Source organism: Phragmites australis, chromosome 8 (assembly GCF_958298935.1).
Source record: "Phragmites australis chromosome 8, lpPhrAust1.1, whole genome shotgun sequence".
NCBI lineage: Eukaryota > Viridiplantae > Streptophyta > Magnoliopsida > Poales > Poaceae > Phragmites > Phragmites australis.
The window spans coordinates 33218934-33291022 of NC_084928.1; the positions used below are offsets into that span (position 1 = coordinate 33218934).

The window sequence follows — 72089 nt, forward strand, 5'->3', positions numbered from 1 at the left end:
TCAGTGCACTAATACGAAACAATTTTTGTTAGTTCCGTATTACTAACGTAACTATTACTCAGCAATATTATATATATATATATATATATATATATATATATATATATATGAGTCTAAATGAATCCAATATTCTCCTTCCAATAACATATACTAATGGTAGAAAAATCGATGCGCTCCATGTACTATTAAAGCTACTATAAATCATGCAACATTCAAGTATAACATTTATTCAAAACAGGCGCAGCAAAGCGCGCTAATCTACCTAGTTTGCTACTCTCAGCATAGTGTAGACCAGGCAGAAAAACGATGAATGGACGATGTCTTGGGATCCGAAAGGCGCAAGAGGGGGCTTTCGTTGCTGAGGTAAAATCACGCGACGGTGAAACCTTAGCGGGTAGACATAAGCTAAGAGGAGCATTGTAAAGGCTTTGTAGTGATCTCCTGGCCACACACCTTGGATGTGTGCAAGTATCTAGCTAACACGGGCAAAATGGAGACTTAGTCACCTACTTATGAGTGATGAAATCATGACTTATTGGTATGTACAACCTATGCATAGTTAAAACTGAATATTCAGCCGTGCTCACGGTCACGAGCGGCACGAAAAACCTACCATGATTATAACTTGATGGTTTGGTCAGTGTGGTCAACTGTGGTGGTGGGTACCATAGTTGAGGTGTGGGTCGGTCACGATGGTGGGAATCGTGGTTGAGGTGGTTAGTAGTTCAACTTTGGCGGTGGGAAACATGGTTAAGGTGTTGGGTGTTCAACCTTGGTGGTTAGAACGTTGGTTGAGGTGGTTAGTTGGTTAAGTCAAGATGGGTGGAATCTTGAGGTGGTTGGTTGTTTACAGTCATATACTTAATTACTACTGCTTTTCAAATATTTTTACTTAATTGTTGTTTTATGCAAAAGAACCAAACTAGCCTTACCTTGTAAAAGCCTTCATATGCATAATATTTCCTTCACAACTTGCTGAGTATGACATATGCTCACATTTGCTATAACTAAACACTCAGTTGGGAAAGAATTCGAAGACCTCGTGAAAGATGCATTCTAGTGAGATGTCCTCCGTCGATTGCCTATGTAGTTATCGGTGAAGATATTGAAGACTATTAGGATAAGGTTGTGACGTTCTATACGCGTGTCTCCCGGTCGGTTGCCTGTGGTATTGTTGGGCACCAGTGCTTCTATTTTGCTGCAGATATCTACATAGAAGATAATATATATCAATTGTTATAAGAGTTCGACGTTTATTTCTTTAAAGTACTGCTTTTGTTACTTCACCTGTAACGTCCTTATGTGTGTTAAATATCCTTCGCACACATAAGCCGTATCTGATTATGTTCGATAAAATCGGTTGTGATACAAAATTTCAATTTGATAATTTATTTTAAGCAAAGAATTTATTTTTCCTACTTACACCTATGTAGAGTATGCATGCACTAGGCCATCACCTTGCGCCACCACTTGCACCAAATGCCACCATGAGGGGAGGCACCCATGGCTATATGGGGTCCACCACCATATATCTTTACTGCTCCTGTATACTATCTTTCACAATTCCACTAAATCTAAGTGATTAAACTAATTAAATTAATCAAATTAATTGAGTAAAACTAATTAATCCAATTAATCATATAACTCTAATAACTCTGATTAATTCATGTAAATACTCTAATTTATATAATCAAATTAAGTAAACCATCTAAGTACTCTAATTTATCAAATTAATATAATTTAACAGATTAAACAATCTACTTAATCTAATTATTATTATTAATCTAAATATTAATTAAATATATAATCTAAGTACTTATTGTAACTCGTGTTGCTATTCCTTAGGTTACTCCTCTCCCACTACTGCTTCTCGCCTCGCATTATTTCTCATCCTTGTCTCGTGCTGCTTCTACTCTTCTCGCGCTGATGTTTCTCTCCTCTCTTCTCGCGCTGTTGCTTCTCTCCTCTCTTCTCACGCTGCTGCTTCTCTCAACTAAAGTCCACTACCATTATATAGCAAAACACAACGCTTAGAGACAGCAGCACATGGGCTACGTGACGGGTGACAAGACGCAGACAGCAGTGATGGGTGACAAGTCCGCTGCCGACACAAGCACAAGCTTGTATTCAACACCCCAGCTGTCGAATACAGACCGTTTTCGACATCTTAGGTATCAAATACAGTGCACAATACTATATTCGATACCTGGATTTCGATGAACAAAATATCAAATATAAATACTAAATTCATAAATATATCGATATGTTATCTACTTTAATAAATATAATATTATACGTTATCTATTTTGAAATTTTGTTAGTAGTAGTAGTATTCAAATTATATATCACTAGCGCACATAAGGCGCTCAAAAAGAGAGTACATGGGATTGCTAGTCCTCCCCTATGCATCGATACAAGTACAAGGCGCGCGCGGCGGCGTGCCGTGCCGGGTCGTGCGCGCTGCCGGCCGTGCGCGTGTGGACCGAGGCCGATCAGAAGCTCGGCACGACGCTGTACCCGAAGTCGAACACGTACGACGACGAAGACGACGACGGCACGGCGGCTTCGGCCTCGGCATCGACGTCGTCGGCGTCGGCGTCGGCGTCATGGTCCGGCCGCTTGGCGAAGCGGCCCTTGATCCGTGGCCGTGTCTCGGCGTAGGCCTTCCGGGACGCGTACCGGATGGTCTTCTCGAACCGCCGGTTCTTCCGCTTCTCCCGGTACCGCATCAGCCGTGCCTCCCTGCCCTCTCCCATCACCGAAGCCGCCCTCGCCACTGCCGCGTCCCCGCGGTCCGGCACCACCTCCTCGTCCACCGACGACACCTGCATGCCAAGCCGAATTCACATCTACGTCAGTACATGCACATGGACTGCCTACACGTGTTTGTCCGAAAGGTGGGAGCTTTGGTTGGGCTCTTACGCTGTGGCTCGGCGGAGTCGCGGTGTACGGCATGTAGGCATGAGGCTTGGCCCGGGTGAAATCAAGCTCGAAGCCCCAGCCGGCGCCGCAGATAGCCTCCGGCACCACGCCAACCTCCGACGACGAGCCCTGCAAAGGATTAAACAGCCGACAAGATTCATCAGAAAGACGCGTCCATTAGTTTCCAAGGAGTTCATGTCAGGGGGCAAGGGAAAACTTACGCTGTGCGCGAGGGAGGTGGCCGTGTAGGAGCTGTAAGAGGACGGCTTGACGCCGATGCCGCACGTGAAGTCCAGCTCGACGGCGGCGCCGGCGCTGGCTCCGTTGGGGACGACGCTGTCGGCGTGCTGGAAGCGCGGGAGCTCGACGCTGAGGTAGGGATCCAGGTCGGAGAACAGGTAGTCCAGCTTCATGTCCTTGGAATCCACGTTCAGGTTCAGCGCGTAGTGCTGCTGCTCGGTTGCCTTTTGCTCCTCGGCCTCGGCGACCGCCTCGCCGGTCTCGAACAGCATGGACTCCACGGCCGCCGCCGCGGCGGCCGACCCGATGGGCGCGACGGGGACGCGCGCATGGCGTTGCGCCAGCGGGTTGGCGCCGTGGATGTCGGCGTCGCAGGCGGCGCAGAGCACGGCGGCGTCGGCCTTGCACGTGACGACCGCGGGGTCCAGCTCGCAGACCTGGCACACCCACACGCGCTCGTGCCCCGCCCCGGCGTGCGCGGGCCGCGCGTCGCACGCCGTGCAGAGGAAGACGCCCCCGCAGGTGCGGCAGTGCACCGCCGCCGGGGACGCCTCGCACGCGCCGCACCGCCGGCCCCCCACGCCCCAGTACTTGTGCACCTCCATATCTAGCGAGCGGCGCTAAAGAGTGAGCACCACCCTGGCGCGGCTAAGGCTTAGCTCGGCGCCGCAATGGAAGTGGTGAACTGGTGGCGCGGTGCTTGTGGTGGTGGTGTCCTGATGGTGGGAGCGCGGCGTAGTGGAGATGGGGCGCTACATGTAGTAGTAAGTGGGGGACGGTGACGTGGAGGGTTAGAACACGTGGGGGGCTGGGAACCAAGGGAAATCGGATTAAAATAATAATATATTGGGATTTCGGCGGGTCGGGTCGTGGGACCCGCAAGTCGATTTTGTGCATTGATGGAGGTGGGCCCCGCGCACGAGGGGAGGGAGGCTGATGTCCGCGTCGGGGATGGACTGGCCCGTGCTGGCCTTTCGCGTGGATGAATCGCTGTGGGACTAATCCCAGATGGTGATGCTGGATTAGACGTCGGTGATTAAACGGAGATCTCCCGGCCTCACATCTCGTGTTAACAAGCGGCGGCCACTCTACTGAAGCTGCACTGTTTCTATCTTTCGCACTCTAATTAGACGTCGGCATATGCCTAACTTTTGTTTCGGAGAGCACAATATATGAAGATGGGGATCCCACAGAGTCCCACGCAAAACACTCACAACCTCGCTCTACCATGCTACTATAAACTCTGGGGCGGAAGAGGCTTGATAAATCTATAACCTAAAGAAGTGACGCGTCATCCGTTCGAAGACTGTGTTCTAAATAATAGACCATTATCGTTCACGTGTCATTAGTGTGATAGATAGGTTTTATAATTATTATGAGATAAATAATACATGTGTCGATATTTTAGACAGTTTATCTTATTTTATAGGAAAATTATTCCCATGTTAGAAATGAAACATTCAGATATTAAAAAATAACACAATCTAGAAAATTACCTCACAGATTATAAATACTTTACATCTCCCTGACTCGACAATATAAGGAGAGAAAAGAGGTACTTCCTAGGGGAGCAACAAGAAAGAGAGGATAAGGAGAAGCAAACCTAGTCAAATAGAAACAAAAATATTTTATTAAGACCCACAACATATTCAAGTCAGGATTACATTCATCCAATAAAGGTTTCAGGACTTAGAACACGAGAGAACTCGCCGAGATCTTTAGGATTATATCTAGACACACCCTATTATAATTGTCTTTTTTAAGATTAATTAAGATATATAGAACATGACTTAAGGCTACTATATTAAGTGAGATCTGAACCCATATAAAATCTCGTATACTCATTCTCGGTACACATAGTTAATGACCATACATCTATACTTTAAATAAATATTTGCAAAATCGACTTATTTACCAATCTTCGACAATAGTGATCAAACCCAAATGAAAAAGGGGCATCCTCGCTTTTGCTAGTGGATCAGCCTTAGTTAGATAGATCATGTGTTTATTGGTCATAAGTACATGTTATTTGGAGTATGTCCTCTATTTGGTGCTTGCATAGTAGCATGGCAAGTTCATGGCCTTCATGTCCTCTATTTTGTGATTGCATAGAAGAAGGCCAATTTCGATGCTTTGTTAAAGAAATATATACTAAAAATTAGTAAATATCACACACTAAAAATTAGTAAATATCTCATAGCTACATATTTTTATATCAACCATCATAAAACTATACAGAAACATTACAGGTATTAGGTACCCCACCTTAAACCACAGCTGCTATGAAGCAGGCCCATCTCTCAACGGCAATCGTCCACGCCACTTGGTACATGGCCTTATGTCACAGGTCATGCACGACACAGGTTAGTCTTGTCATAAGTCATGGTTATGGCACAAATAGGCTTACTCAAAAACTGCAATTCTGCAAAAACAAACTGCCCCAGAATCTACAGTTATTTGAAATTGTTGCTATAGCATGTAATTTTCTGATGTTTGACCAGCACACTTGCCGGTTTGTGCTATTCACTACGCTGTAATGTAGTTAGCTTTGCACTAATGTTGGAATGTGAAACCAAGACTCATGCTATACCGCCAATTATTTGAATTACCACTATAGACTCTTAAGTCAAGATATATCATACATTAGAATGGACATAGGATCTTCAGAGCTTTAGTAAATATATTTTGAAAGCAACCGCCAGTAGTTCCACAAAGTTGAAATAGACAAAGATTAGCTTTACAGATCTGACACCGTCAACTGCACCGTTAGAAAATTAGCTGCCGAGTACCAATAATTAGCCGGTGATTCGCTGCATGTCAAAATCAGCCCACTTTTCTGTGCCACCTAAACAGATTTTGGGGCCGAGCCAAATGTCCAAACTACCATCCGATGGTCCTAACTAATCATAGAACACGGTGCTGCTGAGTGTTTTTATATCTACCGTATGGTAAAATCCGTGCGATTCACTTGCACAGTCCACGCAAATTTGGTTTATCGTATGGTAACAATCCATGATGTCTCTTTTGTTCATTTTTTTTGGAAAAATTGAAAATATCTCTCCACAAGTTTGCAAAAGTCCATTTACAAGTAAAATAGTTGGGTTTATAGCCCATACAAGTCTGATCTCATAGCAAAATCCTCCATTGTGTTCTACTTAATGCCCTGTTAACAAATTTGCTATGATATGACTTCAAGTGCTCTACCTTATCTACCAGCATTGAAAGGTGGGGATGAGAAGAGTTTAATAGCGTACTAAAGTCCAATGAATCAAATGTGTCACTACAACTTTCTCCACAATTTAAACCAAAGGAGAAGTGTAGTGTGCCACAATTTAAACGCTCCATGATCACTTACTATCTATGATATCATCCTGCGTGGAGCACTAGAGATCATATCATAGCAAATATGTTAATATGGCATTAGGTGAGAACCCTAAAAAGGGATTTTATGATAGGCTTAGACTTATAGGATGATAAATGCAACTATATTACTTGCACTCTTGGTGAGGTATTTGTAACTCAATGCGACTTGTAGGGGTATTTGCAATTTTCCCCTTTTTGCCTTTTAACGTCAACAATAGCACTTCTAATAGCCTCCACTTCTTCAATGATTTACGTAATGAAAAGTTTTATGCATAGTTGCATGAGAAGATCAAATTTTTCAGTCGATGACTTTATCTATTGGATGTGGATCCAACGCCTAATATGTTTCTTCTCCATGGAGCATGTTTTCTTCTCTCTACATCTCCTGGCGAGTGATGAGATTGGTGAATCGCTCCTACTGCAGTCCTCGACTCTGGCATCACTACTCGGCACCGCTCGCCACCATGCTTCCCAGTTAGGGTAAGGGTTTGGGGATTAAGCTCGGGGGTTAGAGTTGTGGGGTTGTTTGGCCACCGGGATTATATTGAAGGGATTGGGAAGCTGATTGGACTGACGGTGATAGCGGCCAGTGGGTAGGGCGGCGGGGCATTGCCGACTGTGGTGATGGAGGACTGGCGGTGACCAAGTGACGATAGTGGGGAAGACAAAGAAAACTCCTGGCAACATTAGGTTTAGTGTGGCGGCGAGCTACGATGATGACTCCGGCGGCAAGAGTCGGCACCAGAGACGAAGTAGAATGGTGGGGGATTGTGATGAGGCTATTGCATGGAGAAGAAGAGAGAAGTTGAAGTGTCCAAAGGTTGAAGAAAGGAGAATTTCTGTTTGATCTCCATCAGATGGTGTTATTACATCGACTGAGAATTCCCTAGTTCTCGGTCGCCTGAGGAGGAGTCGGTCACTTTAGGGCAAGGGTTCATTTCATATGCATCCAAGAGATTTTGTTCGGTGATAGTGTTTGTCGCAACTGCAAAAATAGATGATAATAAAATCCCGAGACTTCAATGACACACCTATCTTGAGAGTTGCCTATTTATATTAAAAAGGAGTAAAGCCCAGATAGGCAAAATACAAGGGACAACAAGGTTCTTACAAAAAAGACTATTCTCTCAGGTAAATTGTTGTTGCACCTTGCTTGCCGATTGATAAGGAGTAGAGTGCTTCCTGTGTCTAAGAGTCAACCGGTGCATGAAACTATTTAGACAAGAGCTCCTAAGGTAAATTATTGTTGCACCTTGCTTGCCGATTGATAAGAACACTCAAAATGCCTTAGGTCAGCTAGGTCACCATTGGAGCAACCACGTCCTCCAAGTCTGCGGCACTATCTTAAGTATATCTTAGGAGATACAATCATACAAAAGCCCATATGAGAAGCAAGGAGTTGATAGGATTGAAACGGAAGCCTTTTAAAGTTCCATACATGTTTCTTTTCTTCAAAATTTCAAGCCAAATGTATCTCGTCTTCTAAGTTAGGTTTAATGGAGAAAAAATGTACTAAACTCGTCTTCTAAGCCAAATGTACTGAAAGTCAATGGTACCGCAAACAGGTTCCTAGGAGAAAAAAAAATATTGTTTTGGAAATGGACAAAGATTTCATTTTAGGTTTGGAAATTGTAATTTTGGAATTGCTGTGACAGGATCATATGGGTACTTCGGTAATTTAGCTAAGAAAAACGGGCGACTCGGTAGCGTTGAGTCACAGTCCGGCCCGAGAATCTTGAGCCATAAGCCTGACGTGGACGTGGTGCCAGGTGACGAACCGGATGTCGTCATCTCGTAAAGCTAGTGATCCCGTGCGGTGGCTCCCCATGTGTCCATGTTGCCACATTAAGGGGTCAACGACTTTCACAATGGTATAGTGCTTGGATGTGCGCGTCTTTTGAGACTTAATTAGGTAGTGACATACATCTACATCATTTCTGTTGCATTTTGCAATTGGTTGGAGCTATGTCCCAAAAGAGTCCGAGGCAAATTTTATTTGAAACTCCTTAAATCAGGAAGCTGGACAATGCAATTTTTGGCCCATCTAGTATTGTCTAACCATTTTGTATGATGACGCAGCATAAGATTACATCATGCGGTGATGATTCATTTAGGCACGCTGGTGGCTACGTTTGTAAGTGAGGAAAGTATTTTAAACTAGACGGATTAGCATGCATACATTGTGCTAGTTTTTTTTAACGCAGCATAAGATTACATCATGCTGTTCAGTTAGGCGTGCTGATGGCTACGTTTGTAAGTGAGGAAAGTATTTTAAACTAGACGGATTAATACGTCTATGCCGCACCCGTTTTTTTTTTTTTTTTGGCACAGAGCATGATAAAGGAAGACTAAAAAAATTATATTCATAATTTTTTGATATCTCAATATTTATTTATGAATTTATCAATATTTAACACATTAATTTAATTATTGAGAAAACAGTGGTACTTTCATACATTCACATAATTTTAATATGTAGATGACAATAATACGAACCTAACTAAATTTGCTTCATATTTTTTGATTTTTAAATATTTTTCTAAGCATTTTAGATTATTTAGCATATTTATCAATATAACTATTATTCCTTTAGCTATTTTTCTAGAATTTCGCAAAAAAAATTATGTGTACATATATATATACAGATACATATACATATGTATATACACATACATACACATATACACACACATACATATATATATATGTATGTATCCGTATATATACATGTACATATACGTGGGACCCATATGACCAGTATCTATAGTAATTTGATCCCTAGAATTGCTCCAATTTTTGGCCCTTTAATATATGTAATAGATTTGTTACCTTTCTTATCGATTTATATGACGAGAAATGTGTAATTAATAAATTATATATTTACTATAAATACGATATATCCTTGTAATGAGTATCTACTGTATATGTGTCCTTAATCTGATATGATAGGTTTCACAACCACCGTGAGGCAAATAAGATATTGGGTGATATTTCAGATAGTTTATTATATTCTATTTAGAAATCATGAGACCACCACCGTGAGACAAATTCGTCTAACAAGGACTTTAGAACTTAGAATACTAGAGAACTTGTCGAGAGCCGTAGGATTATATATATAGACAAACCTAAATTGTATTTGTATTTTTCTAAGATTAATCAATGTTTTAGATAGGGCTATTATCTTAAAAAAGTCTGAACCGGTATAAAAACTCATGTCTATATCTTCGATACATATGTTGAGATCAACATGTATCCTTATTTTATACCAGTATTTGAATAATCGACTTTACTAAACGTTGACATACATCTACATCATTTCTGTTGCATTTTGCTATTGGTTGGAGCTATGTCCCCAAAAGAGTCCGAAACAAATTTTATTTGAAACTCCTTAAATCAGGAAGCTGGAAAATGCAATTTTGGCTCATCTAGTATTGTCTAACCATTTTGTATAATGACGCAGCATAAAATTACATCATGCGGTCACGATTCATTTAGCCACGCTGGTAAGTGAGGAAACTATTTTAAATTTGTTACCTTTCTTATGGCTTTATATGACTTGCATCACCAAGATTAAGGTTTAAAGATAGATGTTTAAGCGTCCCACAATCTGGTAAACAAATGTCGCTTAGATTGGTTTTAGAAACAATTTCGTATAGTATTTTATTTCTAAGAAAGGACCCGTATGACCTTCTTCAGTTAAAGATGCACATCCAAATTATACATAAACCGCTCCTAAAACAGTTGATTGTGAGTGCCTCCAGGCAGTGTGCTTTTCTCGCGCGCACCGGATTTGGAGGTGGGGTCGGGCCGAAACGAACTCGACGGAAAGAGGCGATTGTTTTTGCCGCCAATATCTCGAGAGGCCCCACCTTCCCGTGCTGTTAAGCTTTCTTCACGTGATCGCAGCATTTAGGACTTGGAAAAAATCTCATAATTTGCGACAGTTCACGATCGGAATTTTCCAGATTATTTCGTTTGCGACTTGGGCAATCGACGAGCCATCATGGATATTTACAGGTGCCGATAGTGGCTCTGCTCGATAGAGTTTCAGTTCTGAATTTTTTAAAAAAGTGTATTTCTAACTTTAGAAATTTATAAAGTTAGAGTTGATGAGATGTTTAAAAATTCATCTTATTTATATTTTAAACTAAAAATAGATATTTAAATTATTTTATATTAACTTATAAACACTAAATTTGAGATGAAGATGTGAGTTATAATCCTGTCAAATAAGGATCTTAATCGGACAAATTCAAACCAACAGTGCCGGTGTTGAAGCAGGGAGCTGCACTCAGAAGTGCAGATCAGATATTTTTCTGCGATTTTATGCGCAAGTATACTGCTTCCGGTTTCCAAAAACCGGAAAAAAAAAATTTACTCCAGTTCTATAGTATTTGGTTCGAACTTGAAAACCTCCTCGAGCAATGCCCTCGTCCAAACACCCTTTAAATTCCTGTCAAATCCAGTTTCGACTCGTCACAAACTCCGCTTAAAAAAACGAAAGATCTAGAGCTAAGATGCTCAGCCAAGCACCTCCAGCTCTCCGGGGCCGCCCCCAGCCAAGAACCCCTCGCAAGGCTGGACGTCGCCGTCGGTCGTGTGGCACGAAGAGTGGACGCGCGTGCCGTGCGCGATAACCTTTTGGCTTGTGCATCACGCCACTGCCTCCTCGCGTGCGAACGATCCCTCGTTCCCGCTCACGCCAAGCACTATTGCGCCGTGATCTGAATTCTGAGACTGCCTTGACCTGCAACAGCAGCAGCAACAGCAAGAGCTATTTTCCTTTCAGAAAAAAAACAGTAGCGCCGTGATCCGAATTCAGAAAAACTTGCAACATGCCCATTTCAGACCGAGTGCACAACAGTTTGAATGCTTCAGAGTTCGGACAAATCATGATAAGGATAAACAGTAGTAGCATACTAGTATAGCAGTGCATGTAACGTTCAGCATCAACAGGGGAGTACAATGCGAATGAGCATAAAGCTCGGTGGTTGGACTCTAAGGTGAGAGTCCGACCGACGAGAATTCGATCTCCCGTCTCGCACCTGCTTCATTAAAAGATCTTTAATGAAGATCTCGGATAATAGATTCCAATTGTATTGAAAAAAACAGGGGAGCATAAGTTACGTGCACTCCTGGGCCTCCGAGGATCGCTGAGGTTTTCCCTCCACTTGGCCTCCCCCAACCACGATCGCGTTGCCATCAGAGCAGCCTTTATCCAGTGTGCAGCGCACTCACCTTGCTCCAATCATCAGCGTACCCGGCAAGGGTGTAAAAGCTGGTGAATGGATGATGAACTGACGCCTGACGATGCCCCAGTTCGGTGAAGTCCTGATCGGATCGGTGGCCAGCACAGCAACAACTAAAAGAGAGGCATGGCCGCATGGGATGATGGATCGTCTTAGACATAATTTCCTGTGTGATACTGAGTGTTAACAAAATTATCAATTTACCATTGAAAAAATTATAATCCCTTTCATACCATCAATTTAATTTTTTCATCCGATAAATGTCATCGCTGTCATAGCGTAATTAATGATAGTGACAATTACAAATAAATCACTACTTCTGGTGTTATTGTAAGCTTGTCACTAGAAAATTAAAAAATACTATTAAAACTGTCATTCGAGTGATATCTTTGCAAAAAATAAAAAACCCGAGAGATATTTGTAAATGCCCCTTAATGATAATGGCATTCAGGGATGAAAAATTAAATTCATTTCTTGTGTGTTACTGCCGTCACCTCCATTACGACGGTGATAACATATAGAAAAAGGAAAAAAAAATTAAGTGGTGATATGAAAGGGATCATGATCTTTCCGTGACAAATCGATAATTTTGTTAACATTTAATGACACACAAAGAATTATCTCGTCGTCTTATGTCCGGATGAATTTGAAAAGGACCCGATGGAGAATTGCTTATGGCTTTTGTAAAAGAGGTTGGAGATATGGAATGGGTCGGCAGAGCTGTTCGGATGTGAGAACATGCAATGCGTTCTTGTCAGATCGGGCACGGGGTTTATCGGTGTCGTTCACCTAACAGGGTTCGATCCTGACAATGCAGTTAGGTCACATGGCTCAACCTAATTGGAGCAAGACAAAGCTATTGAAAGTCTTAAATGGTGGAATCGAAATGCACCGGTTGTTCATCCATGCCAGAAAGGAAAGGGAAAAGGTGTCAAGTTCCATGAAATTTCACGTGTTTCAAATGCTAATGCTGGATATCCTGCAAAAGACTATATAATTCAATCAAGAAAAAAAAGGCTGCACTATTGAAATTATCATATCAAGTTACTTTTTCCCCCTACAATATTCATAAACATGTACTGTAACATTTGATCTGGATGCACAGTCAAATACTCTACAGCTCTAGTTTTAGACAAAAAGAAGTTTTTATTGAACTCAGATAATTACATCAAAGTGATATAATCGAATTGAGAACACTCCCAGCCTCAGCATAAACAAGATACACATAGCACAAAAGGAAAAAATGAAACATAAAAGATGATTACAAAGGTGAAAACAGGGGATGCTAATGTGCTTCGATCCTCCGACTAGGCCGCCACCCATAAAACTGGGTAAAACACTCCCTGACCACCCTCTTCAAATGCTAACACGTCACTGTAACCGTATTCCGTGAATTCGGCTTCTGTAATATAGCCTAGGTACGAAGCCAGTGAGTACAAAGGTAGATAACCTGCAAAGAAGATGAAATATTTCTTTTATCAAACACCATATCGTTCTTGCATCGCCTAAGCGACCAGCAAGTAGCAGCCGCTCCCAACAGAACTTTCTGTTTCAATTCTCTCCTAATACCCCGTAACCAAGTCCCGAACATATGTGATACATTACGAGGCCGGTAGAGGCCCGAGGCCGCTTGTATGATAGACCACACGACGCGGGCTAAACGACATTCAAAGACAAGATGTTTAATTGTCTCTTCATGGTGACAAAAATAATATTTCGTACACTCTCACTAATTGCGCTTAGCCAGGTTATCCTTTGTCAACACTGCACCTTGGCGAAGGTACCAAAGGAAGATTCTGACTTTGAGATGCACCTTCAGTTTCCAAATGTGTTTATTACGATTGGGAACATCACTATATATTAAGGCAAGATAGTAAGATTTCACCAAGAACTGCCCATTTGGAGTTAAGTTCCAGTGAAATTCATCTTGCTCCTGATTAAGTACAATATTAACGATTCGAGGAAGCAAGGTATTCCACGTAATTAATTTTGGCCCTATAAGATCCCTTCTAAAAGAAAAATTTGGAGGAAAAGTTTGGAGGACTTCTGCTACCGTATCCTGTTTGTTCCTTACTATACTGTAAAGGCATGAATACTGTTATCGCAGAGGTGTATTTCCCAACCACTGATCTTCCCAAAAACGGATCTGGATACCATCTTTGATAGTGAAGGTTCCAAAGCGTAGAAAATCTCGCTTCACATTCATAAGGCTGGCCCAAAAGTGCGAATCTCCAGCTTTCCACTAGACCTGTGATAATGGTTTAGAGCCTAGTTACTTATTGCGAATCAGCTGTTGCCACATTCCATCAGACGTGAGCAACTTAAAAGACCATTTACTGAGTAAGGCAATATTCTTTATATCAAAATCCTGAATTCCTAGACCCCCTTGATCTCTTGGTCAGCACAAAATGTTCCATTTTACAAGTGGGTATTTTTTTTTATCGTCGCTTTGCCAGTAGAACCTGGAGCAAAAATAGTCAAAATTTTTAAACACCCCCTTGGAATAGCAAAAAAGACATCATGTACATAGACAGACTGCTAAGCACTGAATTAATCAATATCAAACGCCCACCCATTGAAAGATGCTTTCCTTTCCAACTTCTGAGTCTCTTCTCTAATTGTTTCTTGGCCCCTTTCCAATCAGCGTTCCTTAATTTTCTAAAATGAATGTCTAAGTATTGTAAAGGAAATTCACCCGTACCGCAGCCGAAAAGCTCAGCTCTAGTAATGTAAAAGTAGTTTAGAGAGCTGAAACGGTTTTGGGAAGACTAGAAAAGAAATGGATTATAAAGTACTCTTCTATGCACCTGTTTGTGACAGCAGCCAAGAAGTCTCAGAACAAAGGTCGCCAGTTCAGTATCCAGAAAAACCTGAAACTAGAGATAGAGATTCTAACGACAGCATCACCAAAATATTTCAGACCAACCACGCATATGAGATAACCCAACACAATGACAACAGAGTTCAACAGATTAGCAGAACAGAAGGCCCCAGAGAAAACATTGGGTTTTTTTTTCTTGATATATATCTACGAGATGTCGATTAGCAGAACAGCAGGCCCCAGAGAAAACATTGGGTTTTTTTTCTTGATATATATCTACGAGTGCCGTGTCCCAAAGGACACAGAAAAAAAATGTCATTCTATCCCAAACTAGCAACTAAAAGCTTGGAAAAACCAATCTCATACTAATATAACAGAGAACTCATGTTATTATGGGTATCTACCTACTACCTCTAAAGCTTAAGAAAGACAAACTCCACAACAGACGGTATGTCACCGATCATCTTGAGAGCTTCCTTCTCAGGCTCCTCATCAACTCCAATTGCCATTATCGCCTGCTTTCCTGGAGCAGTCCTTCCAACGCTCATAAAGCTCACATTTACATTCATCTTTCCCAAAACTGATCCCACTTTCCCAATTATGCCCGGCTGGTCAACTTGGCGGCATAATATTAGGTTCCCCTCAAGACTAACATCGACATTGAAGGACCCAACAAGTGTAAGATGTGGCACGCCATCCTTAACTTTGCCCTCCACTCTGATGTCACCTGCATCAGATAAGGCACCAGCAAACTTGGATTCTACATTGGCAAGGTGGACCTGGATAGAGTCTAGAGGTATTTCTGGTGAACCATCAAGGAAAATTCTCTCCTCAACGATGCGGAGGCCTCTTTGCTTGGCGACATAGTCCGCATTGACAATGTTAACGAATGCACTTGAAATAGGTTCAATAATGCCTTTGGTGACCATGGCACGAAGAATTCTTGTGTCCAAGTCATCTGGGTCTCTAGCTGATGAGTAGACAACCTTGACTCCCTTAACCCCACTCCCACCAGCTACGAGTTGCACAACAAGTCGGCCCAATTTCTCAGCAAGGACAACATAGTGAGATAACTCTGACAAAACCTGTGGGAAGAGATGGAATTTTTAAACACAAGCAGATTGCACAATTATACTGAAAAGACACTATGAAGAATCTCTTCCTTGGTAACAAAAGTACCTCAGCAGGGACCATTGGGGCGTTTACAGCAGTAGCAGCCAGATCTCCTCTCAGTGCACCGATAACAGCCTCTGCAATTTCAAGGGCTACACCTTCCTGTAGAGTACAGCACATAAAGTTAAGAGGATAAGCTACTAATATATGACGTACTACAAACAAGTTTGTTAGGAAAAAAACAGGTAACCTGCGCTTCTGTTGTGCTAGCTCCAAGGTGCGGTGTGACAGTGACATTTTCATGGTGCACTAACTTGCTGTCTTTCGGCGGTGGCTCCTCAGTAAATACATCAAGTGCAGCCTGGCTCACACCACAACGCAATCAGGAAAAAGGCTAAAAGATCTCTCTTTTTCTCACAAACATTGCACAGCGAATAATGATATAAGATGCTGATGACAATTGTATAACAGCAATATGCATTGTCAACATTTGGATGGATGGCCATGACGAAAGGAATTACCTGTGCAACTGTTCCGTTGTCGAGTGCTCTCAGCAATGCTTCTTCATCAACTACTCCACCCCTTGCAACATTGACAATCTTAACACCCTTTCTCATTTTTGCAAAAGTTTCATCATTGAAAAGCTTTGAAGTTGATGGAGTAAGAGGCATATGCAGTGATATGAAGTCTGCTGTAGAGATGGCCTCATCAAATGATACAAGATCTACACCAATTGCCCGGGCTCTATCAACAGGAGCATATGGGTCATGAGCAATGATATCCATCCCAAGTCCTTTTGCACGTCGAGCTACTTCCGAGCCAACCTTTCCAAAGCCCATAACAGCTAGTGTCTTCCCCACCAAGGAAACACCAACAAATTTGTTGCGTTGCCATTTGCCTGAGTTATGCAAAGCGCAACACTCAGTACAAATCTATTACACACAGCACAATGATGTACCAATGCTGCTACATAAGCATTTTTGTATCAGTTAAAATGGATTTGTGAGTAACGACGTTCTGAACCCAACAGTGATTGGTTCTTGCTCACTTCAAATTTATACAGTCTAGTCTTGAATATCAATTTGTTAATGTAACAAGATATGCCTGAAATATATCACCAACAAACAAAGAATTGGCAATAAGAATGATATTATTCGGTGCCTCAAGACTACAGGACAGGACCTCAAATAGGTAAAGTTAAAAGCAGCCAACAACTTGATAAAAACTTTGTTGATTACTAATTAGTACTGTAGCGTTCCTTAAGCAAACAAACCCCATGTATGACGATAATACAGTCAAAACAAAATTTCCAATTAATCACGCCATTGGTGCCACCAGTTTTGACACTACGTGCACAAGTTTTCTCTGCACTTCACACCAGCATCATTTACAACCTAACCATCGAAAGTACACCACTATAGAAATACAGGCAAGCTGCCATCCTGTGCCTCATAACAACAAACTTGTTGGTCCGCATAACATTACTACATTTTATAGCGAGCAATGTGCATCTATCAGAAAATAATAGTTGAAAAATCGCAATTGCATTTCACAGCCTCTTCTTCAACAGGTGCACACTGTTTACGCAACCACCTTATCGGGATTCACATAATATGTGGTAGGAACAGCATGGTCGTGTTATCGTGCACAAATTTGTTTGGAGAAACGAGGGCGTACCGGCCTTGAGCGAGGCGTCGGCCTGCGCGACATTGCGTGCCATGGCGGCGAGGAGCGCGATGGCGTGCTCGGCCGCGGCAACCGTGTTGGCCGTGGGCGCGTTGACGACGAGGCACCCGGCCTCGGTGGCGGCCTGGAGGTCGACGTTGTCAATCCCAACCCCGGCCCGGCCGACGACGCGCAGCCGTCCCCGCGCCGCCTCGAACACCTCCCGCGTGACGCGCGTCGCGCTGCGCACCACCAGCGCGTCCACGAGCGACACCTTAGCGCGGAGGTCCTCCGCCGTGAGCTCGTACGCGCAGTCCACGTTCGCGAACGCACGCAGCAGGTCCAGCCCCGCGGGGCCCAACTTCTCCGTGACCAGCACTGTCGGCCTCCCTCCCGCCGCCGCCGCCGCCGCCACGGCCCTGGCCGCAGGGGACGGGGACGGCGCCGCGGAGAGATTCAGGCGGAGGCTGCCCCGGCGGAGCGGGAGGGCGCGGTGGGTCGTCAGGGAAGCCCCGACGGGGTCGGGAGGCCTGGCCGGCGCGGCTGCCGCCGGGAGCAGGTGGCGAAGCAGCGTCACCAAGGCCATGGGTTTGTGTAGTGTGTGTGTGGTGGGTGGGGGGGGGGGGGGGGGAGTGCGAAGTGGAATCGGCGCGGATCGCAGGTGCTGTGAACTTGTGGTTGGTGTCGCTGCTTCCGTGGGAGACGACGGGGGCGTGTGTTGGCGACGTTGTCGCGGCTTCACTTATTTATTCGTTGACCATGCCCGCGATCCATTTCTGCGGCTATTTTTAGCTGCTAATATCTGAGCATAAGTTTTATGTTTTATTTGACTCAGACTAACTTTAGAAATATTAGTAAGAGTTCTAACAAACAGTATTTTACAGTATCAATTGTCATACTGATTTTGTAGAAGTGATTTTCTAAAATATTTTTTTTTCTATAAAACACGACACGAGAGTTGCCAATTTTATATTAAAAGGAGAAAAAATATATAAGAAAAACAAAATATTTGCCAACTAATTTCCTGAGAAAAACACACCACTCCAACTAGCGCGAAACTACTTAGGGTAAAGAAAAGCGAGACATCACTGGACGAAATCCTCCTTAATCTTAAGTGCGATTGGATGGGTAACAACTCTTATTTTGAAAGGTTTTTCGGTTCCATTCCTTCCAAATATTCTATAAAAAATATATGACTAGCCCATTAAACTCTTTTTGCGCTTGGCGGTCAATGTTCTTTTGTGCCACCTTCCACCATCTATTTGTCGTGACCACCTCAGCAAAATCTGGCAGTGAAGTGAAGTTTGACCTACTTGTGAGCATGCTCCACACTTCTTTTGTGAAAGTGCAGCTTTTGTATAGGTGTGTACGGGTTTCTGTAGGAACGAGACTGATGGCTAGATGAGGGTGAATATACGTCTCAATAAATTTCTTACGAAATTGATAGTCTTCTTCTATTTGGCTAACGTACATCAAAACTTAAGCTGAAGCAAAAATAGAGAGATATTTTAACAATAGAAAATCGAGGCAACGCGACTCTACGGATGGTATATGAACTATAAATTTTATTTAAGATCAATCCGTATGTCTTAGCACTCGAAAGATCACAATTTATAAAGAAACAAGAAAAGATGAACACCGAGCAATAAAACTCTCCAAGTTGATTGTCTAGAGTCAAAGAAATTCAAGACCCTATCACATAAGCGTGTATATGCAAATTTGATATCTCTAGCAATAAGAAGAATGACCTCACAAGGTGCTGAAATTTCAGCCCAAAAACCAAAACAAAAATCAAATCCGGAAATTGAAAAACTTGCAAGGGAACAAATAGAGGGAAACTAGAAGAAGGTGAGCACAATAACAAAAAGAAAAATAAACTTTATTGTAGCAGAAGTTAGCCCTATTTTAGACAGATTATAAAGATCCTTCCTCACAAAACTCTCACATAATACATAGGCTAAACACTCATCTTACTCTTCTTCTTACTCTTCTCTAAAATTCCAGCACAAGGCTCTCATATAGATATAAAAAAGGGCTCAAAATGGCTAGTTTATCCTCTTTCATAGCCCTACTCCTCTATTTATAGACTTAGGAAACTTAATCCCTAAATTTCCTAACTTTTTCTCAAAACACTCATCTCTTGTAGTACACTCCTACTTACCACCGAGGACATTTTAGTCTATTTTCTTCTCCATTCATCGGACGGTCTCAGCGCCTTCATGACTTAGCTTTATCTCGACGCAAGTTTTACGATGGCCACGTACTCATCTAGTCCTCCCACAGTTTTGAGGCCAAACCACAAAACTCTTAGCACACTTCTCAAAGTGTGACTAGCCGCCATTTGCTTCCACCTGAAGCAAGCGTTCTGATGATAACGCGTCCCGTGTCTTGCAATCTTGACCATGGCAAGTCTCTCCCGCTCCCGATCCCTCAGACCGCCTTATCACTTATACCGACATTCCCTTCGCTTGACTTTATCAACACGCCGTCTTCATCCTTTGTTTCATGCTTTGCTCGACCTCCATGTGTACAGCTAGGATCACCCTTGACTCCGCTTGGCCCTCCTTGATCGTCCGGCACCAAGCACCCGCTTAGCCCTAATCACCCGCCGTCGACCGCCAAGTTGCATCCGTTACCTGCACACCATAAAACAACCAAACACATTTCTCCACACTCCAAAACATCTCTAGGTTAGCACAAAATCAAATACTTCAACTCAGAGCATATCCTGCAGAAAACGTGAACACTGGATGTTTCGGTGTGTTCTCCTCCTGAACACCGGACCATCCGGTGAGTATAGCACTATATGTTTTAAGAAAATTTTGCTCTCTTCAAGAAAAGGTCATGTGGAAGCTTCCGATGATCTCATATCCATCACTGAATAATCTAGCGTGTGCTAATCTACCGAACCATCCTTCTACAACAAAAGGTCTGGCGCATTCTCCGATGTTCACAAACTCAGCACAGGACCATCTAACATACATATTCAAACTTGGCGTCAAAAATCTCCTCTCTGCAGAAAATACTCCAGTGCTCTCTAAGTCCATCGCCGAACCATCCGGTGTTTGCTTCCATTTCTGCTTCAGCACTAAAAATACTCCAGTGCACACTTCACCATAACACTAAACTATCCGATGTGGTTAAAAATCCATACAAGGAATGCTCTGGTGAGGCATAATTTTCTGGATTCTGAAACAGTCTGCTCCAATTCAAACTTTGGTTAGCCGTAAACAAGATCACACACAAACAAGCTTATACCAACCAAAATCATCTCAAATCCAACATTGTCAATGACTCATCACATGCAAACTAAAACACATTTCAATTTGGTTTCTCAATCCCCCCTTGATGAGTGCATTGACAATCCCCAAAACATAAAGATTTGAGTTTGAAGAAATGAAGCTCGTCCAAGTGACCAAAACTCGAGAAAGAGTAAGAACCATATCACTTGGCATAAGAAAGATTACAAAAGACCGAAGATAAACAAAGACAAGTCACAAACCTCAAAAGAGCAAGAAAGACCCAAAAACACATGCTCCTCTTTGATGATTGCATATTTTCCATTTTTTTCTATCATTTCTAAATAAATGCAATCTTCTCCCCTTTGTTGAATTTTGTGCATAATATCTTTGGGCATACTTTCTCCCCCTTTGGCAATGCAAACATCAAGGATACAAGACAATGCTAAAGATATATAAATGAAATGCAAGCCTACAAAGTTTTACATATAGATCACAAAGCATGTATAGGGATTAGAGATGCCAAAGCACTATGAGGAGTAAATAATATAACTCAAAGACGCCCAAAGTCTCGAAGTGAGTTCATGTCACAAGCACCGGAAGTGAAGCAAGTTTTGATCATACTGTTCAATTATCCAAAAGTTATCACCATAAAAGCATCCACAGTTTTCATGATCAGTGCAAAGATTAGAGAAACTAGTGCTATGTCAAGTTCAAACTAGGCAACCAAGTTCAACCCGACATGCTATGCAAACACCCACATATCAATCTAAGCCTTAGTTTAACAACATGAAAAAGAACATTCTTAGCACATTAAAAAGTAGAAGTTAACTTTCTCATTTGATCATATAACTATTCTTAAGTGAGCTTTAAGCAACCATGGTTTCACTTCTTTAGCAAATCACATGAAGCCTTAAGCCATCGTATTGGATTCAATTTTAGCTCAAAACTTGATCATCCATTTTATTGACTCAACATAGAATTCAAAATATGTAATTTTTTCACAAAGCCAAAACAAGTAGTGCATTTGCAACACAAAAGAGCACATGCTCTCCCAAGGGTTAATCATGGGCTAAACATCTACATAGACAAAGGTCAAGGACCCCTAATCCGCTGAACTAAACAAAGCAGCCTAGCACAAGCTTTTCACAGAACTAGCCCTAATTTAAGCACTAATCAAGCTAAAGTAAATACTCAAGGGTAACAAGAGATGTTCACATTTCAAGTTCATTCTTAGAAAAGACAAGCTTGCTTAACAGATTTTATATCATGTTTCAATAAAAGTCTAAGCTTGCACAAATTTTTATACATCCATTACACTTAACACAAATTCACAACTAGTATAATAAAGTGCAAATAACATATAAGTGAAATTTGCTAACATGATTATCTTACAAAATGCTATGCAATGCAAATACAATAAAAGTAAGATAGAGTATGTACAAAGGTAACTCTCCCTTACACAATGCCATAAGGATGACATACCCTAAGCTCTCCCCTCAAATAGGTAAATCTAGTTGTATCAAGAGGCTTGGTGAAAATATTGGCTAACTAGTGTTGGGTATCTATGTAACTCAACTTAATGTCTCCCTTCTCATTGTGATCTTTTAAGTAGTGGAATCTCACATCTATGTATTTGATTCTGGAGTGTTGAACTAGGTTATTGGCAAGGCTTATGGCACTGGTGTTATCACACAAAAGTGACACACTCTTGAAATCTAACCCATAGTCCCTCAAGGTAGCAACCATCCATAAAATCTGTGAGCAACAGCTAGCGGCAACTATATATTCAGCTTCAGTAGTAGACTGCGCAACGCTAGACTGCTTGCGAGAATACCAATACATAAGAGAAGTACCCAAGAAATGATAAGTACAAGAGGTACTCTTCTTGTCAATTCTATAATCAGCAAAATCTGCATAAGAGAAACCTCGAAAAGAAAGTGAAGAGTAAGTAGAAAACCAAAGTCCATACTCAAGGGTGTGCTTGAGATGTCCTCGGTGAAGCTTGGAAGTGAGCGCAGAGGCATACAACAAAATGGATGTCTGATCTTGTTGCTGGTACAGGAGGGAGTTAATCATGCTCTTGAACTCCCGCTGGTCCACCACCTCGCCATCTTCATCTGGATCAAGCACGGTTGATGTAGCCATCGGTGTCGCCAATGGTTTCGCGTCGCTCATGTCAAACTTCTTTAGCAGCTTGTTGGTGTACTTCGTCTGGTGGATGAATGTACCCTACTTGCATTGCTTGATTTGAAGTCCATTGAAGAAGTTGAGCTCGCCCATCATCGACATCTCGAACTCCCTACTCATAGTTTTTTCAAACTTGGCCACAAGTGCATGAGAAAAGCCAAAAAAATGATATCATTCACGTAAATCTGAATAAGTAGGAAATCATTGTCATGCCTGAGAGTGAACAAAGTTTTATCGACCGACCCATCACATACATATGCTCTAGCAAGGAGGACCTAAACCTATCATACCAAGCTCTAGGTGTCTGCTCCATAAAAAGCTTTCTGAAGCTTGTAAACTCTATGACGGTATTTGGGGTGCTCAAAGCCTAGGGGTTGCTTGACATAGATCTCTTCCTCTATGAAACCATTTAGGAAAGCACTCTTAACATCCATTTGATACAGCTTGAAACCCTAGGATACTATAAATGTTAGGAGGATCCTAATTGATTCTAGCCTAGCTACCGGTGCAAAGGTCTTCCCAAAGTTTATCCTCTCTACCTGAGTGAAACCCTGAGCCACTAGTCTAGGCTTGTTTCTCACTACAGATCCATCCTCGCCCTATTTGTTTTTAAAAACCCATTTGTGCATATAGTGTGAACATTATGGGTGGCTCTACAAGGAACTAAACTTGATTTTTCTCAAAATTTTCTAACTCTTCATGCATGGTATTGACCCAACTCGAATAAGAAAGTGCATGTCTAACATCATATGGCTCAAAAGAAGCAACGAATGCTGAATCAGTAAAATAAGCATGAGAAGCAGATTTAGACATCGTTACCCTCTCATTAATGTCACCGATCATCGTCTGTGGAGGGTGCCACTGCTGAATGTATTGAGGGGCCTCACGTTGTGAGTGTACCTCCCCCTCAAACACTGCTGGTGCAAGCTCGAAAGCAGCTGAAGTGGAAGTAAAGGCTGCAAGACCTTCTGCTGGAGTAGAAGAAGCAGGAGGGAGCTCTAAAGCTGGTGTGATCGAGGGAAGTAGTGAATCATCCTCGTCATCACCAAGAGCTAGAAGGTCTCCATCTACAAAGATGCTCTCACTTATCTCCTGATCAACTGCAAAATTAAAGACAGAACTAGCACAGGGGGTTGACTCATCAAAAGTCATATCACAGGATTCCATGATGGTGTTAGTATCAAGATTGTAAACCCTATAAGCATGACTATGAAGAGAATACCCCAAGAAAATACTATAAGAAGAGTGCGAATTGAATTTGTCAAGGTTGTCACACTTTAGGATGAAGCATCGGCAACCAAAAATTTTCAAATGTGAAACCTTTGGCTTCCTCCCAAAGCGCAATTCATAAGAAGTCAAATTCAAGATCAAGTGCAAGAAAAACCGATTTGAGATGTAGCACGCTGTGCTAAGGCCTTAACCCAAAACTTTTTAAGAGTCCTATGCTCATCAAGCATTGTCCTAACCATCTCAACCAATGTTCTATTCTTTCTCTCAATCACGTCATTCTGCTGAGGAACGTGTGGGGCAAAAAATTGATGCTCAATGCCATACTCAAGACAGAAAGCATTAAAGAGATAGTCCTTAAACTCGGTGTCATTATCACTCGAATTACTTTCAATGCACCAGGGAATTCCTTGAACAATCTCAAAGCTAAGCTCTGAAAGTGTGAGAATACTTCATCCTTGCTCACAAGAAAGAAGGTCTAAGAGTAGCGAGAATAATCATCAATAATGACATGTACATACCACTTTTCACCTGCCGAACGAACTCGGGAAGGACCAATAGTGTCCATATGGAGAAGTTCTCCCGATCGTTCAGTCATCACTATATTAATTGGTGGGTGAGGAGCAGCAACCATCTTGCCATACCGATAAGGAGCACAAATAAGGTTCTTCTCAAACTTGAGCTTGAGCAATCATCGGATCAAGCCTAAGGCACTCAACCGAGTAAGAAAATCAAAGTTCATGTGCCTCTAGTCTCCTAAGCCACATCCAAAGCTCAGAAGAATATTGAGCACCAAGAAGAATCAAAAAATCGACTCCAAAACTCTCACAACTCGAGAAATCTTGCAAATCAAAGCGCTAGAAGAATTGGGAACTCGAGAAATATCGCGTTTGAAACACACTTCCAAGTTCTCATCCAACAACTGAGATACAGAGAGAATGTTGTATCCCAGATGCTCCACCAAAGTCGTATCCTTGAGAGTGAAACTCTCATTCACCCTTACCATACCGTTGACTTTCACCATTCCTTTCCAATCATCCCCGAATGTGATGTACTCATGATGCTTCATCAGGGCGAGGCTACAGAATCATGATGAATATCTGGTCATGTGGCACGAATAACTAGAGTCAATGAGCCAATTGTTCTCCAGGCCTCCGCCTACCACCTACGTATGAGAAGAATAGAAGGTGGATGGCTCAGTACAGGGGTTATTCAAAAACCTCCTAGGAATCCAGTACTAGGTCATCTGCCTTGAAGCAGAAACAGTAGGTGCATGCAACTTAACGCCAATATGCTGGGGGAGAGTACCACGATGAGGAAAACATGGTCCGTCAAAGCACTGGGACTCAAAGCCTCTTACACGTGGACCAAAATTATATGAGTCATGATAAAATTCACGTCGGGCAATACCTCTAGGAAAAAAATGAAACGCGCTAGATACTCATAGGTAGGAGTGAGGAAAAGGCTCATGTACACTAACAGAGGGGTGATACATATCCTGGGTACTCCATTCCCACTCACGCCTCTCATCTCTCCTACGGCAAAAGCAAAATCCAACAAGATAACATTCTCTCTAGCAGTAGGTGCAGTGGTAGCGTCTCTCATAAACTCTACTGCCAATTACTCTATGCTCTCTCATAGGTGCCCTCATCTTAGGCGGTGGAGCTCTCTTGGGTGTAGGTTTCTTCTTTGTAGGTTGAAGTATAGGCATGTTCTTTTCTGACTTGGATTGTGAGACATTGATCTTGGCTTTCTTCGACTCTAGGGTAGTGGGTGGGGTAAATAAAGTCTTGCTAGAACCGGTGTAAGCAACTCTCTCAAAGCCCAAACCCAAAGCTAACCCAGCCTTATCAGCACACATCTTGGTCTTGACCAAGATCAAATCCATTTTGTCCTTGCCTTCTGAGCACTTCTCCACAAGAGAAAGGAGGTACTCATTCTCAACCACGAGCTTTTCAACTTGCCCTCTAACCTAGCTGAGCTTATCCTTAAGGATCATGCAGGTGGGACACTTAGGCTACACATTCGTAGAACTCTCAGAACTCTCCAATCTAGACTCTAGCTCTTTTATGCGCTTGTCTTTTACTTCAGCATCCTTTGAGAGCAAAGGGTAATTCTTACAAGCACCTAAGAGAGTAATTCTAGACTCCTCCTCAAGGAGCTTCTTCTCGGCAGTCTCAAGCCGAGTGACGACTTGAGCATCCATAGTTTGAAGCTCGGCAAGCTCACTCATGACAACCAAGCAAATCTCACAATCCTCATCATCAATCGTGGCCCTAGACCTAAGCAACTCAAGCTCAGAAAAAATAGACTCATACTTAGGCCTAATCTTCTTCAACTCACGCACAACTTTCTTAAATAACCTATCCTGGCTAACGAGGGTATCATTCAAGGTATCAACTTAGATGAAAAGTTGGTCGTAGAATTGTAATACCTCAGAGGGATCAAACTTGGGGTCATTGTCATTGTTGTCGTCCGCCATGAAGTAGAGGCCAGAGAAGTCCTTGGCCCTTTTCTGTTCTTCACTTACAGTTCCTCCTCCTCCGAGCTCTCCTCCGAGCTTGATGAGGTATCGATGTCGCTGAGAGGCACCACGAACGCCCTATAAGCCACGTTGGCCGCCTTCTTGGCCATCTTGTCGCGATTTTTCTTGAAAAAAGGCTTCTTGTTCTTCTTCTTCTTGTGCTTGTTGTAGTCGTGATTGTTGTCCTCCCTCTTCTTGAGTTTGGGGCAGTCCGCCTTGAAGTGAGTGGTATCACCACACTCAAAACTAGCACGGGAGCCCCCTCTCCTCCGGTCTCTCCTGTTGTTGTAGAAGCGAATGAACTTCTTCATGATGAGAGCAAGGTCCTCATCATCGAGTGCGTCCACTTGCTCCTCTGTGATAGACACTAAGGAAGACAAATCAAAACCACTTGGTGAAGTGTTAGAACAAGAAAAGCTAGCTTCAGCCTGATTTCCACCATTTGGTTTGGAAACCAACGCCATGTTCTGAGACAGGGGGTTTCCGAGGCCAATCCGAGCCGCCTTGGCTATCTTGGTAGACTTGAGCTTGTTGAAGAGTTCATCACAAGTTAACATATTGTAACTTGGTGACTCTTCAATGCTTGATATCTTCATGTCCCATATGCTACGGTTAAGAGCATAGAGAAGCTTGATCGCTCTCTTGTGGTCAGAATACTGCAAAACTCTAGTATCTAAGATTGCTAACAATCCTATCAAAGCGAGCAAACATGGCATTCAAAGACTCTTCGGGGCCTTGCACAAATATTTAATATTCTTGGTTGTATGTGCTTTAACATCTGGCCTTAATATAATCAATGCCTTCATGAAAAACACTTAGAGTAGTCCAAATCTCCTGGGCAGTACGGAGGTGCTGGACCCTGTCAAACTCATTCCGACTCAGGCTTGTGAACAAAATATTTCTGGTCTAGTTGTTGGCCTCATACTATTCGATTTAAACCTGAGTTATACGAGCAGCAGGGATCTCATAGTTGGAATCAACTACCTCCCAAATTCAACTTCCTTTGCTTAAGAGATAAGCCTCTATGCTCAACTTCCAGTATGAAAAATCATGCCCATCAAATAACAGAATCTTCCCACTTCTATTCATATCGCATACGGATTACAAATCCGGTTAAGGTCAACAAATGATCAAACTTAGCTTTGATATCAATTGTACGAACGAGACTGGTGACTAGACGGGGTTGAATAGGCGCCTCAACAAATTTCATGCGAAATTGATGGTCTTCTCCTATTTGGATCACCCAACGCACCTCAAAACTCAAGCGGAAGTAAAAATAGAGAGATATTTAACAAGAAAAAAAATCGAGACAACATGACTCCATAGATGGTATATGAACTGTAGGTTCCATTTAAAATCAGTCCATGTGTCTTACACTCGAAAAATCACAACTTACAAAGAAATAAGAAAACAAGAAAAAATCAGTCCAAAGAAAGCTACATCGAATTCGATCGATTTGTTTAGAGAGCCACTTCTGTAGAGGAAAGGCTGTCAGGTGATACGTCGGTTGTGATGAAAGAACAGTCTTGACAAACGTTTCCCTTCCAGCTCGTGTCATCATCTTCCCTTCCTAACCTAGCAGTCTACCCCCGAGCTTGTCAATCAATCGTTGAACGTCCACCTTTCTTAGCTTCCGCGTATGTAGTGGTAGCCCCAAGTACTTTCCGGGGAAATTGATTATCTTACCTGGGAATTCGATCAGGAACTGATCAAGGGGAATGCCATCGCACCGAATGGGAAAATTTTTGGTTTTATTTAGGTTGGTGATCAAACTCGAGCACCTTCCAAAAAGAGACAAAATCTCATTCAAAGCCTTCATTTCTAACCGACTTGGGTTAGCAAAAATGCCTGCATCATCCGCGTACAAAAAGCATCTCAACTTTGCTATTCACGGTAGGATCGGGTTGAGGATATCCTCTTGGTTGCGAGGTCAATGATTCTTTGCAACGGGTCTATCGCCAAAATTAAAAGCATTAGCGATAAAGTGTCTCCTTGTCTAAGCCCACGAGTGTGCCAGATCTCCTTTCCTGGTGTACCAATGAGTAGTACCTTGGAGGTTGTTGTCGCCAGGAAAGCCGAGATCCAATCTCTCCATTTGTATCTGAAACCTAGTGCTTGCATGACCTCGAGAAGGTAAGCCCAGTTCGCGGAATCAAACGCCTTTGAAATATCTAACTTGACGAATAGAGCCATCACTTTCCTACTATGTAGTTCCCGAACCACATTTTGGACGTAGAGAAAGTTATCGTGGATACACCTCCTTTTTATAAAAGCACTTTTGCTTTGAGAATCCAAATCCTTCAATTGTGGAGCAAGCTTGTTTGCTATTATCTTTGTAATGAGTTTTGATAGACTTTATTAAACTAACAGGCCCATAATGTCCTACTCAAAGTGCCTCTGCCTTTTTTGGTAGCAATAGAATGTGTGCATTGTTGACCAAGTCTAATCTTGCCATTTTCAAATTGAAAAATTCTTTATTGCTGTCATGAGGTCTTCCTTAAATATGTGCTAGCATTTCTTATAAAACAACCCGATATAACCATCCGGCCCAGGGGCTTTCTCTATCAGCATGTATTTTATCATATCATGGATCTCTTGTTCATCAAAAGGCTCTTCCAGTTCTGATAGGTCTATATGTTGGTAACCAAGATTTTCCCAATTCAATCCTAGCTCTCTCTGTTTGAATGTTCCTAGATGCACAGTGAAGTGTTTGTGTAATTCTTCCTCCTTCTGATCATGCGAGAAAACTTGTCTGTTCCCCATGAGTAGCAATTGAATGAACTGTTTCCTTCTCCTTGAGTTTGCCCGGATTTGGAAAAACTTGGTGTTTGCATCTCCTTTGCGAGTCCATGTTAATCTCGAATGTTGTCTTTCTCTTGTCTTCTCTTTTTCTGCCAGCCCCAACACTTTATCTTTCAAAAAATTTCCTAAAGGCAATCTCATCCTCCGTTAATTGGTGAGATTATTGCGCTACATCAAGTCTGAAAATGACCTTCTGAGCAATTGCTAGGCGAAGTTTAACATTGTCTATCATCATTCTTCTCCAGACTTTTATGGCCTTTTGTTTCCTATTGATTTTTACATGCATGCACAAAATGGCATCCTGAAGGTGTACTGGATGATTCCAGACCTCTTGTATTGTTTCCACTAAGCCTAGCATTGATGCCCAGTACGATTCGAACCTGAATCCATTGTAAGTCTTGTACAACAGCTCTCCCTAGAGAAAGAGAGGGCAGTGATCCGATCGCATTGTTTCCTTGGCCTGTAGGTCATCTTTGGGGAAAAGGAGAGCCCAATCCGTGGTGCACAGGAACCTATCGACCCTGGTACATGTGGGATTGTCCTGTTCATTCGACCATGTGAAGCGTCTCCCTCTCAACTTGATCTCTTTTAATTGCAGCTCATCTATCACCTTCTTGAATTTTCCCATCATCCTCCTGTTTAGTCTGTTGTTGCTCTTGTCATCAGCTTTATAAATCATGTTAAAGTCCCCGGCAATCAGCCATTCGTTTCTCATTTGAGGTTTCAACGTTGTAAGCTCCAGAAGGAACATTGTTTTATCTTCATCTGTTTTAGGTCCGTACACCCCAGTTAGATACCAAGTAACATTCTCATGGAGCATTGTAATATTAGCTGATATTGTGTATTGTGGAACTTGGATTAGGCTTAATGAGAAATAGTTTTCTGAACCTGTAAGCAGGATACCTCCACTGGCTCCAGTCAATGGGAGAAACATAATTCTGAGCAAAAGAATTTCCTAGGGTTTTAGTGATCAGATGTTGGTTCTAGTGCTGAATTTTTGTTTCCTGCAGACACACTATTGTGGCGCCTGTAGTTTCCACCATATTTCTGACACTTGCACGCTTTGTCGGGGCATTCAGGCCCCGAACATTCCAACACAACAGGTTACAGTTTCGCTGCGACATGATTTAACACATTGATAATACAACTAGATTTCATTAGGCTGGCGCTATTACCTTCAAAGGATTTTACAGACAAACTAACAATCAATGTCTTACAGTCATCCCCTATGTTGGCGGACCTCTTCAGCTTGCAAGGAGCAATGATGATTAGTAGCCTCCCTTTCACCGTGACATTTCTCAGACTCGGTTGCAGGGAGCTTACTTCCTAGTGATATGATGCTTGGCAGGAGCGCCACATACAAAGCATCTAGCACCGACACTGAACTACAGGACTCGGTTGCATGGAGTTTACTTCCTGTTGATCTTATGTTTGGCGAGAGCGCCACATACAAAGCAGCCACCAACGACACTGAACTACCACTAACAGACCCACACTATGCATGTGGTACATCGACACACTTAACATAGGTTGATGCATGGAAGTACCAAAAGCACAACTTGTTAGCACATGACCATCTTCAGGTAGCTATGGATGGTTCCTCCACCTTGGCCACTGGCACGATCTTCTTTGCCTTCTTGCCCTTCTTCTGGCTTCCCTTCTCAACCAGAGCTGCGTCTCCATTGTTCCCCAGTCAAAGGCTTCTCGAAGCGCTACAAATAATTAGCCATTAGTGCCTCAGGTTTTGCTTGTTTGGGTGACAATTCACCTAATTTTTTTGCAAGAACACCTTGGGCCATTCCAATAGACCCCCCCTGGTGGCCTTTCTTTTGCTTTATTTTCAAGGCGCGCACTACACCTCTATGGGGTTTGCTAGCTATTTTTTCTTACTAGGTTTTGTGTTGTTGTGCACGGGATCGACTCTGAACGGATTAGAGGTGGCTCGAGCTGCTTGAAGACAAACTGAACAAACTTTTCAATTGATTGTACCTCCACAGTCGCAGTGATCGGTGGCGGGTTGTTGACACATGTCAGAGCCGGAGCAGTTGTAACACCCTGAGTTTTAGCATTTTAGAAAATAGTAAAATTCACTACAAATTAAAAAAAATTATTTAAAGCAATATAAAATCAAGAAAATATATGTTTGATGTATATATACTCGCATATATATATTCAAATATATTATGTTTGCTAAGTATTCCATAGATCACTAAACTAATTTCTAAATTAATCATTGCAATAAACTGAACATATGCATTTTTGGTTTAATTGTTCTTATGGTTCTTTGAGTGTAGAATTGAATTGGAAGTCTCTCAAATTTAAATCTATTTCTTAGATTCACTTCAGTTGAAATCCAAATTAAATTCAATCCTTCTGAATTCAAATCTCACTCAAATCCTGAGAATTCAACTCTGAATCTTTTTCCTAAATTCAAATAGTCTTATTTGGATTAATGCCAAATCCAAACTCAGATCTAAATTCAAATACTCCTATTTGAATTTAATCCCAAATATCTCAAATCCAGATTCAATCAAATCATCATTGAATTCATATTCAAATGCAAATTCGAATCATACGAGATATATTCATTTCATTTCTAGTTCAATCGCTTCGCAAATTAGTTTCAATACAATCCAATTCAAATTCAAGTCATTTATTGAATCATCACACATCTCATTTCATTCAATTACATTCACTTGAATAATCACAAATCCAGTTTACAAATTCTATTACATTCAAATGCTCTCTCTCTCTCTCTCTCTCTCTCTCTCTCTCTCTCTCTCTCGAGATCTTTCATCTCTCTCACTCTCTCGAGATCTTTCATCTCTCTCACTCTCTCTCATCAGCCCAAAAGTCCTCGCTCGGAGAGCTCACCACCACCATTTCCTCTCCCGTTAACACCATGCCTCTCTCCCTCCACCTGTAGAGCACCGGCCAACACACTGCCTCTCCCCTCAACAAGTCTCAACCCTTGCCCTACGACAGGGGGGTACGAGTACATGCATAAATGAAGGACAAGGATAAGCTGTAAGGTTGAATTTTGCAAGAAGCTAAGTTTTACACATGCTTTGTTCATTTTATATAAAGCGGTTTATGAAAACGACATTAGTAATAAAAAGGGGTTGTCCAAGTTTTATTGTTGCTAGACACCCCGTCCACGGCAACCCACGGCACACGACCGGACCTATATTCCAAAACAGGGCACACCTTGCCCACTCACTCACAAGGAGAACACACACAACCCATGCTAGTTGCTGCGACTGAACCGTAGTTCGTCCATGACCGTGGACACAGCTATTCGAATAGTTTTACCTCTGCAGAGTTGTACACTTTACCCACAAGCTGAGTTCGACAAAATTCCACCACCGTGGAAGCGCGACTCAACAAAGCCATTACCCACCATAGCATCATCACACTAACCGCCTACGGGAGCTAACCAGGGGTTCATGACCTTTAGCTAGGTCTCCAACCGGGTTGCCAAGCCAGCACCGCCTACAGCAGCTCCATGGTTCCCCGTTGCACACCTGCCTCCAGACGATAGTAGACTTGCTAGGGGGGATTTAGACTAAGCCCTGCCCATACAGGGTCGAGTGGTTGTATTGTATAGACTAGGTAGGATGTCAAATCAACTCGGTCCTTAAACGAGCCAAGGCAAATATCTCCATATGGAGCCTACCACACGGGCAGCACTCCTCCCGAAGCCTGTCTCACCGACAGCGCTCTGACTCCCTAGGCATTCCCGAAGGAACCCTGATTTGCCCCAACTCTAACCCCAACTCAGGTATTAACATTATCATCTAACAAGGTTTTACCCAACCATAACCCACACAACACTAACACCAAGTTTTACACCTTTGAAAAGCTAGATATGATTAAGCATGAAGTAGCAGTAAAGACTATCGTCCTAAGCATGCTAATAACAAGGTAATCGCCTGAGCTTAAGTAAATGGACTAAGGCGAGATCCTAAGTTTACCAAGATTTAGCATATATGGTAAATAAAAGAAGGCTGGCTAAGCTATAATAGGTCATAACTAGTTCAATAGTTTAAAATATGCCAACTAGTAATACTTTATGTAGTATATCGGAGTAAAATGGCTGCTACGGGTCGTGTTGATAAAATTGGGTTCAATATGGTCAAAGGGAAATGGATTGCTACTTGCCTTCGTTGAAGTCCTCGAGGGGGTCCTGCTCGAACTCCTGGGTTCCTGGCACCACCTACTTCTCAACGAACTCTCTAGCGTCTAGTCGCAACAAACAAACAAGACAACACACAAATAAATACAAATAAATTTTAAATGAATATGAAAATGGTATGAATAGATAGAGATCGAATTTAGAAGAATATTGGTGAAAGAATCGTCGAAATTGGAGTTAAAACGGAGGAGTTATGGGCTTTGAAAGTTAATCGGTGGAATAAATAAGAGAATAGACAAAGGGGGAATATTCCCAGAATATTCCATGGAATTTCTGGTTTTCTGGGAAAAGAGAAGGTTACTGTGCACGGTGGGCTTGCTGCTGTGCTGGGCTTGGCTATTGGGCCGGCCATCTGGGCCGAAGCGGGGCAGCGGACGGTGTTAAGGCACCGAGCCCACCTGTCAGGTTAAGGCAGAGAGGGGGGGAGATGGCATGTGTGATGGCCATCATGGTCGAATCATCACCGAGCAGTGCCACCGCTTGGTTGATGTCCCCACAGTGGCGGCTCGCCGGTGCGTCGCCGGGAAGGTCTCTCCGACCACCTCGACAATGAGCGCACCGGGAGAGAGAGAGGAGAGAGGGGATTCGGTTTTGGGTGGAGTTTGGGTTGGGGAGGCAACGGAGATGGCCGTCGGCTTGCGGCTATAGCGGCGGCTCGGTGAACTCGCCGTGGGGCTCGGTGAGGGCATGGGAGGGAGAGAGGAGTGTGTTGGTCGGTAGAGGTACTCAATGCGGTGCTGTGCGGCCAAAAATGGTGGTGGTAGAGGGCTCGGTTTAGGAGATCGCTATGGTAGATGGTTTTAGCTTGGTGGTGGAGAGAGAAACCAGAGCAGAGAGAGGGAGGGGGGAGAGGAAACGAGGCTTGCCTCAAGGAGCTTGGGTGGCCGCGACGAAGTGAGGTGGAGCTCGGCATGGCTTTTTATAGGCGAGAAGAGCCAGGAGCTTGCGATGAGAGGACGATGGCAAGGACGGCTAGCCGAGGTCGGCTCAGACGGTGTGAGAGTGGTCGTAGGCAAGTAACTCGCCTCTGGTGACCTCGTACACGCATGCGCTGTTTTGGTGGCGCGGAAGGGGGACGGGAGAGCGAGCGGTCGACACAGAGGTGTCCGACGGTGTCCAGCGGTCGGGTTTTCCGCGTGCAGTCATCGTTCGTGCCGCGGGATGTGACAAACTAGGGCAGTGGGAGGGGTAAGAGGACAGCATGATGGCATGGCATGCGGTGGAGGGGGGTCACCTACGCACGGCGGCCGAACGAGCTTTAGCGCACGCGCGCGTACGTCGCGAGGAAGGAGAAGGAGGTTGCTCGGGCCGGGCTGGCATGGTAGAAGGAGAGGGAGAGGGAGCTGGGTGGGCCGGAGGGAAAAAGGAGGCGGCCCAGGGGGGAAAGAGAGCCAGGCCGGAAGGATAGCAATGGGCCGACTGGTGGAGGAAAAAGAAAAAGGAAAGAAGGAAGGGAGAATGGGCCGGCTTGGGAAGGGAAGGGGGAGATTGAGCCCAAAGAAGAGTTTTGGACTTGATATGAGATTTTTTAGAAGGTTTTTGAAAAGTTTTGAAACGATTTGTTTCAAAGAATTTTGAAATCCAGTTTGGCCAAAACTAGGGTGCTACATGGACATGTGAAGAAAAGACCTCTTTGACTAGACTCTGGGTGAGTGTGTCTTGATGAGTGAGTGTGTAGACTAGATGTCCGCATGATGAGGTTGTTGGCTCAATCCGTCAGGATCTATGTGGTACTAGAGGTACACCAGATGTGATAAAAGAGACTGCGGAGTATAGTGTAGCCCCTCTCAGGACTAAAAACCGCCCAAATATAATTTGTTACTGTTTTCTGAATTAAAAACTATTTTAGAAGCTTTGTTACCATGTTACCTTATTTTAAACTGGTTCAAAAGCTTTGTTACCAGGATACCTTGCTTTATATTATTTCAAAAGTTTTGTTATCATATTACCTTGTTTTAAACTATTTCAAAAGCTTTGTTACCAGGCTATCTTTGTTTCAAAAGGTTAACAGTAGATAATATAACTAGATACATGCATAAAATCTTCTTTACACTTAAAACTATACCGTAAAGTCTTATCCTTGAAATATCCATTATGCATCTATCAACCCTCTTGAAGTAGTATAGGACTTGTTGAGTACCTTCTGTACTCAGTCTTATTGCTTTCAGGTTATTGAGATGGAGATCAACCTCAACCTAGTTGAAGTCGAAGAGAAGAAGTCTAAGGTCGTGTCCATACCCGAGTTGCGTGTGACATTGGGTTGCATTCTTCGTTTCGCTCCGCTGTGCTATTGACTCTTCTACTTGGCTGGTCTGCGTGGATCCTTGTCCACCATACTATTTTTGTGTCTTTTAGGTAATTATTTTATTTTATTTTATTTTATTCAAAGTATGTAATTGATATCACTGTGTTAAATTATGTGTGTATCAGTTACTTGATTCAGGGACTAATACAAAACCTGAGATCAGGGTCCTAATAGTAGCTTCATCCACCAGCCTCTCCCTTGGTGTGATTAGTGATGCTCCTTCAGCTTCAGGCTCCCCTCCTGCTTCAGCGCCTTCCTGGCCGTTCAGCCACTACAAGGTCGCCTCCAAGGGGTGGTACTCTGGCGAAATGATGGTCTCCATCGTCTCATCGTGGCACTTCAGTGGGGAGTAGCTATAACCTGCAAGCAAGGGGTTAGTCGTTGCTTTGTGAAGCGTGGGATTGTAGTGGCTCGTTAGTAGCTGAAGGATGTCCATGTTGTTGTCCTCATCTACAATCGGATCAGGGGGAGCTCTTCTACTGCTTATCCTAGAAGATCCTCTGCTCTGGCACTGCAAAACAAACTCTCTTCATGTTGTGCGAAGCCGCCTCCTCCTTCGTCTCCAGAGAGGTAGGCAGTGTCTCCATCTGAATCTCCTTCTGTGTCTGTTCTGCCATCCGCCTGGACTCTAGCTCTAGACTTCTATTCAAAGAGGGACCCGTGTGGCAACACCGGTGGCCTACATCCCCATGAGCACTACAGCCCCGCTCCATGTGGTAGCCCCCACTATAGTGCTCCCTCACATCACAACATGGCCGCATCATCCTGGACTAGATAGACCTGCTTCTGTGATGCCTGGTACCCATGCGCCTCTAGTCTCTGTCATCATCTTCATCTCTATCCTGACTCGGATGTCGGTCCTCTCTGTAGTTCCTCTAGCAAGGAGGTGCAAGCTCCTGCTCGGCAGTATCTAGCACATCATACTGTCAGTCAAACTCTCTTCTCCAACACCTATTAGGATTGGTCCGGTTGTCCGGGTTGTCGGTGAGGAAGGACAGGTCCTCCACCACCTCTAGATGGAGAAGCAAACTGTAGGCTAGCCCACTCTTGACATCGGTTGGTTCTTCATAGTGGATGATCACTTGTGGTAATGGGATGGACGTTGGTGGGAGGTCTACATCAGGTTCTGCAACAGACAGCCACACCTCCTTTGGAATCTTGCTGAGACCCACACACCATGCCCAAATGTCATAGGTGTGCCTGCGCTCGTGGCATCGTGAATACTCCTTTGCATAGTGTATAACACACTATCTCCCTATCACCTGAACCACCTCCTCCTCCCTCCAAGCATGAATCGGTAGCCCCTTGATGCGGAGTCGCACATGGAACTCAAAGTTTACTGCAGTGACATAGCTCCTCTCTGTCCACTCTGTAAAACTCAAAGTTTACTGCAGTGACATAGCTCCTCTCTGTCCACTCTGCAAAACTTTCCCAGTGATGTGGCTGGGAGAAGATCATCAGGAAGTCCTCCGGCTGGTGCTTGATGATTTGACACTCCCCCACACGAATCCTGAACTCGTGTGTGAGCGCGTCCAACACATGGTGCTGCTCGGTTTGTGGCCTGTTGCCGGCCAGCCAACAGACCACCATCTTTCTTAGCAGTCTACTCCTCTCCTGGCGAATGGCTCCGGTGGCCGACACAGTGCAGAACTCTCACGCCGAACATGCCGCAGGATCGCCCGGATATGACACCATCAGCTTCTTGGATCTAGTTGAAACCTCACTCAAGGTGCTTTGTTGGTGTCGGGTGGTCAGAAGAGCTTGGAGATATGAGCGATGTTCTGAAACTTGGTTGTTGTTTGCTAGTGACTGATGAGGTTTGCAGTTTGCTACGGGTGGTGGAGCCTAAGGTTTTCTTATGATTTCCTTGTGGCTTGAAACTCTATATCACCAATATCTTGTTAGATCTCTGCAAATGACAACCTTGTGATATGTGGCAAGGCAATTGAAGCATTTGCCTTGAGTTTTCTTTAAGTAGAGCTCCCTCCCCTGCTTTGAGCTATCTGGTTGTTTTTGAGTAAAAGTGATAGGAGAACGGGACACCTTTCCCCACCAAATCTTTGCTTTCACTGTGTGCCAACTTTCATCCTGTGAAATCTCCCTAGGATCTTCTCGAGCCGTGCGCTCTACCATGGCTGACTTTTTTGGGATGTCTGGACAGATTTTGGGCTTGAACACTATCCTCATTGGTGTCTTAGCATCCAACTTGCTCAAATGGAAATCGCATGGAGCATTGCACTTCTATGATTTATTAAGGCTAATCTGTTCTCTGGAGTGAATGCTATGAGAGGAGACTCGCTTGAGATCGTGGATGCGATGTTTACTTACCCGAGATGAATGTTATGTTCACCATCCCTGGATTGAGTGCCCCTTTGTTCCGCAACACTAGGGTAGGGGTGCCGAGCTACCTTGTTCTTCATTGCAGCCATGCCAGCCACGCTTGCATCATCATGCTCCATCTATTGCAGCTCCGACAAAAAGGCGACCTGGTGAGGGGGGCACAGCTGTCCGCTGCAGCTACTCAAGTATTGAGCTGCTCGACATTGAAGATCCATCTCTAGTGGATCTAGGGAGGAGGAAGCTTTTGGCAACTTCATAATGCCTCCTGCAAGTAAATCCACCATTGTGGCCCTTGTATTTCCCAGGTCTTTGCCAGCGTAGCTGTTGGGCTTTCCAGTAGCATTCAAATCCCCCTGATCTTGCCTTGGAGGCGCAGGATTTGATTCAAATTCACCCTCCAGTAAATGTGGATCTTGGGTCTCTGGGGCGAACTCTTCTCCATCTTGAATAAAACAGTTGGGTTGTAGTTGGAAAATGAGTGGTGGTAGGGTTGAGGTCGATGTTGAAGGTTTAAACTGTGGTGAACAAGCTGGATCTACCAAAGAAATTTGTGGATTTTGGTTCGGGATGGTACACGGACGCCAGGTCGCAAGAGCATTCTAACGGCTCCATGGGCTTTTCTTGTGTTTCTTTTTTCGTTTGTCTGTTCCCTAAAATGAACTAGATGCTGAGAGTTGAAGAATCCAACTTCACCTAATTCACTTTCTCATGAAATACTTTATTCATAGAGTTTATTCTATAGAATCACATTCCTCACAGAATTATTTTCTGTAAAAACATTGGATTAGAGAGATCTACCAAATAAGCCTTTATTATTGAACGTATTCAGGAGTGTATGCACTGTTTTTTTACAATTCTAAGAAAAAGATAAGCACATGTCAGTCTAGTAGTCGAATTCAAATAGGCATGATCCCCACTGTGATCCTATGTTCATGACATTATGAGCACAACATTTGACGTAAAATTGCTAGAAAATTCTTAAGAAATAGACGCTGTTGATCTTTAGAACCATATGAACGAGTGATATCAGATTCTTGAGGATATTGTATCCAGTAGTGGATGTAATATGGACTATGGAGCCAACGGCATACTACTTGTGACGAAGGAGTACCCCAGGCTCAGTGCAAGCACACTAGCAGCGTCATTTACCGGTGTTTGATGGCGTTACGGACAAACGAAATACATCGGACGAGCCGATGAGTTGAAAAAGGCCACGATTACTTAGTGGGCCAGAGACGCAATTGTTATAGTTGTGATAAAATGGAATGGAACAGTAGAGAGTAGAATAGAGGATCAAAATCATCCATATTCATTGCATGATTGTACATTTATACTAATAGAAGAGGTGGAGGTTGTTGGGAATACACTCCTTCTACCGGACAACGATAAGTACTGCTAATTGCAGTTAGGAATTTATTACACAAATTAATTATATCAATAGTAATCTGAGTACCCGATTTTCGTACATTCAATGAGGTCCATCTACACCCCTCGTTTGAGCATAGCCGGGCATCGAGGGCGTGGTAGGCCCAGGACCAGCCCTAGAGGGGACAATCGGGCAGCCACCCCAGCCCCCCAAAACTCATGGCCTTTCTCCCATATCGTGCATTAGTGTATGGGCTTTGGCCTTTGTCAGTTCAAAGAAGCAGTTTTGTGGATGTGCATTAGTACATGGGCTTTGACTTTGTATTGCGGATGATCTTGTCAAGATTGCACTGGCGATCTCATCACAGGCCTAGGGTATCGGACATGAAGACCTCAACTCCCTCCTCGAGGCGGCGTGATTCCGAGGACAGGAAGCTGAGTTGAAGTGGTTCTGGACTCTTGATTTCTTAACCGCGATTGCAAATCTTCTTCTTAGTTCTTCCATCACTGATCATCCAGTTCGTGCTTCCTCTTTTGATCTTCTTTTGTGGCGCAGACACTTTGTTTGAGTTAAGCGTTTTGCCAGATAAGCTAATATATTATATGGAGATTTTTTAGTATGTGAGACAAGCAGATTATTATTCTAATATTTTTGTTGTTTATCGAATTTTATTTACTTTGCATATGTGTGGTGTCAGCTAAAAGAAATTTTTTAAAGTTGAAATTATTGATGAACTATTTAAATTTCACAATATCTCAAGAAAGATTAAATGGTTTGGTAACTTTATGCATTGAGAAGAAATTGTTGTATGAAATTTATATTGATACTATCATCAATGATTTTGTATCTAAAAATATTTGAAGAAATTATTTAAGATGATATTTAGAATGTGTTTGAGGTGAACATTATTTTTTATAAATTTCAAGTGTTTATCAGAAATATTTTTTAATACATCAAATATTATCTCTATAATTTATATATTAATTATTTTTTATATTTCAATTCAATAACCCTATTTTCAGGTCACCAAAATCTAGGACCGGCAAGGTAGGCCCAATATCTCGCTCAACCGCGGCTCCCCAGCCTCCAACAAGAGCACACAGCACACGTCCGGTCTCCAGCGTCACGGCGCACGTCGGCGGCAAGGGTGGACGCGCCGGAGGAGGACACGTCGGCCGGCACAGAAACTAAAAACGGCCAGACGCCAAGACTGCTTTTTGTGCAAACTTGCATTGCACCCCTGTGTAGCAGTGGTTCGTCGTGCAACGGCCGAAAAGTTGCCAAACATTGGCGAAAGAAAACGCCGAAACTCTTAGCGTTGCGTTGTCGACACAGCTCGGCGGCTCAAAGACGCCATTCATACATCGTGCGTGCTGTGAGGAGCACGCGGCAAGAATGCATGTACACCAGAGGTGGCCGGCCGTTCGGCCGTCTGATGACATTCTGATTCCATTCCGACAATAGGATGTGTTCTGAAACAGATATGCACGGGGGGTTTTAGTTGTTCTCTGAATCTCTGGCTGATTGATAATATCTCTGCACACATTTGGTTGCTTGTTGTTGAGTTGTTCATGCATGAATGGCGTTGCACGGCAGTATCTGCAGGTATCCTCGAAGGAAGTAAACTTTATAAAAATCTTTTTAGAAAGATTCTTATGAGATCTCATCTATGATATTCATCCTATGATCTACTGACTGGACTGAAGAGAATATAGTGGGCATGTGGCATCATAGGAAAGACAGTCTTTCGTACAACCGGATACTATAGAATTTGCTTCCTCCCTAGAAGGTGGGCACCTTTTTATGATTCTGAAACTCTGAACCTGTGAACACACTGCATCACCGATCAGGTCATCAAACAGCTGAGCCGTGCTAGTGGTAGAAACATGCACCTCGGGGGACATTGAACCCGGTAGCATGGCTGAAGAAAGCTTAGCATGGCTGCTGCCACTTGGCCCCGGCCCGGCCTGGCTTGAATCGGTAGCGAGCGAAATGCAGCTTGGAGCGTAGCCGTCGACAGAATTGTACGGTTGGTTGATCATGCGATCAGACAAGCGGTCTCGATTTCCTGCTTGCAACTGCAATTTTCTCTGCGTGTTTTCCTCACGCTCGCCAGCGATTTCTCCCCTGCGCGGCCGTTCATCTCTGCCGACGATCATCAGACCCGGCCTGAGGTAGAGGAAAACAAATCCAAGCTACGATTATTAGCGGGCCAAAGCCGCAATCGGCACAGTGAAAGGCGAGTGCCGGACTGCGGCCCAACTGGACCACCGGCCAGCTCATTTGGGCATATCCAAACGAGGAGGACACAGTAGGCCCAGTGCGACCTAATCAACCGCTGCTCCAGCCTCCGCCGTCACGTCACACGCACACACACAGGACACGCAATCGGCGCATGAGGGAGACGCGTCGGCACGTACGGAAAACCAGAAATGGCAAAAGCGCGGTCGTGCTTTTACGTGCAATTTTGGACACATATATCATATCACCGGCCAACTATGAGCCAAACATAGATCGGCGAGAGAGATGCCGAAGCAAGCAAGCACGTTGAGACTTGAGAAACGCCAAGCGGCCGGCCGGTCTTGCAAAGGCCAACCAAGGTCGCGGCGTTTTGTCTGCTTGCTCGGTTGTTCGTAGCGTACGGAGAGGTGATCCCGGCACGCAACGACGACGGCAGGCGTGCATGCATATGCATGGATCTCCAATCGCCTCTCATGATTACGAAGCAGCTCAGTTTTCCTTTCCTTTTCCAGCTTGTATATATATCCACGTGTGGCGCATGGGACGAGCACAGCACCCGCATCCCTTTCATTCCTTTCATTTGAGGACCTCGCTCGTGATGAAACCCCGCGTCGTCATCAGACCACCGTGCTCGATAGATCGTGCAAGAACACTCATCAACACTACGTACGTGTCCGTGTATGCATGATGGATTCATGCTGATCGGAGGCGAAGTCGAAGTACCAGAAACAACAGCTGAAGAGAAAGCTCGATTGGCTGATACTACTTATAGGTCATGATCATGATTCGATGATCGATTAATGATAATTAACATAGTTATTGAAACTAATATTTTTATAAAAAAAAATATGTTAATAGCTCTTATAGATGTAATACATAAAAAAGTTATTCAAATCGGAACAAAGTTTGATTAAATTAGAAAAATTTTAGAAAAATTATTCTCACCGAATAGTCTGATGCAAAAGAGTTTGCACTCACCGAAGCATTTGTCCAGAGATTGTTGAACTCACCGAATGATCCTATGATAAAAGCTTTGGCAATATCGGAGTATTCTATCAGTGGAGTTCAGTGAAGTTCAGTGAAGTTGTACTCACCGAAAGGTCTAGTGATGCTTCGGTGAACACACCGAAGTATTTCCGACAGAGGGTGAGGATCACCTCGCTGGATGGCTCGATGTTAGAAGAGTAAGAACATCAAAGTATTTAACAAAATATTAGATTTTTTCAAGAGAGTTACAAATCAACACAACAGAAAGTCCGGTGATCAGAAGATCTACACACTAAATAGTTAAATAGTGTAGAAGATGGCTCGCTCAGGATGAAGTCTATACATCAAAAAGTCCGATGATGGAATTAAAGGCAACGCCGGAATATCCGGTGTTAAGAAGAAGATTAAGTAGAGTTACAACGGCTAGTATCCACTGATGTACATACTGGATGTTCTGATGATTGTACTATTATTATTATCGGATCATCCAGTGTTTATAGTAAAGTAGAGATGTTAGAGAAACGGCTAATTAGGAGGTTTGAGATTATAAATACCCACACACTTGGTTATTTGAATGTTCTGGAGTCCAGAGAATCTCATACACACCTGAGAAAATATTCAAGTCATCCAAGTGCTTAAAGTGTTCATCCAAGACGATTAAGTATAAGATTAGAGAGTGATTAGTGTTTAAAGGCCTAGAGAGAAGTGTTGCTAGGTGCTGCAACTTAGAGAGTGGATCCAAGAGTGATCCAACCGTGTACCGAGAGGTACGCCGGTGCCTTGGAGTCTTGATAACTCGCCGGTAACTTATTGACCCTCTGACTTGGTGTAAAGTGGTGGCAAGAAGATTGTGCGGGGACACGAAGGCCCTTTTCTTTGTGACTAATGTTCTGAAGTAAAGACGACGTATAAATGACCGGAAGAGAAGTTAATGGTGAGATCTCATTTTGGTGATTTGGTGGCTCATCGTACTTGAGGTCTTGTCTTGGTGACTTGGTATGTCAAGAGTCGTGACTGAAAAAACTTGACGATCGAAAGTATATCCTTTATGAAACTCCAATGTGAACTAGGGGTAGCTTGTGTGCCACTGATACTACGAGATAAAAATCTTTTATGCTGATTTTGTCTCTCTACCTTATTTACGTTTGTGCATTTACATACTTACAATTTAACTTGTTAGAGTATGTTGTAATCTTTTTGAGTGGTAGAGTGGATATATTAAATAAATTTAGAGTATATTTAGATAGAAATTAAAATATATTTATCTTACGAAGTTTTTAAAACCATTAATTTCTAAGTATCCTAATTCATTTACTTTTAGATGTCACCACCGTTCCTCACAAACGTGTACCACATCACTGTATAAATGGTCATACAGTAAAATACAAGGTTAAAATCAGTAGTAGTTATCGAAAGAACAATTAATAGAACAATGAGCTCAGAGTGATGAATGTAATAATCACTGGCAGTGGATGGACAACAAAAAGAAAAAAAAGCCATTTGATATCAACAATCGGATGGCTTAGATTGTCATGTGTAGAAAACTCGTGTAATCTCATGCATGACAAGTACAAGAAAATAATGAAGAGCGAAATACAACTTGGAGCTTAAGCCGTTGAAAAATAAAATCCCGCTGGTTATGCGGTCATCTAGCACAAGTGGACTCGATTCCTGCTTGCAACTGTGAACAATTATTTATGATTAAGCACCGTATCATTTTGCCTGATGCATGCTATCAGGGGATATATGCCCCAGTTGCTAGGGAGTCGGTCAAGAGATGCGGCACCTCACGTTTGCGTCAATCTAGGAGTGGTTAGTAGAGGAATTCGCAATTGGGAGATCAATATCAGCAAGTTGCTATCCCCTGATGTGCATGTGCAATTTGCACGCTGAATCAAGGCAGCAGGAGGAGGAAATCTACTGTTCTGTCTCATGTGACTTGGGTGTCCGGGTAGGCTGATAGCCACCAGGGTGTGGCTGGATTATATAAATACTTATTTAAAATAAAATATTTGATTATTAACTTTGTGTATCGAAAAAATAGAATATTTTATACATGTTCAACTCTCTTAAGATAATAGCTACACGTCTGCCTTAATGAATCTTAGCAGCAGACATTCGAATGAGAGCGTGTTTGGATCTAATTCTAAGTATCTCGGTGAGTTCTCTGGTGTTTTATATCTTGAAGCTATTGTCGGAGTGAATCTAATCATAATTTAAATCTACCGTAGTCAAGTTGGGAATGCGTATCATACTTTAAGTCTCTAACTATAACCTTATCGAATTGTATTGCTTCTAAATATTCAGATGACTCTTTTCTAATATATATATACTCCTATAAAACAGACGAGTTGTGACATATTCGAATAATCTTCACTGTAAATTTTACACGATCAAACATTCCACGGTTTAAGTTAGTCCACTGCTTCCTCCCCTCTCAATTATTTGGAAACTTTTAATCGATTTGAAAACATATAATTAATAAGAGCTATCATCATTAAAAAATATTAATACAATATTATTTCCTTTTATCTATAAGGGTGCATCCTTAGTATTTTATTTTTAATTATTTTTCCCCATGAATTTTTTTACCCCCATCACAATATTATAGATTTTACATATGTGGAACAATGAGTGATTGCTAGTATGAAGATAGTTTTTTAAGAACACGATAAATTATCTGTAGCATCGACATATGCATTATTAATCTCATGCTAGCTATGAAATCTACCATATCGAACTAAAAACATGTGCAGGATAGATATATATTTATAGGATATACTTATTTCTATAATTATTTAATTATTAATTATTAAATCCTTATCAATTATGTTGTTGACTGCTCCTCCGTAGATGTTTAGTATTTCTTCTCCAACGTGCGATCAGGTTTGTGGTTGTTATATCACGCATGTCATGATGTTTTGGACGGTGGAAACTAGGAACTGATCAGTGAAGGTAATTTGAGAAAATCACTGGAAGTGCTTGGCCAGACGGTTTTCAGTTAACATCCTGTAATTCTTCATGACAGTGTCACTCAGTAGGTTAGAAAAAGAAAGAGAGAGAGAAGGCATTACGTAGCAGTTTAGCACGCGTTTATCTTTTTCCAAAAACATTTAGCATGTGTACGGTTTTACAGTTTCATCAAAATACGCTACTACTGCTCCGTTGCTGGCGTCCTGACTACTGTCAATTAGGGCATGTTTATTTCAACTTCTGTTTTTTGGTTTTTTAAAAAACTATGTTTTTACCTAGTCTAAAAAGTTACTTTTAAAATAGATTGTTAGTTTCTAAAATAAATTTTTGATTCTTAATATATAGTACTTTAAAAAATCATCTTTCAACGAGTTGTTTATATTTAGTTTATTTTTCTTCGAAGTAGGTTTCTGATTTCTCTAAAATTCACTTCTATAAAATCCCATTTATTTTGTGTTCAATCTTCTGGCCTTTAGCTTCTGATAATGCAGAAGCAGAATCAAAAGAGAGAATTAAACATGAACTTACTCTATTATCCTCACCCCATTACTTACGATCTTAGTACTGTATAAAATTCTACAAAGTTCACAACGGCGTGTCAGGCAGGCTGGTCAGTGTGAGGAAGGGGCTGCTTCAGTGCAGGCTCCGACCAGGGTTCAATTTATTGTTCGTCGGTCGGTTATCGAGATCGAGCAGTAATCGAAAATTTGTGATAACCACGATAATAATTCGAAATTTGAATAAAATTCGAACAAAATTTGTTTGATAAAATTTAAAATTTAGGAAAAATCGTGAAATTGATCTCTCGGTAACCGATCGAATTGGACTGGTTACCGAGTGATTTTCTCGATTTATCAAGTAGTTTTCTCGAATTTTTTGTATTATTGGTAACCGCTCGATTTTCTTGATTTATTGAGCGGTCTCTCGATTTTCAGTGAAGTTAAAAAAAAACACCCTAAAATTATCTCAATCTTGTAAAATCAATAACTAATGCATCTAAACTTCAAATCAAGTGAAACAAATATTGTTGGTTTCCTTGTAACATAATCTACATGATAAAAATATTTATACTCATAAAAAAGTTCAAAAGTTTCTGTGAGAAAATGTATTTGTTAAACAAAGTTAAATACATAGTTTACTCTTTCCTAATCCAAAAAATATGAAACTAATTTTGTTAGTCTTGTTACATTATCCTATGTCTTTTAAAAATACATAAACTCATGAATTAGTTATTGTAACATGCAGGATTGTGTAAATGTTTTGCGACTAGATTAATTCATAAATGATCCATTACACCTCAAAAATTAGTGAAACCACTTTTATTAGTTTATTTATACTATGATTTACGTAGAAAAAATAATAGTAGATATATTAAAAATTTAATTATAGTGTTGTTTTTAACATATTCACTTTATGCTTGTGAACTTTGTAAAAATCATAGAGAAATTAATAAAACTCTAAATAAAGTGAAATCAATTTTAAAGATCATCTTAAGATACGTTCTTAAAAAAAAATATGTGTTTGCATGTTAAGATTTTACTTAACGTGAGTTAATAACTGAGTCGCACGCTTCAACTTTTTTTCATTTTTTTTAAACTTCCTCCCTATAGAATATGATGCAAACGACATTATTTTTGAATTTTTTTCACAGAAGCTCTTAGAATTGTGTCTAGTGTTTTTTAGGATTTTTTTAATATTTTTTATATTTTCGAATTTTTTAATTCAAATTTAGTTACTATTCGGTTTCTGAAACCGAGCCGAACCGAAATGTCCGATTATCATGCATTTTGATCTGTTACTGACAAATTTCTGAACCCTGGCTCCGACCCCATTTCTTAGCTGCAGCCTGCTGCAGACCTGTTCTCTCATTCCTAGTACGTAGGGATTAAAATTTCGAGATGAATGGGGAGTGAAATATTTTTTCGAAATTTTTTCATGACATGTTTACATACAGAGAAAAACGAAAAATAACTGTAAATTTCGATCTTTTAACCGATGAAAAAAATTATAAAATAGAATTAAAATCTCTGACACCTACTCTGCATAAACAAAGCCCTCCCACTCCCATCAGCTTAAACGAGCTTTGACGTCCTCAGTGAGCTCAGATCATCGCCCCCTACCCCACCCCCTAACACACCACACGCGAGCACAGGCAGGCACTGACACGTGAGCTTATCCCCATCTGTGTAGGATCTAAATCCTCCGACTGTAAAGATGGATGACCAATCATGTGAAGATGAACAGTGTCCCTACTTTTATTGACTGTAGCATAGATACTGTAGATGGAAATGTTGTTCACAAATACTGTAGCATTAGGTATAATATGTTTATTTCAGATCCAATAGTTCGCATCCATTTGAAGTCACTCAACTTCACCCGAGGATCCCATTTCTCTGTGCGTGACCCTTTGTTTAGCTCGGTGCTCATCATTTGGACTGTCGCGCGCGCGCGCGGATTTGGATAACGCGCTAGAGAAAATAATGCAGTTCCCCGGTCACGCACGGCACACTAGTCGCGAAGAGAACTTGAGAAGACGATCAACGTTGAGCAAGGCCGGCCCACGCCGGCATTATGCGTTCCCCATTTCTCCACCGGTAGCGAGCAAGGCGTGATGTCGCCTCTCGGGCTAGGGCTCCGGGTCGCCATCGCGACATGATTGCGCCTTGGAAAGAAGTGGACGAAGGAGATGTGTTTGTGTTCCTACCGCTTTCTTCGCTGTGATCGGCTTGGTAGCCGAAGGGGAGGAGAGTGTGCCCATCCCATCCCATCATTCGCGAGCGTTGGTCCCGTCAAGAGAAAGATAACAGCAAATCGTTGTGTTTAGCGTGCCGGCCGTCCATCATGCGCGCGTTGCTAAATATGACGATTCCGGAGTGACTGGGCGCTACATTCTCCCCTCAGGCGGATTTTTGCCTTTGGTCGCTACGAGGTTTGGCCTTGCTTTTCTGATTGGTGACGTCGGCCCATTCTTTGCTCTCTCTCATTCCTCTCAAAGTGCGTACAAAAATACCGTACTGTACAAAAATACCATGAGAGAGGAGATACAAGCAAAACCTCAAAATAAATACAAATCTACTGGCAGTATTACTTCTACTAGCACCCCTGCTCTCCTCTCGGAAGTGAGCAGAACCAGTAGAGGACAATTGGCGGCAAAGACCATTGAGCCCCTCCAGTACAGGTCGCTGACAGACTGGTCCCACGTGGCAAGTCTGCGTGAGCGGGCAGCGACCATGCGCTCGCCCATCTGGATTTCTTTTTTTTCCTTCGAAAAATCCATTTGGGTTTCTTTTTTTTCCTTCGAAAAAATCCATCTGGGTTTCTTTTTTTCCTTTGAAAAAATCCATCTGGGTTTCCAGCAGCGAGTCACACAGTCCTGCCGCAGAGCCAGTGGAGGCGTCACGTGTCACTGGCAGGTGGGCCAGCATGGCACCTCGCCGGATAGATGACGCGGCACCGGCAAGTGCGCCCGTGGGTGCGCCAACTGAACTGAACCGTAGCTTCTCCGGCCGGCGACGCAGACGTTCCACCGACCAGCGCGCCCGGCGCGCCTCAGGCGTAGAGGACCTGCGCGTTGCACGGCGCGAGCCCGGCGAACTCGGCGGGGCCCTTCACCACCTCCCACTCCACCATCTCCTCCTCGCCGCCGTGGACGCCGGGGGCGGCGGACACCGTCCCCACGGCGACGTCCAGCCCGGCGCCAACCACGTATATCCTCCGCCTCCCGCCGGCGAACTCCCCCACCTCACCGGCGACAACGTGCGGCCGTCGCACCTCGGTGGGCACCCCGCTGCCGGCCACCATTCTCCACTCGTCCCGCGCCTCCTCGTACCGCTTCAGCCTCCACTCCCCGTACTCCGCCACGATGTACATCCGCCCGCCGGCGACGGCGCAGGAGCCCGTCCACCCCTCCCGCATCCCGCGCGCCATCTCGCCCCACGCGTCAGACGTCGCGTCGTACACCGCGCCCCGCGGCGCGCGCTCGAACGGCCACGCCCACCCCTCCGTCACGTACAGCTTGCCACCGGCCGCCGCGGCGTCGTATCGCGCCACCGCCGCGCCCCTGCGCGCCGCCGCCGGCGCCCACCGCCCCTCCTCCGGGTCGAACACCTCCGCCTCCCCGTCCTCCCCGGCCACCACCACCCGCCCTCCCACCTCCCCGGCCGCCATGTACCCTCTGGGCGTCCGCATCGCCGCCGCCTCCTCCCACCCGTTCCTCGCGGCACTGTACACCGCCACGCTCCCGACCGCCTTCTCGCCGCCCTCCTCGACGCCCCCAATCACGTAGATCTCGCCGCGGCGGGGGAGCCCCACCACCGCGAACGACCCTGCCGCGGCGCCGCCGGGCACCGGCGGCAGCATGAGCCACCTCCTCGAGAAAGGATCGAGCGCCTGGCACTGGAGTCGCCGAGAAACAGGGTCGAAGGCGAAGGCGAAGAGGAACGGCAGCGAGAACGACACAGCCCCCGCCCCCGCCGGGAAGAGCAGAGGCTTGGCCGGCGTGTCGGTGAGGAAGCGGTTCCAGGTTGAGGAGACGGTGCGGAAGAGGCGGTGGTAGAGGAAGGGCAGGTGGAGGAGGCACTTCTCGGCCACCTCCTCCGGCAGGCCGGGGATCAGCTCCTCGACCTCTTCCCCCGCCCCCTCTCCGGCGTCCAGCACCTGCTGCTTGCTCATGGACGAGAAGCTCATGGAGGCGGGGCGGGATGGAGTCGTACGATTTTTCGGTCGGATTTGGTGCGCTTCGCGGTGTGTTTGGGGAAGCTTTCGGTTCGGCTCCGCCCGGGTTCGGTTGGTGATGGGGAATGGAAGGGGAGTGGTGGGGAATTTATAGGGGTGCGTCTGGGGAGCGGAGAGCCGGTGCGCCGAGTCGTGCGGCTTTGCTCAGCTGGCCTGGCCCGTCTGCGTCCTGCGCTGCGCCAAGTGGTTCGGAGTTTCGGATCTGGTGTTCCTTGGAAGACGCTGTACGGTTTTTAAACCGTCTGATTGAGCTTCAACGGTCTAGATCTACGGAGTATCACGGATAATACCACAGGCAGAAAGAACTCTTTATTTCAAAAAGTGTAAACATCTCACCCAATTGCTATCTAGACCATCTTAGAATTACACGGTTATTTCTCAGTTGAAGTATATAGCTCATCTAAATATATCATAGCTTAGGCTATCTTGAGTAGATATTTTAAAAATATATTTTTTAAATATTATTATAGTATCTTCTAATACTATTAGAGTAACTCTTTTTTATCTCTAATACTTACAATATTTCCTACTTTTATTACTCCTCTTCTTCTTTCAAACTCATAATAAACCTCTATAAACAATGTTAAGTATCAGAGAGTATCTCAAATTTAAGCACCCCTCTCATATGCAACACTGTAGCTACATTGTTTATGTAGCTGCTGGAGCTGGATATGGGTAGAGGCGACATCCATGCCTAAACAGTGATGCGGGTGACGGATACCGTTTTGCTAGAGCTGACCTTAAAATAGAGAAGAGACTGACCGAGATAAAGTGGTTAAGCAGTGGAAGCGTAAGCTACGTTTTAGGTGTCTGAGTTTTTACTATTGCTAGGCGTCCGATTTTTTATGAAAAAAATTATCTATTATATTATTACTTAAGAGGAAAAGAATCCTTCATGTTCACGCTGAAAGCCACAAAATTACCACGTTAAAAAAAATCTAAATCACTCATTATTATGAAAATTTAACGGTTTACATTAAACCAAAGAATTCATATAAAAAATAATTAATAAATAACTAAATTCGAAACTTAAAATTATGAAAAATTAGCAATTAGATTCACATATGGTTTGGGAAGCAAAATATCTACATAAAGAGTCCAAATAAAATAAAATAAATAATAATTAAAATTAGAGTTAGAACAAATATAGGCTTAGAAAAAATCAAATTATTATAAAAATAAAATACCTAAAAATTCCATGTAAAATATAATTAATCAAATGTTGTCGTAATAAAATATTACATCGACACTAGCCATGCTATTAGCGGGAGCCACCTTGCTAGTTGTATTATTATTTGAGGAGAAAAATGAATCACCATGTTTGTTTTTCTCAAAATCACGAAATTACCATGTTAATTGAAAAAAAATCTAGGCAACTCACTGTTATGAACATCTAACGGTTTAGATTCGACCAAAGAATCCATATCAAGTATGATTAATAAATACCTAAATTCAAAATTTAAAATAATGGAAAATTAGCGGTTCTACTTTTATACGGTTTGGGAAATAAAAAATATAAATAAAGAGTTCAGATAAAATAAAATTAAAAATAATTAAAATTAGGGTTAGAATAAAAAATGGAGAGTTAAATAACATCATCCTCTACAATACAAAATTGTTTCAGAATTTTTATGACTATTTTGATAGTGTTTTGAATTTTAAAAGTATTGAAATATAATATTTTTTATGTTTAAACATGTCTTCTTTCTAACGGGCTCGCACTTCCCACGGACGATAATACTCTAGATTTATAATTTTTCAAAACAGACACATAAATTTACAATATTTTTAATTTAAAAATATAAAATATAAAATTCATCAGAGGGCTACGTGTGGCCCCCAACAAGAGGTGTGTGCACCCGTAAGCTGTAAAAAGCTCAAAACTCGAAGTTTGACTCATTATAGGCTCCATTCTAGCTCAGCTCGATTTCAAAATGAGCCTGGGTCAAGGCTCACGAGCTAGAACTCGATAAGGCTCAAGTTTATCATCCTATCAAGTCTATACGACCTTAACAGTGCAAGTTTGCTGGAGCTGGGCTCATTGACAGGGTGCAATGAAGGGTCCCAGGCGAGCGTGTTCGCAAAGGATTGGACAACTATGGGATTGTGCCGTGGCCATGGATCCTACCGTTCTGGCCGAAAAAAAATAGCACTGTATTTCTTTTTTGCCTCCATTAGATTCCTTTTCAGAAGAATTATTTATTGAGGTGCTCTCGAGGAAAAAGAAGAAGAAGATTTCTTCAGGTGGCAGTACCGTACAAACCACACGCTGACACTGCCACGCTGTGGGTTCCTTCCGTTTCGCTCGTGTTCGATAACGATGACCAATGACATCCTTGAGAGTTTGCGCATGCAGACCGTGGTCCGAGGCACCAATATCTCCCTTACTGATGTGCAGGTGTCAATAGGTTCCCACGACATGATCGACACAAGCCTAGAGACTTAACTAGTTTTGGTTTGTCGGTGTGAATTGTGACTAGTAATACTGCTGTCTCCATACTCCTTTAATTTCTTAACACCGCCCCACTCGGCCACTCCTCAAACACATACACGGTTTTTTTGTTTCGTAAACGAAACACATACACAAGTTACCTGAGATGACAACCAAAAAACAATATGGAATTTTCACCACTCAACAACCCTCGAGCCAAAAAGACCCCATCAACCTCGCCTTTCCTCATAGCCACCGCCGGGCACCGGTAGAACCAAGACGGCAGCTCCAAACCTTGTCCCCACCATCTCCCCCCTCTCATTTCTCCTCCAGGTCGATGACCGGCAGAGACACACGAGGTTGGCCACTTGCTTAGCTAGCTCCCCTCTCTGTGTAAGCAGCTAAGATATGCTTGCTTGCGGCTTCTAACACACATATCTAGTTGGGAAGTTCTTGGATCAGGCTTGGGCTACCCATTTTTAGCTGCTTCTCATTGTCACGGGCCTAGTTGGCCAAATCTAGAGTGCTCTTGTGAGATAATACAGTAGCCATTTGATCGGGGTGCATGCTCCCAACTGCTCGGCGGTGGACCCCTGCGGTGGTTCGCTAACATGGTGACCGTCGTGGGTAGCAATCAAGGCTAGAGCATCGATCGGGCAGCCCCTCAGAGAGGATGGTTGACATGTTCCCCAACGTTGAAGGTGGTGGTGGTGGCCACGCCTATCATGCTCCCTCGTCATAGCTAGCTGACCATGTGAACTGTGAGTGTCAGAAATTATGCGGCAAAAGCACCATGCCTGATGCATGGGGAGGTGCCCTAACTCCGCATGGCTTGGGAAGGTTATACGCCTCCATGTCCCCCTCACTCATGTATCTGGGAGGGAGAGGGTCTACTAGGCCATACGACGTGGACGTCGAAAGTCATGCAGCGAGAGCATCACGCCCAGTGCTTAGGAAGGTACCTTACATTCGCAGTACTCATCAAAGCATCATGCAGTGAGCCAAAAAGCCCATCACCAACCTCATCCCATGTGCCTCATGTTGCCCCCTCCTCCCTCTTCTTACTTAGGTTTAGCTTCTCCTTGTGCTTCGTTGTCCGCATTAGCCGTGTATCAGTAAGTTTCTACTGTCGACACCTCCACTTCATCGATGTCAATGTCCTTATTCCTCGATTGCACTGTCTCATCAAATGCTGAGTTAGTGGGACCATGGTCCCCTCTCTTGGATCTCCTCGCTCTCCTTTTGATGGTCCTCCCTCCTTCATGGCTCCCTTCCCTAGAAGGGTGTTGGAGGCTGTCGATTGGATCTCTAATGGGCCTCGAAGGTGTTGCAAATCATGATTGTTGTATGTCGCCTTTGACTTAGTGCTCTACAGTCACTTGTGGGACAAAGATCATCGGAGTATAGTTTTGTTCGGTGGTGACATAAAAAAACAGTGAACTATGACATGCCTTCGGAGTGGTTGCAAGTCTTGGCTTTGATCTTAGATTTTTCAAGGGAGTTGTGCTCTTTGTGTTGTCTATGTGGTTTCTCTAATGTCTTCATGTGTTTTGTGAGTGTATTTTAGTGTTTGTGTCGATGTTGTATTTGGTAATCCTTCTGTATCATGTGTGTGTGTGAGAGAGAGTCACTTGTTGTATCGAGAGTGGTTTTTTGTTTTGTCAGCGTATCTTACGAGAGAATTTCTTACCCTTTATATTTAATAATTCAGACCTAGATTTTTTAAGCCTTACCTCGGGCAAATTGGACCACTCTACCTGAATTTGAGCTTGACCGGTACTGTTCTTCTTCGAAAGAAAATGAATTCGATTGGCAACACTGACAAAGTATTAGTAGTAAGTATATTTTAGAGGCTGCTGGGCTATTCAGTGTAAAGTACTTCCATTCGCCCCTCCCCCAATTTAGTTCTCCTTGTAAGAAGAGTTATCAATCACAAGGGAAAAGGTGACGCAAGCTGCGACCATAAAAAAACAACGTAAGAAACGAATGTCATACGCAGGTGTAAACCAAACTCTTGTAAGAGCTTAGGGTTAAAATAGAATTTACTCTTCCCATAAATCAGATTTGATAGGACCACAAAACTGCACATATATGCTTCAGTAGCAACTTAAAGCATGGCAACAAAACAATCAAACACCTTATACTGCATTTTGCTATGGAACTAAATACCACTGGTTACAAACGGCAGGACAATTAAGCATTTCAATCTCCACTCGCCCCACATGTAAGTAGAATGGAAGTAGGGCTGATGACGCATCAATGAGGCAATGGGTGGGTCTGGAGGCTCCATTGACATGGTAGATGATCAATTAAGTTGGTCGCCACTATGCAGTTGGGGAACGGGGATAGCTGGCGGAGGAACAAGACGAAGAGGTGCAACTTGTTGGATAATAAAGGAAGAGTAGAGACATTAGATCATATAATAGAAAGTGAACTTTTATTTCTATTATTGTATTCATGTTAGATTTATACAAGATGAAGGGATAAGTTTATATCCTTTTGAGGTGACATCCTTCCCGAATAGGTATCTTTTTGGAAAGACATCTCTCCCTAATGGATGTCTAATTGATCATTAGAATTTGTATCATGATTGTAGAATTTGACTCTGTGATGCAGGACCATAATAGGCGCATTCAAAATAATAACGGCGAGTCTATTCTGCGCATAGACGCAACAGTGAACTACGTTACGCTACCCTTAGTTGATGTAGCCACTTTCGCACCACCTTAGTTACGACTAAGAAACTAAGTCAGTTACGACGACACATATAGCTGAGTTACGATCATATGATAAATAGTGTATAATTATGAGAAGCATTGTAGTTTACTGTTGTGCCACCTCTAGTTACGACTAAGAAAATAGTGAGTTACGACATCACAAATAGTTGAGTTACGATCACATAACAAAAAAGTCAGTTACAATAACAACTATACTGCTTTTTGGATCGTAATTAGGGTGTGCGCAGAGGTGACCCACTTTACGATCATAATTACGACTAAGAAAATAATCAGTTACGACAGTACAGATAGTTGAGTTACGATCACATATCAAAAAAGTCAGTTATGATAGCAACTATACTGTTTTTTGGATCGTAACTGAAGGTGTGCGCAGAGGTGACCCAGTTACGATCACATGACAAATAAGTGCATAATTACGACTAGATAAGCTACATGATTATAATATATCATATGAGTCATAACTATACTATTTTTTATATCGTAACTACCGGATGACACAACTGTGAATGTCTAGATACATAATAAATATATAATGTGTGTGTATATATATATATATAACCTTAAGGGCCTATGGTGTTGACGTCGCCCCCAGGTCTTCCAAACTATAGGGCCGGCCCTGTCCGCGCGCTCGCTGCTACGTTGCCGCCAGGCGCGCTCTCCGCGCCGCCACTAGCTCCCACGTGCCCCCTGTGCTCGCAGCCACGGGCTCCCGTGCGACGTATATCTGTCGACGTGCAGTGCAAGTCTAGGGAACGGAAAAATAGCACACCACCTTTCGTCGAATAGTCAGTGACATTGGGATACTGTTCATCCTTTTCTAACACGGTTGACTACAGAGACGATATATAAACCCTATGGTTATTTAATAGCAAAATCCATCTAAACCACGCAAAAAATCAATAGTTAACCAATCAAAGCACCGACTAAAATCAATAGGTAACAGCTTTTTTGTCTCGAGATTAGATCGTCGTATGGAACAATAATCAAATCGGGTGGGAATTATTTGGTCATAAATAGATGTTTCCAGTCTTTTTGCATGACAGGGACTCAACAATGGCAGTCAATGCTATATATATTTTTTTAGGTAGCAGTCAATGCTATTAGTTGGTTGCTGCTGCACGCACGTTTGCTCGGAGTAGGATCAATAGCTCAGACAGATGTTTCAATGAGAACGATCCATCCTCCACACACTGATCTAATCAGACTACAGATTCCACGTAGTAACAAGAACTGATTTCGCTGGATACATCGGGCACAAATCAGGGTCCAAACAGGAAATACGGACGCACTACAAGTAAAATGAGCTTTTGTCATAAAACATACAACAACAATATATAAATTGTAGTAATACATAGCTGATATTGCTACGATTAGGAATTTCTTGACAATGAGTTGACTAAATTGCTATGAATTTATAGTGTTATTATATTTGCAACTTTCGTTGCAATACGTTGCTATGTATTGCAACGGAAAAATATCGTTGCATTAAATTGATTATTTTACCATAATTTGAAATTGTTGCGATAGTTTTGTTTTTAGCAATATATCCACTGCGTGAAAAAAATCATTAGTAACGGGTGATAACCGGCATTAGCGATAGGTCATGTGCTCGTCACTCTTATCGTATCACTAATAATAGGTTATTAGTGACGGGTCGTAACCATAATCCATCATTATTGACTGAACATTAGTGACATGTCGTAATCTTGATCTGTCACTGGACACAAAAAAAGTTAAAAAAATATTTTTTTCATCCGAGCCATCCCAACGCAGGTACATCCCATATACCTCATAAGCCACGCCTTTTTCACATTATTTTCAAATTTATGTTCCATGGAAATAGAACCCACAACCTCCTCCTTACGCGTGTAGCCATCTTACCATCTCTGCCATCATGTAATTATGATAAAAATTGGATATTTTATTCTTTTAACATTCTTTGCCAAATATTATTAAGTAACGCGTCATAATCATGACCCATCACTAATGACTAATTTTACCAAATTTCACCGAGAGTTATAATTTTGCTAAATAATCTTAAATATTTTTTTGTCAACTACAAAATTATAGATCTCACCGAGTTCTACAATATTCATATAAAGTTTATCTCCATCCGACTCCGTATGAAAAAAATTATATCTAACCCATGTAGTGTTCAATAAAACAGCTATAACTTTTGCATACGGAGTCCGATTTCGACATTTGACCTCTACTTGTGAAGCTAACGAGGAGGCACATTCGGAAAAAATACAGGTCCCTTTTTTACCCTAAAAAAGGCTATGAAGACTCTCGATAGGACCTTTGCAATTTTTCGTCGAAAATTGACCTTCTCCGATTTGCCTAAAAATTTTGTAGACACAGTGCTACATCTGAAAGTTAGTGCTACGCAGACGTTTCATCAATCCGTGTTACCAAACTTATGATAAATTTTTTGAATTTGCAATTTTCAACTTTGTGATCCTATATGTGTCCTTTTCAATGATTCCTACTAGTTTTACACTAGATCCAACACTTTAGTTTGTGATTCTGTATATGGTTCCTTCGACAATCTTTATATATTTATTTTTGCATCTATATAGTTTCAATTAAAAAGTGATCAACTACAAAGTTGTATACCTCATCGAGGGCTATAATTTTCATATAAAGTTTTTTCTCATCTAAGTTAGTATAAAACAGTTATAATTTTTTTACCCGACTAGCAATGACTCTGGGATCCGACCAATCATTAGTGACAGGTCACCTAAAACCCCATCACTAATGAGTCAGTTATTGGTGACAGATGTCTTTATCACCCATCACTAATGAGCGTGTCCTCTCTACCCGTCACTAATGACTAACTCATTAGTGACGGACTTTTATGTTACCTATCACTAATGAGTGTGCTCTCTTTAACTGTCACTAATGACTCTATCATTAGTAATGAGCTTTGAGGTTACCTGTCACTAATGATTGTGCTCTCTCTACCTGTCATTAATGACTCTATCATTAATAACGGGTTTTAAAGTGATCCATCACTACTATCTTTAGTAATCGGTTGTTCTCTCATTGTCACTAATAACCCCTCATCAATGACAGGTTTTGGTCGAGTCCCAACCTGAGCCACATATTAGTGACGGATCGTCACTTAACCTGACACTAATAGTGTAATAGTGTATTAGTGACACGTACTGATCAGCCATCACTAATGACTTATCTCCTTTGATAATTTCTTACGTAGTAATCGTTTTTATTGTCACACTTTGTTTTGTCATGGTAATAAGAACTTTTATATTGCAATGATATATTAATGTGACAATATTTCATGAATCGGTTACAACATAGATATGTTATTGCCACGAGTCAAGAATCATTGTAATATAAAGGTACTATTGCCATTATTTTTAACTGTTGCCAGTTTTGTATTCATGTCCACTTTTAAGAGTGGGTCAAAATGATATTATCTATATTCTATATATAAATAATAGTTTTAGCATGGTGGTAAAACATTCCATGCACAACTATAAGGTCTTAGATTCGACTCCTGATCATAGCAACGAAACCAAATATAAAATTATCAATTTTTTCATTTAAAATAATTTTATTGCCACAAACTAATATCATGGTAATAGTGACTTCATTGCCACGATTTTATTTATATTACTACGATAATAAGCATTGTAAATAGCGTCTATTGTCATGCTGATTTTATGGTAATATAAATTATCATAACAAAATAAAAATGTTACAAAAACTTTAGAGCGCGCTATTACTTACAACGGTAGGCGACGATTTTGATATTGTTGCAATATGCACATATGACAATGATTTTGACTATATTGTAATGATTTTTTCTATAGCAAAAACTCAATTTCCTTGTAGTGACGTGAGTATCGTGTGCAGATGAGTAGATCTTGCAATCCACTTGAAAAGCAAGATGATGCGAGGTAGTGAGTCCAACTGGGGGCGTGTTTAATGGAGCTTCTAGATCAGCTTATAGAGTAAAATTAGTGTGAATTCTATCAAATAATAATTTTTAATTTTTAATTTTTATAGTGATTTTGTGAGAGTGATTCTCTTAAATGAACTTAGATGTTGTAAGATAAAAAAAATCAGTTTACATTAATTCATTTTTCACACAAAATTATTTTTTTCATAGAGTTTACATAATCACTTCTAACTATAAAAATCACTTCTAACTATAAAAATCACTTCAACAATAAAATTTAGATCGTAAGAACTTTACCAAACAGACATGCAACTGCCAACTGTAATAATGGTAATCGTCGCAGCTGCCAAGATAATACGCAATTGGTGGACCGTGATAGGAGAAGCAGGCGATGCGATCGCGGCGATTCGATGGGAGCTAGCGGTGAAAACTGAAAACGATGGTCTGACATCAAGTTTGAAGGAGGCGAGGACCGGCGCTTGGCACTTGCGCGGAATTAGGTCAGCCGTCGGCGTCTCGACATGGATAGCCGGGTGAAAAACTGAAAACCGCACCGCGCGCCGCCTGTGACATGCGTGCGTGTGTGTATTTACCCGGGGGGGGGGGGGGGGGAGGTAGGGGCGCAATGCTCATGGTTTCTAGCGTGGTAATGGAATAAATAAGGGTGATCTGGAGCTGCACACACAAGTGACACAGCTGCAGTTGTGCGTACAGTTGCATACTCGCTACTATCGGTAGTGGTGGTGCCAGTCGTCGTCGTCACCAGTTTGATCGCCACCGTGAAAGCTATTTACTAAGCTACTGTTATGAGTTGCGTGCCAAGAGCGAGAGGAGGTCGACCAGGCCCCAAACGAGGCCAGTTTGGCAAGAGGCGCACCGAACTGAACTGAACCACCTCGTCGATGGCCTTCCTCTGCACCAACCAACCGATCAAAATTGATGAGCTAAAATCCAAAATTAGATAATATATATAATCATATTTATCGAAATGAATAATAGATCATCGTAATTATAATTTTAGTATCGATATCCGGTACCTTATTTACCGAAAACTGGCTTTAGATACACCGTACGTCGAAAAAATGTAGACCCGACCATATTCGGCACACGAGATGCAGAATATGTATTGTAGCCCATATTCAGCACCTCATATACCGAAAATCAGGTGTATTCAACACACGAGGTACCGAATATGTTATTGTAGCCTATATTAGACACATCATATGTCAAAAATCAGGTGTATTCAGCACGAGATACCGAATATGGTTTGTATCGGCACATGAGATTTCCAGTATAAAATGATAGCGTCAAAGTACACGCAGCAAGTACAAGCCATATTCGGCACATGAGGTGCCGAATACGCTATTGTAGCCTATATTCGATATCTCATGTGCCGAATACACTTGATTTTTGGTATATTCGGCATCTCGTGTGTCAAATATGGTCGGGCTTGTGTTTTACGGTATACCGAAAATCAGTTTTCAATAAATAAGATGTTAAATATTAAAATTATAAATATGATATACGTTACCTATTTCAGTGAATACAAACGCATATCTAATTTTAGATTTGCTCAACCTCGTCTCTTTTCTCTGCGCGGCTTTCTACGCGAGTCGATGGGATGGGGTGTCGGGACCGAGCACGCCGGACACCTGTGCGTTACGAACGGTCGACTTCGTCCTCGCGCGTTGCTGCGGCGGAGAAGGAACGGGCGCCTGCCTTGCCCCACTCCAGCCTGCCGCCGAGCAGCCCGTGCTGTGCAATCAGGCGCGTGAAGCAGCGTGGTATGGAGCTCGCTGTTGCGATCGCGACGAACCAGAGCGCCTGGCCGTACGAAACGGGACAGGCGCTACACCGTTCCTCCTGTGCGTGTCCGTTTATGTCCCTTCTCCATGGTACATCACACGGGGCGCAATGGAGAATGGACTCCCTCCGTTGTCTGCACCTAGTTCCAGAGCAGGTTCAAGCGACGGGTCATGTTTGCAGCCATTCGAGCGCCAGCGAGTCGTGTCCTGTGCTTGCAGACGTTGCTTTCTGTAGGTGTTCTGCTTTCGTTTGTAGTGCCCAAACCGGGAGATTGTTGGCCAAAGCCTCTCCCACTATTTATATTGGGTCAGCTCGGTTTCACGATTAATATGAGACTGTTTTAATAATTTCTCCCGTCTCACTTGCACAATTAGTCTACTTTCACATAATTATATTCATTGGGTTAAAGATTGTGGATCGAACTCTAATACCAATGGTTGGCTCAAATCGAAAGTCTGTTAGCCTAAACTTAGGAGGGAGCCTTTTTGCATCCCAAAAGATGGCCTAAGAGGTGAGGGCTCATCTACTATTTTTGTTGGGTTAACTCTTCCTCTATAACCGGGAACACGGCTTGCTCTAGGTTAGTTCAAAAGCTAGCTAGGTAATTTCTCAATCGGGAAGATATTATGGATTTTTTTTCAATCAGGATACTCGGTTTTGCATCGTCTTCGTGGTAACTGTAGCAAGTAACATCTTTTGTGAAAAACTAATTTAGTGCCCATGCATTGCCAGGGAAACACAAAATTTTCACTTAGTATAATCATATCTATTGGTATACCGATGCCATGCATGGGTATATAAGAATGTGCACTTGGGTATAAAAAAACAAAGAAAACATACCTTGAAAACATGATTCCAGAGACAATATGCATTAAGATAAATGCACTACATTCATGGCGTTGTCCGCTTCTCGCGTCTCATCAGCTTTTCTTTTATTTTTGGGTGCATTAGGATTCAGCAGCAACTTCGGTTGTCAGAATTGCAACTCGGTTGACAGGATGGCGAAGATGGGACTGATAATCTGATCCTGTTGTGGACTTGGAATCGCATTCCTTGCCACTAACGAAGCTTTGTTGATTCCTCCTGAGCTCTCGGGCATTTTCTTCGTTTTCCATCGAGCACAATCGTCCAAGAAGTCAGCCACTGGTTAATTCATGATGGGAATGGCATCTAGTGTTCCTACTAGATCGGTTGCTGGTTAATTGCAGAGTGTTTTTCATGAAATTTTTTCTTGTGATACATAAATACTTAAAGAGCAAGTTGAGCGTAGCTCAGCTGGTTACGACTCCACGTGAGGAGTCGGATCCACTCGAGCTCAAATTCAGGTGTGCGTATGCTAATGCGTGGCCTCTCAGCATGTCTTACGTTGTCACGGTAGCACCGGTGGAGCTTCTTTGTGGCCCCGCTACTTAAAAAAAGAGAGCACAATTGAGATGATTCTTGCGACTTAAAAAAAACACAGAAATTGTTGCAAACATCGACAAACAATAAATCTTCTGGAAATTTGCATTCTACTAGGTTAAATCAATTTGTCAAAATTTTCCCTGGATCAACTGAAGGCTCTGTGGAAAACAATGGGATCTAGGGGAAAAAATGAAGGGAATTCGTTCTGGTGCATACTTGTGTTATGCCTGTCAGTCTAAGTCTACTGCTGGTGAAGGGCAGGTGAAGCAAAGCAAGCTCATTGATTGTGGAAAATTGCTTAACAAAATCACCAAGACAGATGGGAGAGAGACCATGATAGTGCTGGGACTTGGCCATGCTGGTATGGTACAATCCAGATTCGTTGTGTCTTATATCACGTCGTGTCATGCTCTTAGGTACGATTGACTCATTGTGCCATAAAGTGCTAACACGAGTTAACTCTAAGAAGTCCTAAGCACCATCCTCATCCTCGACACGTCATGTCGTCGTTGTACCGTGCCGACCCAATCAGAACTCTGATCCATGTCACCTAACAATGCTTATATATTTATCTCTTACCATCTCCTATTTGTATCTCTCATGTTTACATATACTTCATGTGCCTGACAATACTTATATATTTATCTCTTACTATCTCATACTCACACATCTTTCTTAATGTCTCACGCTTTGTATAAAAAAGATTAGAGAATAAAAAAATAGTCATACAGATTGTATCGTACCCTTTTCATGCTGTGTCGATGCGTGCATAGCCTAAGTCACGTATCGTGATGGTAGCACGGCACGACTCTCGTGTTCATGCCTTGTTGTACCAACCCGACTTAAAATATTTCATGTCGTGCTGTACTATAGGTCATACCAAAACTCATGTCGTGAGTGACATAGAAATAACATGACCCATGTCCCAGCTGTAGACACAGTAAGATACCGAAAGATCCTTAGGCTATCTCTAACAGGATCTCCAAAACACTGTGCTGCCATTCTCCAAAACATTGTGTCGCAGATTTGCTTCCTCCCGGCATCCATAGCATCGGCTTCTGGTGCTACAGGGTTGCCGACCGAAATAGCTAGCTACAAAGTTGCGGATGGAAAATGGATACCGCATTACTATAGCTAGTGAATGACTGTGTGTCCGATGAGAGATAGAAAGTAATAGAAGGTACAAAATAGAGTACCTGTTAGAGATGAAAAAAATAAAGGATGTTATAATAGTATTAAGTGATACTGTAATAGTATTATAGGAGATAAATTTTTAAGTACATGTTCGAGATAGCTTAACCGTTCACGTCTGTATTCTTTGGGTGATGGTAGCACTGTAGCAGCATGTCCACTCTCGAACTGGACAATTCACACCGGAGGTTGATCCGAAGTTGTGGAAAGGAATGGTATATTCCCCAATGTGACCTGACGGATTGCGTACTTGCTACTTCAGAAAGTCTTCTCCGTCTAAGGTGAATTTCGTGTCATCCTAGGTTTTGTTCACGAGTGAGGTCCAGGAAAATTGTCCTCCTGGATGTGAAATGAAATCTAGTTTTGTGAACAAGAATCATGTGATCATGTCCCCCGGAAGTCATATTTAATCGAACAAAGTGGCCATCAAATCGAGCATGCAGCTCGTATCTTGGTGATATTCGTGGGGACATGATGTATGTGCTGAGAGCTTTTTTGCCTGACACGCCCGATTAGGTAGATGTGCACTAAGCCAGCACCACGTCTGAATTCTGAAGAAACTCACCAGTACGCACAACGTGCTGACCCTCTCGTTTGCAGTAGCAGCACGATGTGATGGGATCGTAGATCTTGCCTGCTATGCTGCACAGATCGTCTTGGTTTCAAGAGTGTTAAATGTTTGTGTACTGTGATTCCGTTCTAACCACTGAAAATGAACCAATTGAGACATGAGAGTTTGGTATCTAGCTAGATATCTGCTAATGTTGTTAACCAGCTAACTTATACATTTCTGTTTGAAACCTTGTCATATCGCAACTAAAAACACGTCAAACTTCCAAGATTTCCAAAACGACGACCTCTCTACCTTGGATCATGTAGTACGCGCTGAATATTTTGTTTTCCACTGCTGCTGCTACTTGTTCAGATCATTTTGAGCCGTTGGTGTATAAATTCATGCAGGTGGATTCGGCCGAATTATCAAGAGTAGCTGCTACCGCATAACGTGAGCTGAACGACTTAAAATATAAAGATCGATTCCCAGCTGCAGCATCCGAGCCAAAAGGCTGTGGCAAACAGTCGCATTCACAGAGTAGATAGATTAGTAGTGGCCAGCAGAATCAGTACCTGCAATTATCAAAGCAACCATCTCATAAACAATTCTTCCCGGTGTCTCACGCTTCAGTTACACAGCATCATTGCAACTCAAATTCCCTGGCCTTTTTCTTTGGGCTGCTTTATGCAAAGATGAACTGGTACTGGCTACTAGCTAGTTGCATACCTGATCCACATGCATGATCGATCGATGCCCTTCGGTGCATGCAAGGTGCTTTCGCACTACCCTACTATAGGCCATGAGGCTGTTCATGGGACTGAGGCTGAATTAAAATAACATGCTCGCCGCTCACAAGGGCACAGAGCCTTGTCCTTGATTCCAGTGAATTATTGCAGGGCTGGTGGGCAAGCAGGCAGCAGAGCAAGCGAGACAACTTGTTTGGAGCAGAGCCTGCATGCCTGCCTGCTTGTCATCTTTTTTTTTTAGTGGGAGAGAGAAGGTTCTGCTGCTTTAACTACTTGCCACAACGCCGCTGGTATGCTAATAGTACTATTCCTCCGTTAGTTCATGAAGCATAAAACAATGGTGCAAATGACCCCCTAAGATATGCCGAGCCTACTAGACGAGGAAATCATACGATGCACAAGGACATGCCCTATATAATTGACTATAAATGTTGGGTCGGATACAGATACTCTGCAATACTGCAGATGACATTAAAAATTGCTGATATATGAGTCCGCCCCTCCACATGGTCCACTTGTCAGTGACTTTTAATGCCCTCTGTAATACTACAAAGGATGTCGTCACTGTTGCGTCTACGCTTGCACTATTTTTTAGTTTAGATAGGTGCATTAAGATTATACTTACCTCTCATTGTACAGACTTGCCTGCCGCATTAGTTTATCTGTGAAAGATAACTCCGTATTGAAGTATGAACATACAGATTATCTCATTCATCCATATATTCTATATAATAATCCTCTACTATTGATTTTCTTACCTATATCATAATTCTCTTGCCTATTCTTTTACACGAATTTTAATATAAATAAATGATCCTGATAGTCTGTACCTGAGTAAGGACTAGTGAATTTTTCCTTAATTTATCGTTGCCATGCATGATCTAGTGTCAGGAGCGCAATCATCAATGGCTGCTGCTAGTAGCTTATACGAACATGTGGATCTGCTACGCGAAACGAGCAAAAGAAATGGGCTCGTTGAGATCCCGGCCGGTAGGTGCGTTGCGTGCGCTTCGAGAAGACGGGAACATTTGCTAGCAATGATGCACTGCACGCAACGTGGCGCGGAGAGATCGAATGATAGATCCTCTGTCCCGCCGCACCGACCGTCTCGTCCTCGATAGGTTCCCGACACCCGCGATCTCGAGGCGAGTTTTTTTTAAAAAAAAAAAGAGAGCGAGGAGTAGTTTACTCGATCAGCCGAGCGGAGCGACGTCATGGGCGTTTGAACCGCAAATCTGCCTCGAAGTAGACGATGAATAATGGGCGCTGGATTCTCCGGAGAGACAGCAGTGTGATTCAGCGGGACAGGAAACTGAAGGACCAGCACGCAGCACATGGTGCGATGAGCATGCGATCGAGAGAGCCCCAACGGGCAGGCAGTGCGTGCTACGGCGTCGGAGGACATGGCTAACGTGGCGGTGTCGGCGTCGGAGGCGGCCGCGAGGAGCAGAGCGTATCCGTGGACAGCGCGCGTGAGAGGATCTTGCTGCGGATCGGGCGTGCAGGGGGCGAGAGAGGAGGATATGGTTTTCCTTTCGGCCAGGGGGGGACGGGCGCCCGCGGGCGCCGCGCGCGTGGTGGGCGCTCGGTGGTGGGGGTGGACTCGCATGCTTCGCCTTTTCGGGACACTGCGATCCGAGGCGAGCGGACAGCCACTCGACTCGAGACGGTGCCGCGCGGGGGGAGGCAGCCCAGCGCGGCGTGCTCTCGCCGGGCCAGCCAGAACAAGGCGCCACCGCCACTAGAGGGGCTGGAACGGGAAACGGGCAGTGCGGCTGGAATCGAAATCGTTACGAGCAGTTCGTCTGAGTGGATGGATAAGATTTGATGTTACTTTTGTTTATTTGGAAAAATTAGTTATATGCTATTACAAATAGCACGGTTTAGAGAAATATCATTATAGATTACGTATTTAAAAGCATACCATTACAAAAGCTCTGAAATTGAAATCATGCTATTACCTACATTTTCTCGCTGCCTTGCCAGAAATCACTTGCGATCGGACAAGCTAGCAGGACGACAGTGGCAAAGTGGCGACAACAGCGGTTCGTGGTGGATGTGCGCGCTAGGCTCGTTCCTGCTGAGTTTGAGCGGAAGGGTGTGCTCAACATCGTGGTGTGATGCGTGCGGCCTTGGCCTGGGGACCAACGGTCGCCAGAGCCATGCCGTTGGGGTGTGGGAGCGGCGGAGCCATGGTTAGAGTTGGCAAACTTCAGCTCTGGTCATGCGCATGCTTGAGCGAGGAGCTGGTAGGGGCTAGGAACCTAGGTGAAGCTCTCCGTGTGGTCTACAACGACGTTGGAGCTCCGGTGAGGGTGGCCGATGGGGAGCAACGACAGAAGGAAGGGGCGTTCATTGCGAAGCATCTACGGCTCGGGAGCCTTGCAATTGACGACTGTGGAAGGTTAGAAAGGTGTCCTAGGTACTCTCTGCGTGAGGAATTGAGGCAAAGCTCACCGGTGGAAGAGTTCCATGATGGAGGGGAACGATGGCAGGTTCCAGGGCAACACCACCACTACCATCGAGTAGCCGTCATCGCAGGAGGAGAAGTGGGGCGAAATAGAGGAGGCAGCCGGCAAGAGCGATGGTGAGCTCGTCGGAATTGGCGAGGCCTACCTGGAGGAGTAGGAGAAGATGAGTTCGGCGAGGGCGAGTATCGAAGGAAGATGCTGATGGCTTATGTTGAAGATGAAGGCAAAATGGTCCATATAGAAATACAAAAAACAAAAAAATGTATAAAACAGAGTCGGAGATGTAGATAATAGCACTGTTCCAATTTCAGAGCTTTTGTAATGACATATTTCCAAATACACGATTTATAGTGATATTTCTCTAAACTGTGCCATTTGTGATGGCATATATCTAACCTTTCCTTTTTATAAATAGTGTAATCGGTACAACACCTTCATGAATAGTATATTTGCTACAGTGCATGTTACAAGGATTCAGACCTGGGCGGCTGCGTGCCAAGCCGGTGTCCTAAAACCGCATACATGTCGAATATCTAACTACATAGTATATACATATAAGTAGTGTATCGTATATGGACAAGGTACATCGTACGCTTGCATAACAACTCTGGATATTGCAAACCCGAATTTACGGGACCCGATACTCTCAGAAATCATGAAGATGTATACTATGAATATCTTGATCGAGCTATTCAACTCAAGTACGATTAGTATCTTGGCTAGATTTAGCTATTTCACCTTGACCGATAAGATGAATAACTCCCTATCGACTACGACCAGGACTAAGTGGCGTCTAGACCCTGACCCCTAGATGGAAACAGACGCATACGTAACTCGACACAAGCAACTCCAAGATCCTAGCAATCGGAGATACTCGACGACTTTAACCCTAGATTAGTCTAGATCTAATCCCCTTCAATGTAATAGGTCTAGTCACATTGCTTATACTTGAGATAATCCATATACAACATCATCCACACAGGACGTAGGGTATTACTCCAATTGGAGACCCTAACCTATCTACATCGCAAGTTTTATTTCCTGCTCGGTCTCTGATATCGAAGATACCCCTGTTTAATTATGAATATATTATCGGACACTAATCTTCGACAGTTGGCGTGTCGAGTAGGGGCCTTCATCTGTTTTTCAGGATTGATCATGTCTCAAGTGCGCTTCCACGTTGGATTCTCTGACACCGGCTTCTATGATCACTTAGATTCGACGACAGTCATCTTCGCATAGCCTCCTGTCGGCTTTGAGATCAGCTTTGGAACTATACCATACAACTGGGACGATCAAGATGGACTAATCCACACCGGTATCCTTGAGTACAGCCCATTGGACACATACCGTGAGGTGGGACACCTCGACTGGGATCCCAAGGAGCGTAACGTTTTTAGTTCATGGACACCAACAATGATGATGAAAGTCACGAGACTGGCGATGATAGCTCCATTGACGGCCAGAGCAGCCAAACAGATCGATTCGTGTTCATGGCTGGAGCCGACGACACACCCACTGAGTAGAACGTGGAAGATTCGAACACTATGGTAAATAATGGTGTAGGAATCCCTGAGGATCTGGTAGTGGCAGCTATTGCCCAAGGTATCAACGTCGCCGGAGGGTTACAGATAGGGACGTCCTTGGCTGGAACCTTACATGCCCCTGATACCACTCATCATCAAAAGAATACAGATAATCGGGTAAAAATTGATATTCAACGACGGCTTGTCATAGGGACTTCTCTTGGCCAGGGGATGCCTCCACTAATAACAACTCCAAGATCAAGGAATGAACTCCCTCAGAATAGCAATCGAGGGGCGACATTGGCTCGACCGCAGCCAAGCGTTGGTAGCGGTGTCTTCTGTACTTCGGAGGCCAACATCTAGGGGGCTCATATGATTCTAAGATCCTTTCCCGAATTGGATCCGATGAATCATTTAACCGCAATTGTTAATCATTGAAGACTTTGCTCGATGCGACTCATATCCAGGCTACTTGAGCAAATAACCCTAACGACTCTAGGCACCCTAGCTAGCAAGGTGCAGGTTCGAGGAGCCATGAATTTAGACATCCTCGGGTCGAGGGATCGCAAACGGAAAGCTCGAGCACATCCTCGTAGGTCAAACTGTAACTGCCCCATCCACGAGCACATGAACCAAGAAGACTTGAGGAACCGCATCCATCAAGATAGATGCGACTTACATGAAGTGATTGACAACCACCACGAGGAACGTCGTGAAGAAGATCATCGTTATAATGACCACATATCTCCAGGGTGAAACGGTCGACATGACTCCTCTGTTCGAAGGAACAGGCGTGACAATGCTCCCCCATCTCCTCCTGAAGACTTCGACAGAGGCTACAAAGCCTTCACACCCGAGCTTCAATCGATACGATGGTCTGAGAAGTTCAAAGTGGGTCTGATCCAGAAATACGACGGGAAGATCAACTCCAACGAGTGGTTACAGATTTATACCACTAATATTCGAACAGCTGGTTGCGACAACAAGGTAATGGCCAATTACCTGCTAACTACCCTCGATGGTCCGACAAGGTCCTGGTTACTGAACCTGCCCTTCAACTTGATCCGATCATGGGCCAAGCTGAAGACTCAGTTCATCGCCAACTTCCAAGGTACGTTCGAACGCTCAGGCATGAAAGACAATCTCCATTAGCTGAACCAAGGCAAGGACAAATCTCTTTGGGATTTTATTCGGAGGTTCAACGATAAGCTTAATTCGATCCCAAACATCTCCGACGGGTCGATCATCATCGCCTTCAAGAGAGGCATCAAGGACAGGGATCTGGTCAGGAAGTTGGTGACCTGAAAGATCCAGAAGGTCAAACTAATAGAGCCACCGGTGAAACTCCTTTCTTCTTAGTCTACGGAGCAGAGGCGATGCTTTCTACTGAGTTGTAGTTTGGATCACCACGAGTTGAAAGTTACTCGGAAGAAGGGCAAGAGTAGTTACAAGCAGACGATATTGACCTCCTTAAGGAGTATCGTGCTTGAGTGTCCATACGATTGGCTAAATATAAGCAAGCGTTGCGTAGATATCACGGTCAGAAGATCCAGCCCAGAAAACTCACTACTAGGGACCTTGTTTTACCAAAGGTGCAAAAACACGCTAGACGCCACAAGTTATCACCTAAGTGAGAAGGACCCTACATATTAGTCGGAGTTACTCAACCTAGATCAGTGTGATTATCTATTGTGAATGGTGAGGTACTCGAAAATTCATGGAATATCGATCAACTTCGATAGTTCCATTCATAGATAATGTAATTTAAGGTAAGTTTATCACATTTAATCAGACTGACTATTCTATTACATATTCTTTATTTTCCTTCCGATATGTGTGGCAAGTGAAAAGTTGACAAAAAAGATTCGCCTAGCTCTTGCAAACAGGGAAGGTCCTACTTGCCCTCGAACGAGTCGAGGAACTTCTTTCACTCCTCCTTAGAGCGGCAGCTGATCGCCCCAAGGACCAGCCACCAACCAGCAAAAGGGCTAGGGAAAATGGCCGAGGCGAAGACCCTACGCATGCTGGAGCTGTTGACCGGTGCCAAAGAACCCTCAACAGGATGTGGAGATGATCTGGTGGTTGTCAACGGAGAAGACAACCACGCTCTCTTCACCACCAAAGAGTCGGGAGCTCTATCGCAGAAGACCTCGTTGGTGACTAGGTCAATGATCTTGTCAAGATCATCACCGTCTTCATCCTCCTCCAGCGCAGCCCGCGTCGCCTGCTACTGCGCTGCTCGCTCTGTGGCATAGCGTCGAGGAAGCGCCGAAGGTGCCGAGTGAAGGGTCGATGACCTTCGATGGACTTTCTACACCTTCTTCTCCCATGCTCCTCGCTCGACTCCTCCTTGTTGGAGGAGACGATGATGACTCCCAGCGGAAGCATGGTGAGAGGCTTTGGGGAGAGAGATTCTACTTCTTCATTTTTCTAGCATTGCTTGGGAGGCGATGGTGGAGTGGAGGCTCTAGTCTCAGGATCTACAAGCACTACAGGGTGAAAAAACAGATGACCTCGTGTCCCCAATATTAATAGCCATGGGAACAAGTCAGACTATTGAAATGGAACTATCAAGATCTGATAATGCTGGTTGTGATTTTGAGGTCTCTTCAGTTGCGTGTTAGACAGAAGCCGAGGTGTCACCAAGAAATTATGGCGCTTCCAATCCTTGTGCGGTAGGATGCTGCGTCATTGTGGAACATCAAATCAAGGGTTGAGGTGAAATTGAGCACGAACGGGAGTGGATTTCTAATGTTCACTTACCTGACTGTTCGAATTCATTTGATGTCTATAACATAAGTA

At 43.2% G+C, this 72089-nt stretch overlaps 3 protein-coding genes across 3 annotated transcripts; all 3 read right to left on the minus strand.

The window, feature by feature from the left end:
• Positions 1 to 2312: 2312 nt before the first annotated feature.
• LOC133927150 (zinc finger protein CONSTANS-LIKE 5-like) lies at positions 2313 to 3894 on the minus strand. The gene is made up of 3 exons (XM_062373458.1): positions 3144 to 3894; positions 2923 to 3051; positions 2313 to 2825 (listed from the first exon to the last, which is right to left on the minus strand). The coding sequence occupies exons 1-3, from the start codon at positions 3765 to 3767 to the stop codon at positions 2493 to 2495; spliced, it is 1086 nt and encodes a 361-aa protein (XP_062229442.1). The 5' UTR covers positions 3768 to 3894; the 3' UTR covers positions 2313 to 2492.
• Positions 3895 to 14816: 10922 nt separating this feature from the next.
• On the minus strand, positions 14817 to 18008 carry LOC133927152 (D-3-phosphoglycerate dehydrogenase 3, chloroplastic-like). Its single transcript, XM_062373459.1, has 5 exons — positions 17386 to 18008; positions 16230 to 16606; positions 15959 to 16069; positions 15775 to 15870; positions 14817 to 15680 (listed from the first exon to the last, which is right to left on the minus strand). The coding sequence occupies exons 1-5, from the start codon at positions 17957 to 17959 to the stop codon at positions 15009 to 15011; spliced, it is 1830 nt and encodes a 609-aa protein (XP_062229443.1). The 5' UTR covers positions 17960 to 18008; the 3' UTR covers positions 14817 to 15008.
• A 30784-nt stretch (positions 18009 to 48792) lies between these two features.
• Positions 48793 to 50550, minus strand: LOC133927153 (F-box protein AFR-like). The gene has a single exon (XM_062373460.1). The coding sequence runs from the start codon at positions 50446 to 50448 to the stop codon at positions 49312 to 49314; it is 1137 nt and encodes a 378-aa protein (XP_062229444.1). The 5' UTR covers positions 50449 to 50550; the 3' UTR covers positions 48793 to 49311.
• Between the last annotated feature and the right edge of the window lie 21539 nt (positions 50551 to 72089).

Excerpts from the sequence above, each read along its gene's own strand:
- LOC133927150 (XM_062373458.1), bottom strand. The coding sequence starts at position 3,767 with ATGGAGGTGCACAAGTACTGGGGCGTGGGGGGCCGGCGGTGCGGCGCG. Across the intron at positions 3,052-3,143 it reads CCACCTCCCTCGCGCACAGC|GGCTCGTCGTCGGAGGTTGG; the intron begins GTAAGTTTTCCC and ends AATCCTTTGCAG. Across the intron at positions 2,826-2,922 it reads CGACTCCGCCGAGCCACAGC|GTGTCGTCGGTGGACGAGGA; the intron begins GTAAGAGCCCAA and ends CTTGGCATGCAG.
- LOC133927152 (XM_062373459.1), bottom strand. The coding sequence starts at position 17,959 with ATGGCCTTGGTGACGCTGCTTCGCCACCTGCTCCCGGCGGCAGCCGCG. Across the intron at positions 16,070-16,229 it reads ACAACGGAACAGTTGCACAG|GCTGCACTTGATGTATTTAC; the intron begins GTAATTCCTTTC and ends GGTGTGAGCCAG. Across the intron at positions 15,681-15,774 it reads CCCCAATGGTCCCTGCTGAG|GTTTTGTCAGAGTTATCTCA; the intron begins GTACTTTTGTTA and ends CTCTTCCCACAG.
- LOC133927153 (XM_062373460.1), bottom strand. The coding sequence starts at position 50,448 with ATGAGCTTCTCGTCCATGAGCAAGCAGCAGGTGCTGGACGCCGGAGAG.